Source organism: Anguilla anguilla, chromosome 1 (assembly GCF_013347855.1).
Source record: "Anguilla anguilla isolate fAngAng1 chromosome 1, fAngAng1.pri, whole genome shotgun sequence".
Classification (NCBI taxonomy): domain Eukaryota; kingdom Metazoa; phylum Chordata; class Actinopteri; order Anguilliformes; family Anguillidae; genus Anguilla; species Anguilla anguilla.
The window spans coordinates 21,678,495-21,750,045 of record NC_049201.1 but is presented as its reverse complement, the minus strand read 5'-3'; the positions used below and the strand labels follow the sequence as shown (position 1 = coordinate 21,750,045).

At 43.6% G+C, this 71,551-nt stretch overlaps 4 protein-coding genes across 5 annotated transcripts; 3 read left to right on the top strand and 1 right to left on the bottom strand.

Moving 5' to 3' along the window:
- Positions 1-20,548: 20,548 nt before the first annotated feature.
- Positions 20,549-41,789, bottom strand: nubpl (nucleotide binding protein-like). Its single transcript, XM_035384757.1, has 11 exons — positions 41,618-41,789; positions 40,905-41,046; positions 39,748-39,782; positions 39,323-39,413; positions 38,768-38,807; positions 38,579-38,669; positions 37,704-37,797; positions 31,741-31,826; positions 25,015-25,135; positions 24,064-24,146; positions 20,549-21,427 (listed from the first exon to the last, which is right to left on the bottom strand). Exons 1-11 carry the CDS (start codon positions 41,756-41,758, stop codon positions 21,365-21,367), a joined length of 987 nt encoding a protein of 328 aa, XP_035240648.1. The 5' UTR covers positions 41,759-41,789; the 3' UTR covers positions 20,549-21,364.
- Positions 41,003-44,923, top strand: LOC118209452 (D-aminoacyl-tRNA deacylase 2-like). 2 transcript variants are annotated; one of them, XM_035384769.1, is made up of 4 exons: positions 41,003-41,112; positions 42,107-42,231; positions 42,352-42,421; positions 43,147-44,923. In XM_035384769.1, the coding sequence occupies exons 1-4, from the start codon at positions 41,094-41,096 to the stop codon at positions 43,470-43,472; spliced, it is 540 nt and encodes a 179-aa protein (XP_035240660.1). In that variant the 5' UTR covers positions 41,003-41,093; the 3' UTR covers positions 43,473-44,923. The 2 variants fall into 2 exon arrangements, with proteins under 2 accessions (XP_035240660.1, XP_035240669.1); XM_035384778.1 differs by lacking the exon at positions 41,003-41,112 and adding an exon at positions 41,875-41,992.
- A 1,339-nt stretch (positions 44,924-46,262) lies between these two features.
- On the top strand, positions 46,263-54,687 carry LOC118229572 (THAP domain-containing protein 7-like). Its single transcript, XM_035421676.1, has 5 exons — positions 46,263-46,546; positions 48,690-48,876; positions 49,091-50,044; positions 50,400-50,469; positions 53,287-54,687. The coding sequence occupies exons 1-5, from the start codon at positions 46,470-46,472 to the stop codon at positions 53,610-53,612; spliced, it is 1,614 nt and encodes a 537-aa protein (XP_035277567.1). The 5' UTR covers positions 46,263-46,469; the 3' UTR covers positions 53,613-54,687.
- A 2,130-nt stretch (positions 54,688-56,817) lies between these two features.
- yy1a (YY1 transcription factor a) lies at positions 56,818-68,286 on the top strand. The gene is made up of 5 exons (XM_035435655.1): positions 56,818-57,461; positions 64,940-65,102; positions 65,856-65,916; positions 66,454-66,612; positions 66,844-68,286. The coding sequence occupies exons 1-5, from the start codon at positions 56,939-56,941 to the stop codon at positions 67,024-67,026; spliced, it is 1,089 nt and encodes a 362-aa protein (XP_035291546.1). The 5' UTR covers positions 56,818-56,938; the 3' UTR covers positions 67,027-68,286.
- The last annotated feature ends 3,265 nt before the right edge of the window (positions 68,287-71,551 follow it).

Here is a 71,551-nt window from a genome sequence, read left to right as displayed (position 1 = left end):
TTTGTGCTGTCTCCAAAAACTTGTATATTCCCTATTCCCTGTCACCTCACCCCGAAATGCAATAGAATGTAGCTGCTTATATATGGAGAAGAGCAACAACTGATATTATAATGCTGTCTACGTTGTAATAAGTGATCTAATTACCAGTGGATTCTGTGCTTACTCAGATAAGGGGTATGGGGGATTTGTAATCATTGCCCATTAAACGATTAATAAATGACAAAATTAATAAAATCCTCTATCTCTTAGCTCGAAAAGTAAAAAACTCCTTCATCTCTAACAATTTTCCACTGTAATAAGAAGCCTTAATCCCCTTTGCCATAAACAACTTAAATTATAAATTGGGCACAATCGTGTGAGGAAAGGTTCTTTAAGTTAATATAGCATCATTAGGTGTTATTAAATCACTGAGGTCATAAGATAAACTCACTTCAGGTTTTCTCTTTCATACATCTGGGTGTGCACAAAAATAATCCTATTTGTTAGTTTACAACAGACTGAATTGTCATCCTGTCACATCCCAATGGCTCACATGGGTAAACAAAACACATTTTGTTCTTGTTTTTGTCAATTGGTTGGTATAACTGTATTTTATTGTTTTTTTCCAGGAAAAGTTCTCATATTAGTGACATAAACAAGCAAACCAAAACAGAAATACCAACACAAGTACAAATACCTGAAAGGAAACTTAGTTCAACACAGAGCAGAGAAATAATGTTAGTCTTAAATGCACATAATTGTACATTTGTAAATGAAATCCCCAAGAGACTAGATTCAGAATTACCTGAAAAATGCACATTCATATTGCAAACCATGACAGCATGATTATAATTTATTTCTCTCTTATATCCTTCTTCTAAAACACTGAGTCAAAATTTCTGAATTATGTGCATTGAGTCTAGCTGGTGTGATGTAGAGCTGGAGAATATAGTCTGCATCCAGAGTGGTTTTTAATAGTGGTCTATGATAAATGGTGGCCATTCATGACTGGAATAATTGTGATTAGGCTTGGTTGTGACTGACCTGAATCACCCTCCTCTTCACTACAAGGCTCTGTGAGTGATAGCCAAGTAGCAGACCTGGCTGAGCTGTTTGCCAGGAGTGAAGTGGAGCACTCCACAGCACTCTGAGTGTGGCGGGTAGGCCAGCAGGGCATTATTACACATAGCATCATCTGAAAAGGGAGGGTTTCAGTGCAACTCAGCACTTAGGATAGCGATTCAGCAAACCTCCCAACCTTACTGCTCACCAGTGACTCGCAGTTGGGTGCCTGCATGAGTTTCAGAGCACATATGTGAGTTTGTAGCCGCCCCAAATTGATGGATAGCATGGTAGAAACTGGGCATGCCTGCTGTCCTGAATAGGCATTTCAAATTTGGGTGAAAAATGTGAGTTAAAAAATGCTTTCAGCACTATTAGATCACATGCTACTCATCGTCATTATAATTATCATTGTCACAAAGCTGCTGTGGTCTTTCGAATGATTCAGCTTCCTCTAGAGCTGAGTTCTGCCACCACATTTAAAGAAATATGATTTGGTCTAAGCCAGTTTTCATTTCCTGTAAGATGAATTGCATTATTTTTTTTTTTATCAAAAAGGCTGATCCTGAAGAAAAAAAACATTTCTCTATCCTCCCTCCATAAAGCTCATTATGTGCAGATTTCATTTCTGGCAGAGAGACTTGAGCTAATGCCAGAAAGACATTACACAGTTGGGGGGGGGGAAAAACACCCCGAAAGGAACGAATCCCCGCCTGCTTGCCATTGCCCCGTCTGTCATACGCGTAAGTAATTGGCAGCTAAGTTTTAGCGCATGCCGCAAAATGAACCACTCTCGTGGACACCCACAGGGCCTGTTCTCACCAATCAAACAATGCCTCCAGCGATCTCATCCAGCTCTGTGCCACTACCAGATCCATCACAGGCATTTCATTCTTGTCCCTAGCAACCTGCGCCTCAAATGGCTCAAAATAGACTGCTGGATTAGCCCCCCCCCACCCCACTCGCCCCCACCACCCTGGCGCCTGACTCTGGAATTGGCAAAAGTGAGTCAGATTGGGGACTGCCAGCAGGCTGAACACCCGAGCCGGCCCTCTCAAGTGAAGGAGATTAAAGAAAGCTTATAAGAGGTGTCCCTTGATGCAATTTCCCCAACGTGGCCGTGACTGGCTGCACCAGGCACAGGCAAACCGCTGCTTCCTCCCTCGCTCGGTTGCGGGGAGCACCCTGCTAAATTATTGTCTCTGGAACCCCGCCCGGCAAACGGTTCTCCGGTGGTGCCAAAAGGAAGGATTTCAAAAACACGCATTTCCGGCGCTGGGTTTTCAGCAAGGCCAAGTCTATCACTCGAACCCTTATCTCCACGCTTGGCAGAGCAGAAGATTGCCTCTGCACTCTCTGGCAGTTGTCAAGGTTAGCTTCACTTAAGGAAGATGCTGGAATGCTAATGCAGGCTGTAGCCTCTTTTTAGAAGACTGGGAAGTGTTACGAAGGAGGAAAGCTTGTGGGCTCGCAGTCCCCCAGGTAAAGTACCCTGGGGATGGTTGTGAGGGGTTTCATGAAGATGAAGTTTCCGTGCTTTGCAGGTTGACGTTGCTGGGCCTGAAACAAATGGCTACAATTGCTGCCAAGAAGAACAGGTTGAGTGGAGGTCTTGGGGGATGGAAATGGCAGCCTATTATGCACTGCAACCAGACTGAGCAGAGAATTTTCAACCAACATTCTCCTGAAGTCACGTCTAATAAATTCATATTTTTTCTTTATCCTTCAACATAAAAAAAGAATAAATCCATTAAGCAGGGCTAGAAGATCATTTATGTAACACCGTAGCTGTCGTTTTTTGGAAAAAGTTACATGCTAAAAATTCATAAGATTCACCATGACATCAACAACACTGTCACAGAAAGCACCATAAATTGAAATCTACCATTTTCGAAATAATAACCTGCATGGAACCTGCATGATTATGCAAATGATTACATGCAGGGAGATAAAGAAGCTAACGGACCATGAACGGTTGCTTCCTGATGGCGATAGGCGGAGCTTACTGCAGCAAAGGTACCGAAGAGATCGACCGTAACGCTCCCGAAACACCACCAGGAGAATGCCATCAGTAGAGCACAGCCTGGGTAATCCCATCTCAATGCTGTCACTCGTGGAGACTGGCACGAGCACGCACTCACACACGCTCTCACGTTCAGAAAAAAAAGCACTATTGGCACGGCAACAATATATATGGCTTGCCACTACAACAAAGCAGACTGCAGTCGACGAGCACAATGCATTAGCTCTGGCCTCAAGCCCTGTGCTGTGTCCAATGTCACACCCAGTCACAGGCGGTGCTGGCACCTCCCTGTCGTCACCGCTTGCCTGGTGACTCATCAGCTGGAGCAATGATCTGGCAGGATCCAGGAAGGTGGTTATATATAGTCTCTCCATCGCAAGGCCAAATCTGATCTGCGGGGAATCAAGCTGAAATCCGCTACGAGGGTTCTCGCTCTGTGCCCCCGATGGCTTTGATCTCAGAATCGTGATATTTGTGTATTCATAATTAGGGGATATCCGCTGACACTAAATATTATGCGAGAGTTTTTTTTTTTTTTACCACCAGGCTCACAATAACATGAATAGGTTTTCACTGGAGGCTTCGGTTTGGCAGCAGAATTCAAAGGAACCGTTTTGTTTGGGAGCAGCAGACCTTTATTTGCATCATGAAATATGAAACATGTACCATGCAAACCACCATTCAATTCCAAACGATATTCTCCTCCAGGTTTTTGTTTGTTTTTCCCCCCCCCCATTTCCTGTTTGGGTGTGAAGTCAGGTAAACCCTGAACTGCTACCATGAACTCCTGACAGCCGTCTCCGTTTGCGATACATTTTGCAGTTTGCCACGGAGACGTAGCCGAGTACGCGGCACCAAGTGCGGTGAGCTAAGGGCAGAGACTTCACTACCGATTCCCCCGCAGCCGCGATCTCCGGACCGTGATCACCTGGAAGAAAATGGGCTGTCATCTCCGGTTGGTCGCAACGCGGCCATTTCGCACGCCGAGCAGCCAAGCCGCGCTCCGCCTGTCACGTCCGGGCGTCCTTCCGCCATTCGCCGCTGAGGGCCGTGGCCAGCAGCTTTACAAAACACAGCATCCAATCACCTGGTTCAATGGAGCATGTTCTGGAATGAACAACTGCTCGCTCGTACCCAGAGAGAAGGGCACCTGTGGGAATTCCAGACCAGTCCTACGGTATGTGATTCGCACAACCAGCATGGAGGTTGTTTATTCAAACAAGCGTCCACCTGGACTAGGCTGAATGCGTTTCCTTCAGAGCATGCTGCGCCGTTCGAAGGAAAGAAGTGAACGTATCCATTCGATATATCAGCACAGCATTTAAGGCGTTAAGGTGGTAAAGCATCAGTCTGATAATGATGGACATTCATGGTTTCTCCATGCCGACATCAAATCACAGGTCAGCATTCGTAATGAGATGAATGAGGCCTGTGTAATACGGCGTGGGCCCATGTACAGGAGATCAGGCTGAAGTGCTTGAGAATGTGTAGGTGTGCAAGGTGTGTAGGCATGGGCACGAGCACGTGGGTGAGAAGTATGGCAACGCGTGAAGGCACTTGTGATGGCATGGAAATTCATGTGAAATTAGTGTGTGCCTACGGACTCACTAAGTGCATAAGTGCACGAGTGGGCCAACTTCAGAGCGAGTGGGAGCATTTGGGTGAGGTAAGGCTGAGTCCAAAATGAATGTTGGCGGCGTGTGTAGCTACGGTTTCCCCTTGGGGATTATAGCGGTTCCTTATTAAAGCTGGTCTCTGGCGTTCCCCCCGCAGACTCGAACGCTCCTCACCCATAGAGAACCCGCTCCTCTGAAGTTACAGTGTCAGCCCATCGCTATGGCAACTCCAGCTTTATGTTTAATTGAACCCCGAGGCGAGCGCAGTCAGCACGCCTCCCCGTCTTCCCGCTCAGAGCTCCCCGCCTCAACCGCTTTCCCTGAACCGGGGGGGGGGGGCGGGGGGCGGGGGGCGGGCTGGGAGGGAAGGGGGGAGGGAGGGATAGGGGGGGGGGCTGTTTCTGTGAGACTCGTGCACCCAAGTGTCATCAAAGCCCGTTCTTCAAACCACACCCAGACATCAGACGCACAGCGGAGGGGCCGCAACATGTTTTCCTTCTCCTTCCTGTCTGTCTGCCCGTTCTTTCACTTCTCTCCTTTCTTCTTCTTTATTGTAAATTATTTACCTCACCCCCCCCTCCCCCTACATAAATGTCACCGGCAGTTGAAATGTACAGGCTCTTGTCCACGAGCGCCCCTCTGTCAGCGGGTCTGTCCTTTCGCAGGTGCCTTGCCCCCCGACCCGGGCGTGTGCTGAAGACCTCCAGCGTCCCACAGTCCCACGCTGCAGCGGCGGGAGGCTAATGAGGTGCCAGTGGTGCGACACAAAGAGAGATCCAGCCTTTGCTGTTTTTTTTACCAGAGGTTTCATCACCGCGCCCGGGCGCCGTTCCGCAGTCATTACCGTACGCGGGTGACAATGCAGACGCAACCAGCGTCCCACACCTCTTCTGTGTGAGGGAAGCCCAGACCCGAGAAGGGCCAGGTCGCCCGGCGTCTGCGACGCCCCCCCACCCCCCCCACCACCCCCGCGGTCTGACGGCACAGAACAGGAATGGGAGGAATAACAACACCACCACCGCCCCCCCTCCCCCCCCCACGCTCCGGGCTTCGCTCTCTCTCTCCCCCACACAAGAGGGCCCTCCCGGAGGCACGCTGCAATTGAAACCAGCTGCCTCTGTTTGCCCTGCGCAGCTCCGCAGCTATGTCGGCATGGCAACGGGGCCACGCTCCCCCCCCTCGTCGGGCGGGGCCGGGTCCCTGGGGTCAAGGTGGAGGGGGCCAGAAACTGTAGATGTGTCCAGTCGCCCTCCTGAACACAGGCACACACACACACCTATGCACTCACACACACACACACACACACACACACACACACACACACACACACACTCCCGCCTTTCGGTTCTATACATCCTCAGTGTCTGAGTATTGAATATTGAAACAGGATTTCAACTCTGGTGCAGGTTTCATTGGAGGCTGGTGGGAAAATAGCCTTAAGTTCATAACCACACAAGCACAGGAGAAAAAGCTAAAGATTTTTTTCCTCCCCGAAATGCTAGCTTTTCCACTCAGCATTCAGGTGGAGAATCTATATCGACAGCATAACGGTTTGCAGATGGCTGGATGGTTGGCCTGTTTCGGTTTTTGGACTCATTCTTCTCTAATTTGAGAATTCAGGATGTGGCTTTCATGACAATAGAGAAGGAATGTTTCAGTTAGCTGACAATGGTGAAGAGAGGGGAGGGAGTGGAGCTCAGCTTCATTCATGGGAGTATTGAAACTGAAAGCGCCAAACAGCGTTTTTTTTAATGCACAGATATTTGGGCCTCACACTTTTTTTTTTATATCAGGCTCGCCTGTGCTGGCGCTTTTCTTCTCAGTGTTTACAATACAGGCCCTCGTTCTCCCCCGTAATGACTCTGTAATTGCTTCCGCTAACAAATGGACATTTAGCTCAGCGAATGTACGTATGAGTCTAATCCTTTTCAGAGCAGAAGTAGATCTCATTTCTCTCACTGTTCACAAGTGACAACTGCCTTTGAACAACATGCACCACAAATGCCTGGCCTTCTGCGAGTGAAAATGAGTTGACGCATGAATATGTTTCCCCGCACTCTCCCACAGCAATAGGAGGTTACAAGAGTAATTAAAGAAGTGGACCCTGCGGCGCAGTCCGTTGGCGCAAAAGGCCAATGAAGTTGTCATTTATTCAACGCGAACACCGGCGGGGCGACGGAGATGATGTCATCCCGCGGATGATGGACAGGTGGGGAGTGTCGTTGCCAAGGGAGCGCACGGCAGGCGGCCCCCCGGTGTCACACGACTCAGACAGGGGTCCTCACCGCCATGATGGGTCTGGCCCCCGTTTCCAAGGCGCCTATTCAGAATGTCGTTTTGAGACAGGGCTTTGAAATTAAAATATTTCGGCAGGTTTAGTAATTCTACATCGGATGCCAGTGGCTCTTATTCGAGTGCTGCAGAGCGGCAACGCAGAGCTTATTCCTCCATCAGCTGAAGCAGTAGGAAATGCTCAGCCGCACTTTCAGCAGCTGCTTTTAATTCATTTAATGTGCGGAGCGGGAGGCTAGTTACCTGCATTGGCAGTCAACCAAAGAGGCACATTATGTTTAAATGGAGTGTGTACACACTGATAAATAATGTTGGATGCTTTACATTTTCCCAATGCACTCACATTTTATTTATTTATTTACTTCTTTATATAAATTTATATATTTGGCACCCAATGTGGGGCTGAGCATGTCCAAGTCCCACCCCAATCGGCTGCAACTGCCGATTTGGGAGAGCGTAGACCTCCATGGTTCTCTGAAATACGCAGTGTCGCTAGCTAAGCTTGCACGGTGCAAAATCGGAGGAAGACCTTTCATACGCGGTTTTGATATGCAGGCCACGAGTGACCGATCGACCAGCAGGGGTCGCTAGATAGTGATGAACGTGGATCCGTAACCCATTGAACCCTCCCATACCTTGTGCAAATCGCCCATTGCACATTTCCCTACGGAGCTGCCAGAAACAGTCCGCACTGCCATTGTCTGGATTTGATCAGAGGCTGTTAGGTTGATCCATGCACCACAGCCCTCACCCCATTTTCTATGTGCCCCTCTTGAAAATGCCAGTTGTTCTACTCTCTTGCCACGCCACCCACACCTGTGCCGGCTATTCCATTTCACATATTTGTGAGTCTATCTTTCACTCAACAGGCACCACGTCGTTCTATAGGAGAGCTAGTGCGAAGAAGAGTACCCATCGCTGGAAGCCTGATGCCACTTATGTTGGGTGGCAGTGTAGTATAATGGTTCAATTCCCAGGTAGGACACTGCCGTTGTACTCTTGAGCAAGGGTTACTTAAGGTACCTGCATTGCTTCAGCACATATGCAGCTGTATAAATGGATGCAATGTGAAAGCTATGTAAAAAGTTGTGTAAGTCGCTCTGGATAAGAGTGTCTGCTAAATGCCTGTAATGTAATGTAATGTTACGTACCCAGAGAAACCCTGGCTGACCTCAACCCACCCTACACTGGCGGTATGATCCCATTTGTGTCCTTGTGTTGCACCCCCTGACTACTCTGCTTGTTTTGTTATCAGCAGAGTGACTCACAAGTTATTTATCACATCTATATGCAAAGCTTTAAAAAAACAACAAAGTAGTGACCTATTATGAGGGAGGAGGGCATCTATTACAGTTTATCTTAGGTATACTTCAGAAATGTGAAGCCTGACGCAAATAATCTTGCAAAATCCTGAAAGGTCAATTAGAGTTTAAGAGCATCTCTATTGTAATTCCCTGGGGAATTGTCAAAACATAACAGTGCCAAAAACAGATCTCTTCTACTCTCACATGCTGAGACTAAGACTAAGTTCTGGACCAGGACCAGAACAAGCAGTCCAAAAAAACTGTTGTTTCTCTTCCAGCAGCCACTAGTGGTATTTCTTATTAATTTTTTTTTTTAGCAGTGCTGTCTCCAGCATGACATATTTCACTGCGGCAATGCTGTATAAAATAGTTGTGGGATGACAAACATTCATCTGAAATTCAGTTTCAACAGAAGCAATAGTTTGATTATTCTGTTGGTTCTGGTCTAGCAGTCACACTGGAAGTGTATTTCCGAGCGGCACCATTTCCATCATGGTCTACCTCACTGCCGCAATGCTGCATAAAATTGCTCCGAAACCCATCGTTCCGGTGCCGAATGAGGCCGGCAGGCCCGCAAGGCAACACGCAATTGGCTCCGGCGTCGGCCAGGGATGAATAAGTTACAGTTTGCTGGCATAACAGCGGCTCCTCACGCACCAGTAACCGTCGTTGGTCGATCGGGCTCCAGGAAGTCCACCTGTTGAGCTGCACGTGACGTGTCCTCCTCCAACTCATGTCCGCGAGAGTCAGACTCGCGAAATGCGGTGTGATTAGAAGCAGAGGCTGACATTACCTGCTTCGGAAGAGAAAATCCTGATTGTCTCTGGTCTTCCGAATCAATAGCAGAGGTTACGGTGATGAAAGTATGAAGTAAGAAGACTGGGCATTTTCAAACTAGCAGGAATAAGGCAGTAAGTGCATTAAAAAAGCTCCCCATCACCTGCGCAATGTGACAGGCCTGGGCTTTGACTGCATGGCCTCAAAACAAATAAAGACAATGAGTTCAGTGCAACAGAGAAACTGGAACTATTCATAAACTGGACCTGTAATCAGATGGTTGCCAATTTTATTGTTAAAGGGGGCACTATTGAGCCCTGCAGTGACATACTCAACCAGGCCTGCACTCATTCAGTAGATAATAAACAGTAAAATAATTCAATGTGAAAAGAGAAAATGCAAACCGTGCAAGTTACCCTTAATAAGAGCACCCACAAAGCAAATACATAGTGATACACGGTGCCCACTGACAATTTATGTACGCCATTTAGTCCTTATAAATGGTGCATATTGAATGCATATTGAATGCTGGAAGGTGAAAAAGAGCTTGGCTTGGTGGGAGGTTATTTTCTGCTTCGGAGGAGTTATGGATTAGCCCAAATTTCATTGCGTGGATCTGGCTATTACTCTCATGGCTAATGCCCCTGTTTGCACCAATAATACCTGCTTGGATAATATCCCACTTCACAGTGATACAAGGAAGGCAGCTTCCTCTGACTCACTGTTGGTGGTTGCAATCACCACCACTCTGTTTTGCACTGTGCTGTGACAAGAGGATTTAGTGTATGAAATGGTGAGACTAATGCAAGTATTGATGCGCTCCCGGTTATTTCCTTTTGTATCTCCAGTCAAACTAATGTCATAACATTTCTCTCAATTTACTATCACAAGTGGGTCTTAGAAAGTTCATTAAGTTGTTGACAAGCACTGAAGTGTACATTACATAAAATAAATTAATTTAAGGAAAAACAGCCATGGGAAATTATCAGGAAAAGACAAAACGAAGTAGCAGGCAGTTATCTCGCTGGATGGCGAGTTTGATGACTATCTGCTTCACTTCCCTGAAACACAAACATTAGCATCCCTCCTGTCTGAATGATAATGGAAGATCTCTGCTATTCAATTTTCTACATTTCAAGCAAAGAGTTATACATTTTGGGGAAATTACCACTAAGCCTCACTTGTTGTGCTAGTTGTAGCCCTTGTATCATTTCGCTTCAAGATCCTACAAATTGTCAAAGATGTTTAACTTGCAATTTATTTTCATGTCAAATCTTCTAATCTAATTTAGTTTTGCTTTACTTCTTGACCAAATCAACTTTCAAATCAAAAAGTGATATTTAATTCCCTCTTCAATGAAGTGATTTAAAGATGCCATGAAGTTCTTTAATGATGTGGGTGTGGGGGGCAAACTGCCAAGCATAACAACACAAACACTTCACAGTAGTTTCAGCACAGCAAAGATTTATTTGCTTTGCTGCAGTTCTGTATTAGAAAAGGAAAAATGACTAGGGATAGCAATATAAGATTAATCACCCCTGTTGGCTTCAAATCAATTTGAATGCAATCAATTGGAATGAGTCTGTATGAACTCATAATACGAAAAGACCAAAAGGGGCCACAGATACACTGCCCTGGTCTCTACAGACAGGTGCTGCTGTCTCCTGAAAAAAAAAAAACAACAAAAAAAAACATCCAAGGACTACATTCCCACAATAACTCCCACATGTTTTCTTACAATCCCCCACCTTGTTTTTCCTCTGCTACTTCCCATTTCATTGTTGTGTTTTCCTCTGTCTTCCCCAGCGGACCCACGCAAGGAGATCACAGTAAAAATAACCGCTTTACATCCACGGCTTCGGTCGGCCATTTGAGAACCTGATACGCGTGATGCAAACAAAGGTTAAACTGGATGACACAACAATGTATTCATGTAGTCTAATAATACAGAGCTCAGCTGTTATGGCAACCAGGCATGTTCTGGCCAGCCAGGCCTGCGGTTTTGTAACCCCTGACTTAGCCGAGCCTTTTCCGGCGTGACTAGAAAAAGATGTTCTGACCCAACGGCCTCTGTGATGTTCCTCTCAAACACAAAGCACCAAACCCACCATTTTCTCCCATTTCCCATTTGAGCCTCTCATTCACAGGGACTGGGAGTTTTTGATCTTTGATCACAACCACACAATACAGCTGACACGTGACACCCTACAGAAGTGCATTTTTATTTATTTTTTAAGTAGCACAGTCCACCCTCCATATATACTTTTTATATTTAATTTATTATATTTATAATTTATTCAGACAGGAAAAAAGAGAGTAGCTGATTGAGTTGGGGATCACAGTGAAGAGGGCGCCATGACTCAAACAGCACCGGGGGGTGGGGGGGAGAGGGGGGGGGGTTTGGGATATTGGTAGCTGCCCTGTGGATAGCGCCATATGAAAGGTCATTTCAAGGGAATACACATTGAAACTTAAAACAGCGCATTACCTCATAGGCCCAATTAAGCCAGGGTAATTGGTTCAGGCAAAAAAAAAAACCGGCTCATAACGAGTGAGCTAAGCATTCCGGTCCTTTAATGTCATCTCACCCCTGGAGAACCTGCGGTGGCGCTCGAGGGCGGGGAGGAGAGCAGGGGCGGGTTCAGGCAGCGTCAGTCCACCGGGAGACCGGGGTGCCTGCGGCGAAAACCCCGTTCGCCCCCCATCCCGGGACGACTGCGCTCAAGGTCACGGGAAGCCGACGCCCGCGGAGAGAAGCCCCTCTTGCTCGGACGCAGGCCGCCGAGCTCGCCGGACGCGGCTCGGGCCTGCGCAGGAAGGCCCCGAACCGCCCCCCTGCCCTCGCTAGCGCCCCCCCCTGGCACAACTCCACGGGGAAGTAGGCCAAGGCCGTCCCACATCGACGCATACACACCAGCACACACACACGCAGTCATTATCCGGGTCTTATGCAAGGACAAAAATTCAGCTGAGTGTTTAGTAATACTTTAAAATGAAAAAGAATATATGTTATGCAAGGCATAATTTGCTTTTCATGATTTCCAAGTGTTTATCTTTTTCCTAATTAACCTTGAAGAATGCGCTCCATCTATACTTCAGCTCAATCGTGTCATTTTAAATTCTTGAAAATGCACCTTCAGTGACCCAGTGCATTTAAACAAGATTGTTTAAATATCTGCTGTAAAAAAGAAAAGAAAAATGAAATTACCCACTAATGAGACAGAAATGTTAATGGTGTTAAATGAAAAATCTGCACCACCGTGGTAAATCGGAGAGTTTCTAACACATCTGTCCTTAGTAAAAAAATCTAACAATGAATAACTATGCTAATACAACCGCGCCAAATACCAATGAATTTAGTTTCTTTCTCCTGTGCCAGATGCTGTGACAGATGCAGCCCTGTATATTTTCCGAAGACACTGCAACCTCTGTGCAACGTTAGCCGAAAGTGACGGCCTCTGCAGCAGGCATTTAAGAAGGCTAAGTGGTTCCATGCAGACGTATTACACAATGAGCGCTTCTTTTTCCCCGCCTTTCTTCTCTCTTGTAGCTCGCTTCAGTTTAACAAAAACCGATTAGATGAGCCACGCTAGGATCAGTGTGTCAGAACAGTGTGCGATACAAGGAAAGCACTTTAAAAAAATGCAGAAAATGAGTTTAGTTATCTGCATGAATAATATGTACAGTACGTAAAATGTATGCACGCGCATGTATACGATGATCACGTTTTTACCATGGTTACGTGCAGCTGTAAGGACGGTCCTTTAACCCCTTTGGTTCTTCAGGCTTTTCATTCGTCTCTGTCCCATCAGTACAAGGGCGTCCCCTTCACCAGTAACCGCCTCCTCACCAAGCTCTCCCTCCACTTACTCATTGCTTTATTTGTTGAGCAGAAGGCTCGTTTCCACGCGGAATTGAACTCGCAGCCTGCAAGCCCGTTCCTGGCCACCCCACACCGAACCCCGCCATCCAGCGCATCTGCCCCTCGGTGGCAGCCTGGAATGTTGGGGTCCCCTCTCATCTAGTGGTGGTCCTGGCTGCTCCAGAATCTGCCTCACCTGAGAGTGGAGGAAAACCACACCGTTCTGTAATGGGAAATCGCCTAAGGAAGAAACCCAGCCTCTGCAATGTATGGGCGCGTAAACTAATTTCAGTGGATTGATATCTGACCACCATACATGCGTCTGGTTACTTTGGTCAACTTCCGTCAACGATATTAAAATAGGCAGAGGAGTTCACAGCCATGCACCGGCATGCCGGTGGAAATCAGGCTGTGCAGTACACGGTAAAATGTCTAGTGTTAATTCAACACTTAATAGATAACATTTGGTCACCTATTCCAGAGTAAGACCAAATGTTATCAGTTAAGAGTTGAATTAACACCGGACATTTAACTGTGTAAAAAAAAAGAAAGACATAGCTCCAGTAAAATTTTGCAGCAGATACAGTAGGTGACTGCATACTAGGGGACATCACAGATGGCAAATAGGCTTACTGATAACCTTGCTGTTACAGCAAAACAATTCACTTTGCCCCTGGCAACGAAAGCTCACCAACACGCCGTCATGCCCCTACTGGTCCCAAATGTAGTATTTACATTTTTTATTTATTTATCAGGAACTGGATTTTACTGGCTGAAGGCAAATAACATGTAAATGGCACTCCTTACAGAATCTCTGCAATGCCCATCATTACAGAGATCCTTATTGTTTTTAATGAAACACAGACGGACAATAATCGTTAAGCTGTTGCTCTTAATCGGGTCACACCACCCGCTGAATTCCACTGTAATATCTGCCCCGGAATAAGGGACCTATGAAATCACAAAGCGCATTGGTAAAACAGTGTTTCCCTATGTCTGGAGGAGAGCTTCATTTCCTCTTCTTCAAGAAAATGTGCCAAATTCAAAATTCTGTCTCGCAAGGGAAAGAAAGAAAAAGGGGAGAAAGGGGAAAATGTAAATTGTAACCAGAGGGCAGGAATTCCCAAACAATTAAAATGCCTTAAACCTGAATTAGACCAGTAAACAGCACAATGAATGAAAATAAACAACCGTTGATATTGAAGATATGTACAGGCTTTAGAGCTATGACTGACAGTTCATCTAGATCAGTGGTGACCAACCCTGATCCTGGAGATCTACCGTCCTGTTTGTTTTCATTCCAGCCCCAACAAAGCACACATCAAAAGCTAGAGATCTCATTGAGCTGCTAATTAGTAGAGTCAGGCATGCCAAATTAGGGTTTAAATGAAAACCTGCAGGACGGTAGATCTCCAGGATCAGGGTTGGTCACCACTGATCTAGATGAACTGCTGAACATGTATTCAAGCCAGGTAATTTAGGACAGGACAGAAACTCACTCTTGTCCTATGGTAGGACAGCATCTGTAGGTTTATTACATCACAGAGGCAGGGAAGTTCTGGCTCCCAAACACTGGTCCAGAATTAGCAATCACCTTTTATCCAATATATTCTGGGTTTCAGACAAAAGGCATGCAGGCTCATCTGGGTTAAGCCTGTTGGAGCAGGAAGTACCCAGTTGTGGGACGCTGGGGACTGAAAGTGTGAAAAAAAAAGCATTCACGGTGACAGTACTTGTCTATTTTTGGTTTACTGAATAAAAATTCAATTGGGTGCAAGCCAAAAGCGACTGGATGAAGTGGAACGAGATGAAATGAAACACCTGCGCCAGTGTCCAACACAAACAGCCCTGGTCTGTACACTGAGGACTGGGCGGTGCCCGTGTGGGCCGACGAGTGATTGATGGATTGATGCGCAAGCAGATTCGGTCGCAGGCGGAGGGAAACAATTAATTCATCAGACCAACAAGAGACGGGCCCTCTTCCTGTTTTCCTGACCGTCGGTGACCACTGCGAGTGACAGATTCAGCCGTTTGGGTTTGGTATCTGAACAGCGCTCAAAACATGAGTTTAAGAGAGGCTACGGGCGGGTGTAATAAAAGCAACGGGAAGCCAGCTTTATGAGTTCACGCGCCTGGAGTTGCTCCACCCTTAGCAAGCAAAAAGTCAGAGGCTTTTCACGGGCCCATCTCTGCATTTCTTGTTTGGTAGGTTTTCCTTGTGCTTAATAAAAATTACACTGCACCGGAACTGGGGGGCAGGCTGCTATCACTGTAAGCAGTCCTAAAAACACAATGTAATGTCAGTTCAAGAGATAGTGACATCATGCCCCAACAGAAATGATTTAACACTTTTAGGTGTTACTGTTTACATTGTGAAGATAATACAAAAAATACTCAATAATACTTAAAACGAACAATGTTCATAATAAACTAATACGTGCTATTATGGATATCCTGAAAAAAATGTGAATCTACTAGTTTCCACACATAGGAGTAATTGCCAACATGAAAGTTTAATGGTCATGGTCTTTGTTCAGGGTACATTTACGGTAGTTATATTTCAACTGTCATTTTTAAGCTGCTGTTTATGTGCTTTGTGAAGGGCATTAACATTGATAAATTGCACTGTAGACAACATATTTACTGGAGAAACTGAACAAGAACAATGATAGAGGGATTGTTTTTATTTCTTTTCTCTCTGACTTTAACATCCCATTTTGAAGAGGACTCGAGGAGCTCAGTTTTATCTAGCGGTGTGAAGGGCTGCTCTCTTTTCACTCCTGTCTCAGGCCATTAACACGGACAGTCGCTGCGCAACGGCACTGTTTGCAAAACTCCCAGCCCCACTGCTGATGCGTTGTGAGCATCCTGGTGCAAAATGGCTGCTGTGCATCACCCAGGTGGGTGAGTTAGCATCTTTACATGTAAAGCTATTTGAGATAATTAGATATAAAATGTGGTATAAATGTAATACTATTACTAAAATTATTATTATTATTATGAATAATAATAATAATAATAATAAAGGACACAGATGACAGCAGACAAGCCAGATTCCAGTAAAAAAGAAATGGCCGTACTTCAGAGAAGCTGCTGTGAGCTTTCACCCTCGTCTCAGATTTGCTGTTTGTCTTTTCCCAACTGAGTCACGCTCCACGTGACTGCAAACCTTACTCTGAGCACAAGTGATGATTTGGTTGTGACATCACAGTGTATCATTGCAGGGTGTGTCAGCCTGTGTTTATCATCGATGATCACCGGAATTTACAGCGGGGAATTCTGAGATAATTTAATCTCAGCACAAAGATTCAATGACTAAACGGAACGTGGGCGGTTTTATGATGTTTAATTGCACAATGTAGAGCGTGGATGTCCCTAGAAACAATTTTCGGTTCAACAAGGTTCAATTTTCGGTGTATATTTTGACTGTATACTTTGTATCATATTTTGCACACATAATTTTTTCAAGTATTCATTCCATATATGAACACTAAACCTTTCCAGTGAAAATGTATTCACGTGAGAAAGTCTTAAAACGACAAAATGTTGTTTTATTTGTTTTTATACGTAAGAGGCAATATGTATAGTATAAGGCAGCAGCGTTTCTACCACCTCTGCTCCACTGAAAGAGTTTTTTTCTTCATTGTTAACCATGGTGTTTTGACTCACCAGGACTTGAACCCGTCTTTAACTTACTCCACAGAAAAGGAATACAAGTACAGCACATTTCTGACATTTTCCAGCATCTACAGATTCCACATCTACTAAGAAAAATAGAGAACATAACTCTATTAAACAATGAGATAAAGAATGTATGACCCAACGGCACCTGGGGAAACTGATTCCAGAACACAGGCTTGAATTTCATTGCCTGGCAACCTCTCCCAATCTGTTGTCCAACGTGTATCTGTGGAATTATGTACAAGTGGACCATGGGGATAATGGTACTTAGGGTAAGTTAGACCTCTCTATTTTAGTCCAGAACTTTGCGTGCACTCAAAACAAACCACAAAGTGTCAGAACCAGTCCCAAAACAGGACCAAGATTCATTTGTCAACAGAATATACACTATTCAAAAACTAGGTTCCACGCCATGGATTCCACCAAACAATCTTTCCAGGCCTCTTACATAATGCTGGCCAGTTCACAACAAAGCATGTTTTAGCTCAAAGCCATAATTAAATACAGAGGACCAGTGTCTGGCGTCCCAGAATGCGGAGGCCAGAGCGAGTAATTAAGTCACTGCTCTGCACGGGGCCAAACGCAACGGGACTTACGTAAATGTGACAGGCCTCCAGGGGCCCGGGAACACGCAGCCACAGAGAGAGGCGGCACCACATGTGGCCCGGGCCCGGGCCCTCCCCTCTAATGGGGTCCATCTGAGCCGAAGCGCGGCTCATCTGCACCCCGAGCGACCCCGGCTTGTGGCCTACCCACCCCCCCCCCCCCCCCCCGGACACACCCACCCACCCCCCTCGGAGGGGAGGACGAAAACCAGAGAGAACGTTTTGGGCGACTCTCGAGAGTGACTCACCGGCCACAGCGGCGGTCGTCCAATGAGACGCGGGCTGCGGGCGGGATGGAGGGGGGAGGGGGTCCCCCGCCCCGATTTTCAGACTTGTTGACCCAGCGGATTGCGGGGCCGTCTGGCTTTCCCTCCGCGGCAGCTGGAAACGAAACAGCTGCCGGGGCCGGAGTCGAGGGACCGCGGCAAAAATGCAGGAAGCAGCCCTGTTTGCACAAGTCGCGGGAGTCCCGTCCCACACAGGCCGGGCAAATAAATAATTACGCCGCCCGCCATCGCGGCCGACTGCCACGCAGCGCCACCTGGTGGCTGCGCAGTGTAATACATTTCCTCCTGTTGTACCCTGTGGGTCATCCCAACAAGATTATCAAGCCATAATCATTCCAGCGTTTAATGTCCTCTGCAGAACTACGGTTCCCCCAGGACTGTGCTGGGGGATGACTGAGGATCAGTCTGTACCGTGTAGCAGTAGCGCCAGTATGCCACCTGCTATCAATCTTCAGGCTTCAAAGCCTCGAGGCTACTTGCTGAGCATCTCAACATGGTGTGAACAGGAGGTCAAATGCAATTGACTACAGTTCTACTCAAGGTACAAACTCCAGGCAACTGAGACCATAAGAACCTAAAATTCTACTGGGCATCAAGACCAAAGAAAGGACAAATTCTTTCATCTCTTCAATTTACAGAAAAGTGCAAAACACATAAGCACTACTGTTTTGTCATCATCATTACCACCATCATCATCATCATCATCATCATCATCATAAGGACCGCTCAACTAAGGGAGCATTATGAACACCGCCAGAAATAACAATGTATTGAGAGCCCTTTGAATGAAACAAATAAGACGCGGGCCCCCACAAACCCAGCCGATCAAAGTCAACGTCGTCATATTGAAAGATTATGTTGCGGATGCGCGCAGAATGCCGACGGCAGAGTCGCGGGACGGGCGAGCAAGCGCTCCGCCGACCCCGCCGAAACCGCGGCGATCGTTTGCGCAGCCGGCGGCGCGTGACTAACGGCTCCCGTCTCGGCCTCGGCGGATTGGGTGCGGCGAATACGGGAGCCTAATGGGGACAAGGGGACAAATGGGTTTGCTTCAGATCCCTTCAGATCTCGAGAGACAAATGGTCCCCCCCACTCCCAGAGACGCATAAACCCCAAACCCCCCCCCCACCCCCCCACCCCCACCCCCACGTCGTGTACAGGAGACCCGGAGAGGAGGCCCATCTCTCCTGGCCGATAATGACTTTATGCGCAAACAGGCCTCATTAAACCCGCCAGGCTGCCTCCTGGCTTCCGTCGGATGGAAACGCTGCAGTGGCCACGCTCTGCATTAAGGGTAAGCGGCACTCATAAGTGACAGCTCGGAAAATGCTATTTGTACAGCTTCGTCAAATAAAACAAATGTTGTTTTTTTTCATAATTCTGCATAATTTGCCACTTCACCACATAAATCTCGCGTAAAATTTGAAAAAACAAAAATCTTAGCCACGTAAAATAGCGAAGCATACTTTCCATTTCCGTTAAACCGCTCGTTATGTCGTGTGCGCATGTCTCTTGCCTGGTACGTGAGGGCGACATAGCTCAGGAGGTAAGACCGATTGTCTGGCAGTCGGAGGGTTGCCGGTTCAAACCCCGCCCTGGGCATGTCGAAGTGTCCTTGAGCAAGACACCTAACCCCTAACCCCTAACTGCTCTGGCAAATGAGAGGCATCAATTGTAAAGCGCTTTGGATAAAAGCGCTATATAAATGCAGTCCATTAGTCCATTTACCATTTACGTGATGTCTGTCACTACTGGCTGGCGTGTGAAAAACAAGACAGTAACAACGACAACAGTGCATCCGCTGTCTTTAATAAGCACTAAAGACAGAGCAAAACAATATCCTCATGTAAGCAAACTTACATTCATGCACTCAAAGATTTGTTCAAAAGTTAAGATTTGGGTTTTGAACTATTTTCAGATTCTGCCATGTCCAACGAGACACACACACACACACACATGCCCACATGTACGCACACATACAGAACATGGATAGAAAACATGGTGGTATTGTGGGGAATTACATCTTCATGTGCAAAATCTTTAAGCTTTGAAGTTCTTTAATTGATGTGGAAATTCATGTTTATGAATGTCAAAATTTGTAACGCTCAGTGAGACACAAAAATAAATAATTATTCTGTTCATACTGTCATGCAGTGCTATTTTTAATTTTGTAAATATAAATAAGTAAATATTGTGACAAATGAAAAAATCTGTTTTTGGCACATTATTCTGGAAATTATCGCCACCAGAGTTTCAGAGGACTGCTCCACCTCAATCGTTTCTGTGAACAGTGCTCTTTTTGTTGGGGGGCGGCGGAAAGATAAGAGAGATTCTGCGGAGGGGTGGCAGTGGAGATGCAGGAGTACAGAGTGCAAACAGTCAGAGATAATGACTCTCAGCCAGGAGGAGGTTACATCACACCTGGGACCTGACAGGGGAGGGAGGGCTGACCTGGTGGAGAAGTGCTTCAGCGAACATGATGCCCCTCAGTGGCTCTCTCAGAGTACAGCTGGGCAGCTGGGCAGAGTACAGCTGGACCCTACACAGTGCAGGCTTGGTGCCCAGGTAAAGCACTGCTGTTGTAACCCTAGAACAAAGTACAAAACTGGATTTTTCCCCCCTATCCCTCTGTGAATATTATGGATAACTATGCAAGTTATTTAAGTCTCTGTGGAAAAGTGACTGGCAAGAAAATAAATAATTCAATGTAGTGACTATGATCAAAGACCTCTTTGTCTCTTTCTCTCTCTCAGTCTCCCTCATAGACGGACAGACACACCAGTGAGCATCTTCACAGGGCACACAAACAAAAAGCACAAATGTCTTCAAAGGAACGACTTGGAACAGATTCAGACAGAGTGTTTGAGGCCATTTTCTGGACATCTCTGGGTGAGGTAATTCAGTCACGACGTGGTGTGTCAGAGGGGCCGCTCTGTTTCCAGACAACGAGTGAAATTCTGTGTGTCAGAGAACCGAGACAGGCTCACTCTCTCTCGCATGCACAAAAGCTGCCTCTGGTGCGGGAAAGAAAGGAAAAAAAAACCACTCATGACATCATCATCATCTTCAAAGCACGCCTCTTTATTCCTGCTCATCCTGTTCACAGTGTCGTTTTTTTTTTTTTGTTCGTTTCAGGGTGACCCTGGAACGTAGGCGAGCGACAGAGAGGGTGCTGGTTCTTCTGCAGCGAGGGGATCGGGGCGGGGCGGGGCTGTCCTCTGGGGCGAGCAGGGCAGGGGCAGAAGACGTAAATTTTCCACCAGCCGGGCCCGAAGCCGGCTCACAAAGCCGGACCGACCGTGCATAATCTTCTCAGACCCGCGGCCCAGCGCCTCTAAGGCCGAGGGACCCGTTCGGTTTCATCCCCTCAGGCAATCCCCCGCCCGGCGAACCGCTGCCGGTGGCAGACGCGGCGCGATCCGTGACCTCCGCGCCAGTCCGTCGGCAAGCGCAGGAAACCCGCCGTCGAAACCCGACGCGTGCCCTCGCAGCAGATGACCCCGGGAGCTTTACGCGGCCGATAACGTCCACAGCGGCAGCAGCAGCTCGTGCGAACAAGATACGCTTAAATGTTCTGAAGAAGGCCGTTATTTCAAGTGCGAGATAATATGACACACACAATGCAATAATGTCAATACTGTGATTCAGTGTAGTAAACCGTGCCAGTCGGGGGAGGTGCTTGGGATCCTTTCAGTGCATTCGTTGGATGAATCATAGATGGCAGGGGTAGTCATACTTTAGCTGGAGGACCTGTAGTGGACCTCACTGACGCTGCGCTTTTTCCACGCGGTGCGAGTGACGGACGGTGCGGCGTTCGCCGGTTGCGAGCGGGACAGGCGCCTCCCGCCCCGCTGGCTCCGCCCGTGCCACCTGCTGTCAGTCAGAGAGGGCCGCCAGGCGCTGGACCACCGCAGAGGCCACCTTTCTGTAGGCTTCAGCCTGGAAAAACACACACGCGCACGCGTGCAATCCCAGTAAATAAAAACATCTCTGCTCTCCTTTCATTCTAAAATTCATTTCGGTCACAGTGACTCCTACAAAACAAGAACCCAAACTGTGTTCTAGATCCTGAGTTTTTAACAGGTGGAGGTCCTTGAAGGTAATGTTAGGGGTCCCTGGAAAGACTTGATGTGCAATGACTATATACAGATTTGAAAATATATTTCAAAACGTAAAACCTTTTTTTAAATTTTAAATATAACCCTTTTTAACTTATGATGCCTTTGTGCCTGGGTGGGGGCCCCTAGATCAGAAAACCTCCATTCTAGAACAAACAGGAATGTCAAAACCTTTAGAAAAGTATAGAGCATTACTTGGCGTATTTAATAATAAACCTTTATGGATCATCAGTGCCATCAAATGCACACTGACAAAAAGGAGTGAGCTTGCCCTTTAAGAGAAACAGCACGCGCCGAGGCTCCGCCCTCTTAAACTTTAATACGGGATCTGTGGTGCTGTACTCACATCTGTGGCCACCTCAACATTAACGAGGCAGGAAGTCGTTTTCTAATTCACCGCTTTTCAAATTCGGAGGTATAATGTCCTGTTCTGCATCTGTTGGTGTCCTCTTTGCCACTTGTGAATGATTACTATGCAGATTTTGAAAGAAAAAAATTAAGGGTCCCCTCAAAAACAGCACTCGACGCCACGGATTCGACGCTACTTGAGAAGGTATTCAGTTCTGAATTACGCCGAGGATTCATTTAGCGTCGGCAAGGGTCGGGAATTAGCCGGCAAACGCTCTTCTTAAAAACCCCTTTCTGAGCTGCAATGACAGCTCTTCACTGCGCGATGGGAAAAGTGAAGGACTCGCGTTCACACTCCCATTTCCACGGTGATTCAGCCCGGGCTCTCCTGCTCCGTGGTGGCTCTTGCTTACAGTCTGCACTTTATTTGTGGTGGGGTGCTTGACTAATGTTCACAGAAAGACACTGAGGTAAGTGGGCTGTGCAAGCTGCTGACGGTGCAGTCTTTAAATTCCGACTGGACAGAGGATGGGCGCGCGTATAGGCGTCTGGCCAGAGTCACGTGGTCACCCAGGGTCACCCGAGCGTTATTTACACCGCCGTGACGGTCACGTGGTCCTGTCCGTACAAGCTGGCAGGGGGAGGCCTTCGGAGGAGGTACAGCGCAGGGGCTGAACTAGACCTGTAGGTTTGCTTCCCAGATGGGGTACTACCATTGCACCCTTGAGCTAAGCGCCGAATGCGAAATTTGCAGCTAATGTCCAGCGTATAAATAGCTAATATGTAGCACGGGAGCTATGTAGCTCACCCTGGGTAAGGAAGGCCGCTAGGCAAATACATAAATAATCAGGGAGAATAATATTACAGATCCCGAATGCCTTTAACAAGGTACCCAGTAACCCAGAGGTGTTGTGAAACAGTAACGTACAAACTAAATACTGACAGAGGCAGCTCATCTGCGAGCTTTGGCATGGGGCGTCCGTTTGAAACGCGTTGGCAGCTGAGGGCTCTGAGGCCCTCATGAAAAGCATGAAAAGCGGTGCTATGGCGACCGCCGCGCGGGTCAACTGCCGGGATGCGTCTGACCCCGAGCTCCGCGTGCTCGGAGCTGAGCGCGCAAGCCGGCCATTACTGGCTAATGGTTGGCAGGAGAAGCTCCAAGCGCCCCGAATGGCGGGTAATTTGCGGTGAACGGCCGGCAGGAGACCAGCGCTTAGTGTTTGGAGTGGGGCTTTTCTCCGCCCCCCCTTTCTGTTTTCATTCGTGGTTGGGGGCTGGTGGTGGAGAGTGAGGAGTGGGGGGGGGGGGGGGGGAGCAAATCTCATTTTCCCCGCAGATAACACTTTGCTAAGTTGCAGCATGGCATTCTTGCTTCATTAGCTGCATGGAAAAGGTGTGGAGGGTGCGCTTTTTTTTTTCCTGTAGAGCTTGTTCATTTTCCAGACTGTCAACTCAAAAATGAAGCGAATCAATAACTAGAGTGCGCGAGCACAGATATGGCCTTTATTTGCATAATGCTGACCCACCCTCTGCCCTTGAATGCAGCTGAAATAAGGCTGTACCAATGAATGCAGGCTCTTCAGCCTGACCTTGGTGACTCCCAAGGTGTTCTCATGGGAAAACTGATTCAGTGCATTCACAGCGAAGGATTTCTCTATGTGTAGTGTGTGTGTGTGTGTGTGTGTGTGTATATAGACGGTGGATATGTGGATGTCTGTCTCCTGGTGAGCCAAAGTTTATCTAGGAAATACACGTTTGAGTGAGTGAGTGAGTGCGAGAGACAAATTCAATGCGTTAACAGAGCCCGTATGAGATTGTGTGAGTGTGAGTGACTCTGGCAGAGGGAGTGTTCAGTCTGAGGTATAGCTGACGGAATGAGTTTGAGCGAGTGCATATTACGTGAGACCAACAGGGAGACCGTGTGAGTGTGTGTGTGTGCGTGTGTGTGTGTGTGTGTGTGTGTATGTGGCAGAGACTGCAGATTTGTGCTAGCTCCGTGATTTCTGCATCTAAAGGAAAGCATTTGTGAGTACAGGGTGTGTGGGACACAATTCCTTCACCCAAGGCAGAAGTGGGGGAACGGGCCAGTGAACGGGGTGCAGAATTTACCTCCGGACTGTCCGGCGAGGACACCACCACGGGCTGGCCCCTGTCTGACATCTCCCGAATGTTCAGGTGCAGCGGGACGTCCCCTAGCAGAGAGAAGGCATGCGTTACAGGACGGGCCCCTCCACAGACGCTCCACCAGGAAGCCTGCAGTGCCGAGGAACCCAAGTCTTGGTAATCCTCTCATCAACGAAAAAGGTCATCACGTTTACATAAAAACCAACATGTCCACCTAGGACTCTATTTTTCATTTCAGCTCAGTGCCCTCAGAGAAAACACACATCTTCAGTTTTTCAGCAAAACCCCTTGACGGGTTTTACGGGTCTTAATCTGTATTTGGGATTAAACACTAGACAGCAGGTGCAAAGTACAGTTCTATTTTTAGCACGAATGGGCAGCTGCTGTGCCAATCAGCTGCACTAGATGTTAGTCTTGGTAAACAGCGATCACTGGGGCGAATCTGCAGAACCTGTGTATGTCAGCAGTGGGCATGGAGGGCCAATTCATTTCTGGATTTCATGCTAACTTCTGCTCTTAAACATCTAACTAGCCCGATCGTTCATGCGACCTTACATTTTGTTAAAATTATTGATAAGTTCATCAATGACGGCTGAAGACGGCTGTTCTTCTTTGCCTATCTGAAACTTCTTACTGTGATCAAACCTGTGAATGAACCGGTGCTGCTGTGCATAGCTAATTAGCTACTTCACCATGGTAGCTGATGAAAACAGAAACCTACCAGGCAAACCTTGCCTTTAAACAGGGTCTGCTGCGTTCTCATCTCACATTAAAATGAGTGACTGGTTTAGACCCAGGATACCAGCTGAGGTGAGCTGTGTAATATACTGCTTGGATTAATGGGTTACATGTGGAGTTACACCAAAAACCAGCAGGGCGTGCAGGACCCCCCGCCACACGAGTTTTCTTGCTTCCCTCTTGTCGACAGGGACTTACCCAGGACGTCCACTCCCAGGGTGCGGGCCAATTCCCTCGCCCCGTCCTCCCCAAAAATGTGGGTCTGGTGCTGGCAGTTTGGGCACTGGAACACGCTCATGTTTTGGACCAGCCCCAGGACCTGTGGCGACACACGGCAGGACCGGTCATTTCCGCCGCTGCGCACAGCCGAGCGTCCGCTAGAAACCCCGCGGCCATGTTGGACAGCCTCCAATTTACGGCGCTTTCACAACGTATGGGTGCCCGTTGTCAAAGACACAGATTGAACAAGACCGCGGTCTTACTGGAAGCCCCATTCATTTTTAATGGCCACTTCCATCACTGCCCATATAAGGGAGCCTCCATCAATCCCTATATTCTTTGTGAGAATTCGATTACAGTGCAGAAGTGCGCTGGGTGCAGTAAAACAAGCTGTTGAACTGTGCGGTTTAAAAACACCGGGCGGAGTAGTGAGATCGATGGAGGCTTGCAGCGCGACTGCCATTCTAGGGGAGCTGAATCTCTTCTCATTCTATTCTCTTTGCCGTTCTAGATCTATAATTCTGTGGCCGTGACGTCACGCAGACAGATAATACTGCTTCAGCGAGTGACTCATTCAGGGCTCTTTGTGCAACAGGGACATTCGACAATTGCCAGACAGCCCTGCCAACGTGCGCTGCGCTGGCACCAAATTATATAGTAACCTTTCACAACCTGAAGAACAGAGTGTTGCACATCAGCAAAGTATACATTTTATTCTTTCATTCATAATCTTAATTATTTAACAGGCTCTATTTTACAATTCATTGTGGCTTCATGCAATTAACCAAGGTCAAATTTGTTTTATAGATGTATTTTTAACTGACAACTATGACCTGAGAACTGAATTTGTAATAACAGATTTGCAATGCAAACAAGAATTTGTGACTGTGTTTTGGCAACACGAACGTGTGTGTCACGCTCAGTGTATATCCGCTCGATTCGATCGGCGTGACTCATAGCCCGCCTTCTTCTTCATCCTTTATGAACGGAGCCTAGCATCTGCTGCTCAGCGAAACACGAGTCCCACACAGGGACACGTTTCTGAATGCAAATAGCGTGTGTCTACAAGTCTCCAGTCTTACTGGCCGTGACTTCAGACTTCCAGTAAACAAAGCATTGAGCTTTGTGGTGACAACGACCAAAGATGGTTACCAAGTGACTCACTGTCAAAACGGCAGTTAGTCCATCGCTGTGTGGTCATTTGAATTGTGACCCTATAAAAGAGGAACTGGCCTGAGATTGAACCAGACAAGACATTGTTCTGCAGCCCAAGAGACCAGAGGGGAATCCACCAGGACAAACACTGAGATACCGAGGCCAGCTGGATCCTTTTCTTCCTCTAATGGCTTCCGTGAACTGTAGTTAAGATGAACTCAAATTAGCTCCCAGACGGCATGTCCAGTAAGTGCTAGCTTTCAGGGCTATGCTCTTTCGTCTCACAGCCTCAGCAAAGGAGACAGAATAACCACACATCCATTTGATGCACATCAATAACTACTTATCAGACAACTAAACCAATTGCTTAGTAGCTTATCATCCTCAGACCAGAGTACATTTGCTTTAGTAATGTTCAATTATATAACTGCACAATTACCAACAGCTTTTTAATCATCTCATCCTATAAACCTAAAGTCTACCCCCCACCACTTCATATCAATAAACTATGTTGGTTCTCGGCCCCGGCAGTTCATCTATAAGCCCTTAAAAGAAAGTGAGATGAGCATTAGGTTGGGATGTCATTCATGTAACACTCCTACCATTAACAGGAACAGTTGAGTTATGGTTCAGAATCTGGCAAGCTGACAGAGGCCAAGGCACTATGCTACAAAACACTTCCGCTGTCAGGGATGAGACCAGTTAAAAGCCACAGTTACTCTGTAGATGGAAAGTGATGTAACTCTGACAGCCAATAGGTGCTTTATAGGGACAATTAGATACATGAGACTGGCCTGGTTCTGGTGCAAAGGCTGGAGTTGACGTTATAAAGATACATTAATATAAATGGCTGGGCTGAAGATGCAGTCACATGCAGAGACAGGCGAGTCACGCTGAGAAATATGGGAGACCACCCAGCTGAGGCTGCAGCCCAATCAGAATGTGCTGATTAAGAACAGAGGAGGAGTCTGAGAGAGTATGGCAACTCCGGATACTGATGTCAAATTACATCTCTAACCAGTAAGCCATTACATTACAGCCCTTCAGTGAATTGCATGAAATATGAATATACTAACACATCTGTACACATGTGTATCCATTCAATCCATCCATCATCTATATCCGCTTATCCTGGGCCATTCAATGTAAACATCATATTTCCATAATACAAACAAACACACGCAGGTTGCCTCAATCACGTGACAAGGGACAAAACTAGTCTCAATCACGTGACAGGGGACAAGACTAGTCTCCTGTGTCTCAACCTGATTTCAACAGCCCATAGACTAGAGGCTCTAGAGGCTTCCCATGGGCCCTGCACCCCCGCCCCATCAGGGGAGACGGGAGCTGATGCGTGACCTCCCCAACCCGTCACACCGCGCGGCACGCTTGTCCTCTCAACGCTAGACGTCCACTGCGCCTGCTGTTCTGCTGTCAGCGTCTCGCCTCTTTAATCACGACCTTGTTGCCCAGCGACAGCCCGTTTGAAATCAATGACCTATCGACGATCGTCAAGCTTGGGATCGTTGGAGGCGTCGCCACATTATTATCTTCCGTGTCCAAAGCCATTAACAGGACACCTGGTAATCACTGCCCAGAACAATACCCTGGTTTTGGTCCAGGCAAGTGACTAAACGGAATAGATTAGAAAGCCAATTCCCGCCTCACACGAGAATTACAGTTTTACAAGAGTTCTGAATTAACTCCAGTAAAAAACAAACCAATAGGTGCCCTGTTGAGGAATTACAGCTCAATTGGGTGTTCATCCCATATGGATACAAGTGTATTTTTAGATCAGGCATTCACACTTACAAATGAAAGTTCTGTGTTGAGCCAGATGCAAATGAAGATTCAAACCATTCCAAAATGTAGGTACTTTCAGCATGGGTGCCCAAAGTAATTTACAAAACACTCAGAAAGTTTTGATGAGGTGAATAATCAAACCCATTTCCTGGAAAAGAAATGTCTTTCTAAAGTTGTGTAAAACTACCATTTTTCATGTTCATTTGCAGGGGATGATTGCAATATTGTTGTATGTAATGCAAAAATGCACTATTTTGTAGGACAAGCTGAATGGTGCTGCCCAAGATAGAAACACGTACACAGGGGTGCATGGGCCCATTTGGCTTTTTATGTTCGGACAACAACAGAAGAGTTAAACGAGATCCAACCAGGAGCAAAGAAACACGAGCAAAATCTCCATTTTCATTGTGCCAGTAGCACTAAAAACAGGGCCCTGATAATGAGCCTTGGAAAGACCTGTACTCTCTGAAAGACTTCAGCCACACTAGGTGACACCACCATCTGAACAATCGCTCTTTCAGCAGTAAAACAAGAACCCCTAATGCTCTCCTGTCGACATATTAAATACAATATTTTGAAAACACGAGCACTTTACAAAATAGAAATGTAACTCTGGAGTTTCGAATTTGTAGACCTTGCGCTTAGCCTTGTTAAACTGAAAGCTGGCGGTTCGGAGCTCTCCTAAATTGCTTTGGCAGCAGCCGGTACAGACGTCAGCAAAACGTCGGTTCGCTGGATCGAGTGCTCGGAGCGCACAGCAATGCTCCGTGCGTGCCTGCATGCATACAGATCTCCTCGGGAGGCATTTAACCAGATTGTTTCGGGGTCTGCACCACTTTTTATCCCTTGCTGATCTGGGGACTGACAGGCGGGTAGGCCCTGCGTTAGCGAATAAATTAACTAAATGTCAGGTAGCTAGACAAACAAGAGGCGAGGGGAACACTGGGAAGTATTTAGCAAAGCCTGCGGAAGGGGGGAGAGATTTCATTTAAAAGTCTGCTCCACTGCAGCATCCTCTGAAGCCTGAGACCAGCCACAGCTTCCTTACACTCCTGCAGCAAACCAGTTTAGCTGTACGGCTATAGTCACAAACCTGGGAGAGGGTGACTGCAGCTGCCCAGTGTGCTAAGGAGTTGCTAATGTGCAATGAACTGAGGAATAACCCGACTAACACAAAACGTTCACACAACGTTGCTGCCACGTAGTAGCAATGTTATAACATTGACAAAAACCTTCCAGTAACATTGTGAAAACACTTTGTATTAGCTGGGAAGCCGCTGAATAGAACCCTGGGAAGAGTAGTTTTGTACTACGCGTGGTACTATGCAAAGTAAGAACTACACAAACCCGGAAAACACAAGCTAATTATTCCATGTTGGAAGGAGTGGGCAACCCTAAACAGTAGAGAGGGCAGTTCGCTTAGCCCTCTCCTAGCTTGATCCAATGATTGCGATGCGTGGAACACGCAGTAAATTAGGATTAGCGGCACCGCTGGGACGAGAGCGGTTGTACCATTTGGCCGCGTGCCGGTCGTAAAACAAACAGACAGGTTGACTGCGGGGAGGCATGGGCTTGCTTAAATCGGCCAGGGCAGCGTGGTGCTTTACTGCTTCCAGTCCGAATGCCATAGTCCTGTGTGACGCAGCCAATCGAATACATCCAAGAGAGGCATACTGCTCCTGGAGGAGGAACTTCAGCATCACACCATCGGGGATGTCCTGCTCTTACTGGGAGACAGGGGGGTGACAGCGGAGGCCAGCTCTCACCTAGGGCCGCTGTCAGGAAGGACAACCGGGTATGTTGTCCTGGACCCTGGGTGGGGGGCAATGGACTATGAACTGGTGGTAAATATTATTTCACCCAGCAGACCTGCCCTCACCACAACCCCACTGAACCGTGATAATTTACTTCAATATATGTACACAGCAATGATCAAGCAAAAACAGTATAGAAAATTATATTCTGCATCAGTGGTGACTCTCAAGGGTCCTGCCAACTATGAACATGCTTTCCCGAGGGTCCTGCCAACTATGAACATGCTTTCTCAAGGGTCCTGCCCCCTATGAACATGCTTTCTCGAGGGTCCTGCCCCCTATGAACATGCTTTCTCGAGGGTCCTGCCAACTATGAACATGCTCTGCTTGTACAGATGAAGGGCAACCCTCTCAATATGTTGCCCTTTCATTGAGGTTGAAAGCCAGGGAGTTTGGGAAAAAAAAGCCATGTCTAAACTGCTGAGCAAGACTTTTAGCCTGAATTAGTTCAGGAAACATCCAGCTGGATAAACAGATTATATGTACAGATTCAGGCAACCCATTTGCTCAGCAGATGCCCTGGATAAAAGTAATTGCAAAACAAAGTTTGTTTTTCTTTGTGATACAGTGATCCATACACACATAAGCCCTTTATCTGTTAAGAGGAATATGAACTGGTGTAAGCTCTATCTCGTAAACACGAATATCCCAGGAAAAGACAAACTTAACCTCTCTGGGGACTCATTTATTCCGACGGCCGAGCGGACCTGCCACAGCCGCGGCCTCCGATTGTCCTCGCCCCTAGCGTCCCGGCAACAGTGCGTCTGCAGGTGCGCGGGCGTCGGGTGCCGCTCGGCCTCCAGCGGGACCGGCGGGCCGCGCTTCTCCTCGGAGCGCCCGTCGTTTGTTCGCGCCCGTCTCTGGCACGGACTGGCAGCGCCGGCGTCGTCCCCAAACAACAGTCTCTCACAGTCGCTCCTCTGCTGGACTTGTGCCCACACGTGCCCGCGCGTTCGTGTGGGTATGTGCGTACGTGCGCGCGTCGTCGTATTTAAAAAAAAAAAAGCCATTTCCCAAAAGAGGCATCAGTATACCGAAGAGACTGCATCTATGGTACTGAGCGGCACGCTACTCAACACTACTCAACACTACGGCTATGCTTGCTAAAATAATATGGCGTACTTACTTGAGCCATGTTTTTAAACAAGTGGTCAAGAGCTGTCAACAGGCTGGGAAATTATCACTGGGCAATTACCTAGCTGCAGAAAATTCTCGAAGTCCTCGAAATATGTATTAAAATACAATAACAAACTTGTCAACATTGATGTAAGCGCGCTAACAGTTCGGCATCTTTTCGATGGCTTTTTAATGCGTAACCACCATTCTTATCTCAACAGATTCATTTCGCTGCTATTACCATAACTGTTTATTCAATGTAATTTATTGCCATTTTCTCTACTTAGTATGCGGTTTTTCTTATGGTCTTTTTCTTGTGAAGTGTTTTACGGTTATAGCTGCCCCGGGACTGTAGAAGAAAATAAGTTTGTCGCTAATTTAGTGTTATTATTTTTTAATGCTTCTGGACCTTTTTTCCCCTCCAAATCTGGAGTGTCCAACTGTGCTCATGCTGCAATGCTCACTGAAACCTCCGTTGTCAATTTGGGATGACTGATGACTTAAGTATATGCCCTCCTCCAGAGCACGTGATGTCATCAAAGCTTATTTTCCACAAGTTGGGCTCGTACAGACCTGGAGGAAAATGCCGTAACAGGCGTAACTGCGAGTGTCCGGTCGACCAGTAGGGGTCGCTGCTGCACGGCAAGCCATCGTCATCGCGACAGATTGAAATCCTCCCTGCCTGGCTCTGCATTATAAATGAACCCACTGCAGCAGATTCATCCAACTACAAGTGCCATCAGTGTCACCCCCTTTATGTTTACTCTGAATATTTCTAATTATTATTTTTAAAAATGCAGGAGCTGGGAGTGCTTACCGGCACGTTGACCTTGCGGAACATCTCTGCCCCCCTCCGCGCGTCCAGCAGAGCGATGTCCTGAGGTGTGGACACGATCACCGCCCCTAGAAAACACGACCGCGAGGCGGGGGTTAGCCTCAGCAGGTGAGGTGAGGAGCACTTCCTGTGGACGTTAGAGGACCGCGGAGCTGCAGCTGCCAGCTGGGAGCCAGCAGGACCGCACTGCCAGCCCATACTTTCTCAGCCAGAGACTGAAGCGTGTTCACTAGCGCACGCTCGAGGAGAGAAAATAAATCAAATGAAACTGAGGAAACATCAAAGGCCGCAATCAACGACAGGAGACACGGGGTGGCCACAAAGCCTGTCTGCGTACGAACTTACATTCAAGAGACAAGGTGCCCTCCCCGATCTATAGCCACATTTTCACTGACCTGTCCATGGTGTTGGTCACCTAGCTGTATCTCAGGGGAGCAAACATACCCAGGCTGACGCATGCTGACCAACCTGACATGACGCTAGGTTGGCCTACAGCCTGAGTTTATGACACAGACATGAGCATGTTTATCCTGCTGAAAACTCTGAAGCCAGAAAGTATTTTCGGTGCTCACTTGCTCAGCCAAATCTTTTTCACACATCATCTATCGTTCACATGAGAAAGCAGCCATTTTCTCTCCAAAGCTGTACCGAAGGCCAAATCTGCATAGAATCAGCATATAATCAGCATCATTCAATGCAAGCCTACTCGTTCTCCCCCCCAAAAAAACAATACATTCAAGGTTAAGACTGCACAAGAAAAGGCTGACTCTAAAGATGTAGTGGGGTCTACAAAAAGAGATAATGGGACTCCATCATGGCTTTGGAACACCACCGGCCCCACACAGTAACATAGTGCCAGCCCATAGCCACAGTGCCTAGTTTCAGAGAGCCTGTATTAAATCTGCTGCCAAAGCTAATAGTCTTTGATGTGGCCCTTAAACCTGAGAAGTCTGGACTCTTTGGGCTGTGTCCCGATAATTGGGTCACTGTGCTTGGACCAGTGGGAAGCTCCAGATGTTAATGGACTCATCCACCAGAGGGGCACAATTCAGCAAATTAGAAAACCAATTAACTTGTTGATTGCCCTCTTTGACCCCAGCAGCCTCCTTCAGAAACACAGTTACAGAGCCCTGAGGACTGTATAGTAGGATTAATTAGTTGTACCACTAGGCGGTGCTATATTTGACTCGAACTGAAAAGGTTCTCGTTGGAAGTGAGGTCAGATAAAAAGAAAAACAGACATTTAGTCCTTAAAATCTTCAATCTTCGAATCTTCAAAGCACGAGATTAAAAACATTTCATCCAATTTCATTTAATTAGTCACAGAATTAATGAGGGAAAACAAATATCAAACGGAAAGGGTTTTCTGAGGTAGAAATATTCTAGGTCACCTTGATAAGGGAAAACATTCTCAGCATTAATAATTCATATTTAGACAGGATGCATCAACATGTAGGTGCAAAGACAGAACTTGTATTTTCAGAAAGACCCTTTTGAATTTGGGAACTACACAGTGAACAACATAAAACATAAAACAAAAAACAACACTTAAAACGAATTAAAAATGTTAAAATGAAAAATGACGAAAACTGAAAAAAACCATGCGGCCAAAAAAACTTAACACTTAAACTAAACTTAACAAGTAACTTAACATGCGAGTTATTAGACTGATTGCCTTTATAAAATGCCTCACATGAAGAGAAGGGAGTCCCTGAATTTTATGAGAAAATAGAGGACCATATAATGCCAGCTTAAATTCTAACAGTAATATTGTGCTAGCACTTCTTACAGCAACACTGGCGCTATGCCCAAAAACATAAAAAATAAGCCTCCTCCAGAAACAAGCGATGAGCCCAGCAAAAGTAACACTGCCCTAACAAATCCCTCAGGCTGCCAAAACCAACTTACACAGCAGTTCATGAAGCTAATTAGCTAGGTAAACCTGCTTTCACTGATGTTCTGAAAACATAAACACTGCTATTAAAATACAGCGCAATTGTCTTGATGGAATAAACAATTAAAGCTATGCATGGAAATATTTAAAATATATTGGACATAGCAAAGCAAACAGCACATTAACTGATATGAGTATGGATCATGTCAGCCATTGTGTAGTTATTTACACAAAACATTATTAATAGACTTGATACATGAACTTGCACATGAACTAAATTTAATTAACAAACACAGTTATTTGAATTGTCAACCCATAATAACCGGCTCCAATAACTGAAGCAAACAGAGCCAAAAGAACATCTCTCATAAGAATCACACAGGCTAGAAAGTTCTTCATGGGGCTGTTGGATGGCTCATTAAGGCACCATGCTATGGTGCAAGGATTAGCCACGGACTGAATTTGAACCGTACCGCAGTGGCTGGTAGCTCCACTGAACCCCATGCACTATTGGGAGGCTCAGTCGGTTAGGGTTTCATCGCTCTCCAGCACCCCCTGCTGGTTTATTGGGTGCCCGTGGACATGTCAAAACCGCATATGAAAGGTCTTCCTCCGACTCCGCTCTGTACAAGCTTTGTTGTAGTCTGTGGTATGAAAAGAAGCAGCTGGCAGCACCACATTTTGGAAGTGTACTGCAGATGTGTTGCCCGAATCACACACAAATGCGGTTGCTGTTGGAGATAACTGCATATTCCAAATTATGATGGGAATTGGACATGTTCAGCACAAGTGCTAAAATAAAAATTTTGAAAAGTAAAAAAAATCAAATAAAATAAAAATGTAATTTTTTTTTTTTTACTTCGTTTATTCACACGGACAGAGGACAATATGTTTTTGCCAGCAATAAAGCGTACATGAAATTACCGCTCATTAGGACAACATCAATAACGCGCTAAAAGAAGACACGGGCTATAAAGCAAGCCAACATACTGTATAAGCCCTTGCGCCAACACTGATGTGCACATAACTGCTTCAAAAGTATCATTTCCATAAGCCAGATAACTACAACCGAATAATGGAGCACTGTGAATTCTGTGAGAACGTAAGAGACTCACTTACACACTGGGCACAGCTACTGCATGTGTACACTGTACATGCCTAATATGCCCGACATGCTTAGGTGATGAAGACATCACACTGTTTCCAATGAAGTTTTGCAGACTGAGCAGCACTGAAGTGACTGAACGGGCCTTTGGGAGCTGACACTCTCATACATTCTATTGATACTCTATTGATGACCTCATGTGGGGAGATCAATACAGTCTTCGCTGTAGAGTAGAAAATTTTACATTTCCTCAATTTCAATTTCTTCAATAACTGCTAAATGAATATTGCCACCCCAACACACTGTTAAAACGAGCTCAAGCTCCATATTTAGGTCGGCAGCGTAGCATAATGGTTAGAGAATGGGGCTTGAAACTGAAGTACCCATGAGCAAGGAACTTTAGCTCAATTGCTTCAGCAAAATATCCAGCTGTGGCTTATATGAAAAAAAGGGGGGGAAAGTCATTGATGTAAGACTCTCTGCATTAGAGTGCCTGCTAAATGCCTAAATGTAATGCAATGAGAGCTTTAACACTGTTCCCACAGGGTGCAGCAGGCTGGTCTCAGACATGAACACCCATGGGGAGGGAAGGACGTAACAAAAACTTTCAGGAACTGGGTTGAGTCTTCTGCCAGGGTTTGGTACCCCTCAAAAATGACAGGCTGGGCCCTATAAGGCCCGAACACAGAATGCATCCCAGAATTCTATTCACGTACGGAGGAACTCCAGGATATCTGTCCTGTTTTACAGGCCGATTCAAGCGCACAAACAAAGAAGAGAGTTATTAAAACTCTTCCAGTGTGTGAAAGGCACCTTTTTTTTTGGCTCGGCGGCCAAGCCTCCGGTCGCTGCCGGGAAGACGGCAGGTTTTTTGTGCTGAGACAGGAGGGGCGCAGTCGGGGCGGACCTTTACATGCCCGCGCTGGGGGGGGGGGGGGGGGGGGCGGCCGCTGTCGTCTGCTGGTTCCCGGCCAGACGTATTTGCATGTTTGAATGTCATTCTGTCCTGGATGGCGCTTTGCCACTTCCTGGAGACTGCAGGACGGGGGGAGTGGCTACTCTGCCGTTCTGCCCTCTTCTGGACAGACACGGTAACTGCTAACGATTTGGAAAGGGTTTCATTCTGCCTCAATGATGGGTCTTATTTTTTTACTTTATAGATGATGTCACATACGTTGAAGCCGAAGCCTGATTATTAAGTGTATACATGAAAAAATGCAGACCTGTGAATTTGTATAGAAGTGTTGTCGTGTATGTACACCAATAGTTACATCAGAGGCATTATTATTAGGATTATATTTGTTCTCACTATGATAAACGCATTCCTTGCCTATGCTGCTTGCATTAAGGTAACGTGTTTGCCAACAGTGCCATTGTATTATGAGTCCTAGCAACTACTGTAGCAAAACGCTGTTTCAATGACTGGTAAATTACAGTGATTTCTGGTGTTACACATTTAAAGCCTCCTCATAATACTTTTAAACGAACCGAGTCTCTATTGAAGGAGGCTCGCCTCTTCCAAAATCTCTTATGTTTTCAAAACCCTTAATTCATGCCATGGTCAATTTTAATCAGAACTGAAGGCATGCAGCCAGGCCTTTGTAAGGACATCTGAGTCTGACTCAATTTGAATGGAAATTTGTTAACAAGGATTTTTAAACAGTGAATGCGAGCGACAAGCATGCGGTTCTTTCAGTGCACTTAAATTATAGGCTGCTCCAACGCAACAAAGGAGATCTAATTCAGGGCCTGAAATGGAAAGTTCTGTTTTATGTTTCCTCATTCTTCTCTGCGTGCCAAGTGCTTTTACACCCCCACACCCCTGTCACACTACACCAGACATCAATAATAATCAAATCCCAGCAGTCTTAACCATTCCTACGCTTGTGACCTTGTGATTAAGCACAGCATTTCAACGAAACCGGCTATTGAAGCAAGATTTAACATTTAACCTTATTGCTCGGTATAACTCCAATATGCTTTGTCAGTTTTTGGGGGAAAAAAAGAAAGACCTTTTCTTTGAGTCTGCTGTGCTGCATATTATCTGTAGCATTGCTGTGACTACACTGCAGCCTCCCTCACTGCACCGGGGCATGTATTTTACTTCATGCAGGGAGAACACTGCCCCCTGTTGGTCTACCAACACCACCTGCAACCGAAACCTGGTTTTCCCAGCAGGTCTGTTTCCCAAATGCTAACCAAAACCCTGCCCCAGATACATTTTAATAAGAGTGCTAGTGGCCCAGGAAATCCAATTCAAATCCCATTCAAACAAGTGAAATTTTTTTTTCTTTTTCCTTCTTTTTACTCAAGTGTACTTCTGCAGATAAAATGTACACAAATAATATGTCGGGTAAACGTCGGCTCTGTGTCTATGACTCAACGGTAGCCGAGCATATCAGAGCCCTTGAAGCGTCTACACTGTAATCCTGCAGCTCTCAAACCTCCCTAATCTGTCAAGTAAATGTCAAGGTGCTGATTATTTTTTAGTTATAAATTTGGCGCCCAAAGTGAGGCTGTGCATGTCGCTTCCCACAATTCCCACCCTAATTTGGAACGTTCAATTATCAGCAACTGCAGCTGCGTTCACGTAGAAACCAAACCCCACTGCCGATTTGCGAGAGCGCAAACACGAAACGGGGTGTTGCCAGCTGCTTCTTTTCACACCGCAGACTACAGCTAACCTCGCATAGAGTGCAGCTGGAGGAAGACCTTCCATATGCGGCTTTGGCCAGCGGGGGATGCTGGAGAGTAATGAACCGCGGACCGCTATTCAACTGAATCCTCCCATACCCAGAGCGAATCAATTGCTGATTGCCCATCGCCCTGTGGATCTACCGGACACGGTCGGCACTGGCACGGTCTGGGTTCGTGGCTCATCCTGGCACCCAAGGGGCTGATGTTAAGCCGAGCGAATGACTCATCATTCCGGGCCGGGCTGCTCACCTGCGACAGGGATGTTCTGTGTAATGGTCAGCTGGACGTCTCCGGTACCGGGCGGCATGTCCACCACCAGGTAGTCCAGGTGACCCCAGTCCACCTACACGGACGAAATTACACCACAGGGAACGCGGTATGTGGAGGTCAGATTTCATAATGAAACCAAAATGGATAATTATTGCTATCACAATGCAAACCACTGATAAAACTCGCATCCATCCGAGGCAATGTTTTCCAATTAGCTGAACAAACAAGTATGTGTAAACAAAATGTACTGATAAATTACAGGCAAGCTTTCTTAATATAACATCAGTCAACAAAGGCATAATACTTGTTTGTTTTTTTATGAGTTGCTCTTCAAGCTCAGTAGTTTAAAAGAATGAAGGGTATATTTTAACATTGACACTGTAACACTGTAAATGAACAATTCCACTCACACAGAAAAAACTCAAGATTTGTAACACTTATTTTACTAGCTCATTTAATTGCTGATAAAGAAATGATTACATGGCATTAATTAATTGTGCCTTCTGTGAATATTCATGTTTTGATGGAGCTGAAAATCAATCTTGTTGATTGAAATGGTGTCATTCTGCAGTTTTTGAGCATTGCATCTGGGTTATTCCAACATCTGATATGCTTACAAATGGCTGGCACAATATTAAGGTTTGCTTTTGAACAACTTTTGCTTATGCCAATACAGCAGCCACCATATATTCTTGCCCATTATAGTTGTATAAAGAATACACATACACAACAAAAAGACAATGCTGATGAATTTTCAGTGCTAAATTATTTTAAAATGCTAAACAAAATTGCCCATCAGCCACGTGAATGTGAAAGATGCCCATCTTCAGACATTAATAATCAAATATACCAACCTGTCTCAGCAGCTTCTCAATGGCAGACATCACCATCAGACCTCGCCAAACGATAGGAGCTGTCTCCTCCACCAGGAAGCCCATTGACATGCTGGACACAGCAGGGACAGAGCACCAATCAGGACTCTCCATTATCACTAACCAGCCCATCAGACTCATCCCAGCAAACCGAAAACACAATATACTCACCATGGTATCCCAAAATTCATCAGCGGCCTCATTAAGTTTTCTACAAAAGAGGAAGACCATAATTGTCATCAACAGCAAGGTTTCAAGCAAACAGAAAAAACTCACTAAAATCCAAAAACTTCTGATTTTCTCTAATCAACAGATTGACAACTCTTGATGTTTGAATTGTAAAATATAATTACACTGCAGCACATTCAATATCTGTGAAACGGCAACGTGAGCTACAAAATTATTTTAAATAATCAAATACACAAGAGCACAGGAGTTTGAGCAGATGCAAGTGAATTTTGCTCTCGAATGACTCACAATAGGAATGTATTGCAGTCGTTGTAGCTGCAGTCATTCTGAATAAAAACACATGCTAGACATTCCAACTTCATAATGTTTGAGAAGGAAGAAGAGAGCGAAAGAAAACGAGAGAAAGTGACAGGGTGGCAGAAAGTCTCAGCTCAAGACCTCAGAAGCAGTGACAAAAAGACTCTTATTAAAGAAAACATAATCTTTAGCATGAGTGACTGTGAGACATCCAATCAAAGGCCTAGAGATTAAACCTACTCTCTGTCAACTCGGGGTTCCCTTTCAAGTTCATCAGCTTAGGAATAGAGGGTCCAAAAACGTCAGCATCCAGAAGTCCCACCGATTTTGTCTACCGAAGAGAAAGACCGAGAATTAAGCACCAAAGCTATTGGAGCCCTTATCATAATTTCAAGTCTCAATCTATAAATTAAATGTGTCATCAATAGTAAAAATAATAATAATAATATATATATATAATATATATATATATATCAGTTTAAAACAGTCATTCCCCGACAAAGCTAAAATGAGGGGATTGACTCCCAGAGGAAATTGTCTGAATATTAATCTATCACACTTTGCACGGTGAGCAGTGCTGTGTCCCGCTCGGCTAAGCACTTAATTTAGGCCCCTTCGCAAAATGTCTTGAGACATGTCAGAAATAAAATATGATAGCAAATGACCTGATCGTTCGCAGAAATCCCCAGAGCCAAGTTAACTGAAAAGAGCAAATAGAACAGAGTTAAATATCCTCATAACAACGAATTTAACCACATTTATTTTCATTCATTCATTCATTCATTCATTCATTAATTCATTCATTCTCCTCCAAGGTAACAGAGAAAGGAGAAGGGAACCACTAGCATCTACCCTGCCATTGAGCTGGAATTAATGACCCTGGTAGAAACCCAAGGCTAATGGGTAATGAAAATTCTAATTCAGCTGCTGGATGTTTATGTTTGGAGAGTCTCAGACAGCCATAAATGAAAGCAACAATTAATCAATTAATTTTTACTGAGGAGTATAATTTGCAAGCCTGGCTGATTTTTATATGCAATGCCTGATATTCTGTCTGTTGGAGGTAAAACAAAAGTACTGAAACCAATCATCTAGTTTTAAATGTGCATTATGAAAATAAGAATAAGCACATTCAGTGCCACTGTTATAACGTATAAATGAAACAATTTCTTCGGAAAAATGTGTTCTTGTGAAATGGCTTATGTTTCAAAGAAAATATACACTTTAAATTGTACCTAAGAATTTCAATGCAGGTATAAACTGTTTAAGTATACACTTTTAACATATACTGAAAGATGTACTCTGTTAGGACCACACTATGTCAGAAGCTTCTAGGCATGCAATAAAGAATACATGTCCCATACTCACATCCCTGAACTATGAATCAGCCAGATCAACTAAGGCTTTCTTTTCTGGCATTTAGCACTCTTATCCAGAGCAACTAACACAACTCACATTATTCGTTTACTTTCTGTAGTGTGGCAAGTCACAAATGATTCCTTCAGAAAGAGGCTTCTCCAATTATAGACAAAGGTTAAAACAACCTGATTATAACTGTGGAAAGTGTGGGAATCACTCAGAATACAAAGAGTTCAATGAGAATGCAAATGGAAACAAATGACAAAAAACAGCATACAGAATTGATATTGAAAACCCTCATTTAACTCACTTTACAGGTAAATATCAAATATGAAATGACAAGTTCCGTTGTCACATTGCACGACTGTGTGCAATGTAACTCTTGGATATCAAAGTTAAACTGAATGTGCTCCAAGAGGTTCACGCATTTGATTAGTGGCAAATGTGTATGAAAAAAAGGTACCTGCAGTGGTCGACTTCCCCACACCGCCCTTCCCTGAAGCAACCACGATGACTTGCTTGACTCCTGCTACAGGTTTCTGTTTGGGCAGACCTCTTGCCATGTGTTGTCTCTGCTTCTCCTTTCTGTCAACAGCCTCTGACGACTGAGCAACAAAGCGCTTTGCAACCATCAACCAAGACGACGGCGTTCATGCATTATGACATTACATATAAGCAAGCCTACACGTGTTACTGCATATAGTACACACCATAGACATACATGTATATATGTCTATGGTACACACTACTGACTTAACTAGTTTGCTTCTTAGATCATATTACCCCGACAGTTATCCAACGAGACAGAAGAGATAGATGATGCATCTGAGATGCCTGGTGGCTGATTTGACTACCGCTAATGAAATAGCTTTTCATTTTTTGTTTAGCTAACTTAGCTGGTTTGAAGTGACTACTCTTCCCTGTTAGCCAGTCTGATTTTACTTGCTAGATGGCAAAGTAAAACCTTGTTAACAGGCTAACTACCTACTTTGACAACAGGCCAGTAAACTATGGTTAAAAAGCTAAATTACTGAACTAGCTGTGGATCATTTGTTCAAAGTCACTTAACTGCGTTAGTTGGCCATCTGTCAATCTATTAAATAACTTAGGTCAGTAGCCCAAAGCTTCGTTATTTGGTTTTTCATTTCAGTGCTAGATTTTAAAACGTCAACTTACCTTGAAACGTGCAGAATGTTTAGGACATGCTAACACGGTCATGCCATTATCTCCGAGACCGACGCGGGACAATATATTTGCGCTGTTACCAAAAATGAACTTGTGCACATGTATCAACCGACAATAGGTAGTAAGTGCCATTTTTCTATACAGCAGTTGTGTTATTATCGAAAGGATAACGTGTTGGGATGTTAGATTTTTTAAATCAACGCAGTGGAAATCAATTGGACACGTAGTATCATAACAGGTTTCTACTCCAATAAACAACAAGACAATGTTGTTAAATTAAACAGTTTAACACAATGAATACTGGCGATTTCTGATGACGTCTTCCTTATAACACCGTCCTCTATCCTGAAGTAAGCGGAAGTGAAGGTAACTAGAATTTATTGAATTCTGTAACATGGGGCAGCCGGTGTTGTAATGTAGCCTAAGTTTTACTTTCGTTAAGCGGTTAATTTATTGGAAGGTCTTTTGTTTATTGTACAGGTGCGGTAAAAATGACCGACGGAAAGGTTTCTCCTGTTCTTGCAAGAACTGTACTACAGCAATGTCTCCACGCCAGACTTCAGGTTAAACCACCGGAGGGAGAGTCCCAGGCTGAATGGGTGGAGGTATTCTACTTTTCGCTACATTTCAGATTATGTTTCTTTGGTATTTCGAATGTTAAATCCACCACAACTCGTATTTTAAACACCTGCAAAATGACTTCCTTTACAATTTCCCCCCCATAGATTCAAAGGGGAATGGTGATTTACATCTGTTTTTTCAAGGGGGCCACGGAAGATATTATCGAAAAAATAGGTATGTCACATATCCTGAAGCTGTTTTTCAGTTTCCAGCTGAAACGGTATTTGTCACAGCACATTTGTGTAAAGCGCCCTTCTGTTGGTTAATTCCACTGTGGCTGTCAGTCAGCAGTTTAGTGATCATCTCAACTGAATTAGACATCAGTTATAGCTATTGTCAAGATATTGTGGTGGGATCATAACAATTTTGTCATCTTCACACAAAATACATTAGCTATTTGTATGTAAACCAGGATTCATAGCTGTGATTGAGACCACGTGCAAACCAAAGTTCATTTCTGATATGGTCGTCTAACCCAGTCATTGTTTTGCAATGTGCTACGAGAAGCATAATCTCTGCTAAGCCAGAGAGCATCAGAAAATACTACCACAACTCAAAATTCACATTATCTAAACTACTTTAACAAATAACTCATTCCTATGCATTCCTGTTGTCACTCCAACAATCATCTGTCATCATAATAAACCATATGCTCTTTTCTGTGTGTGAAATGCTGATTGCCTCTGGTAAAAACATGTTTCAGGTTTGATCCTACAGTTACTTGATTCGTCTGATCGCATAAAATCATAATGCAATTATCACGTTGATTGAACCCAGGCTGCTTTCTTAATTTGGACTACATGTAGTTTTGTGAGAGCAGGAGAAAAGAAATAGTGGACAACAACTAGTTGAATGTACTTTTTGAGCAGAATGTCAATGAGACCTCTGAATTTTCACAGTGAACACCCTGTTGCAAGTGAAGCTGTGTGAAGCTGACTCGGGGAAGCACATGTCTGTGCTGGAGCTACCTGGAAACGTGCTTATCGTCCCCCAGGCTACACTGGGAGGGAAGGCCAAAGGGCGGAGCATGCAGTATCATGGCAACATTGGGAAAGAGGAGGGGCTACAGCTCTATACCAGCTTTGTGTCCGAGTGTGAAAAGCAACTGTCCTCATCCAGCAAGTGCACCGAAGCTGGGGTAGCTGTTAAACATGGCACCTACGGAAACAGACAAGTGCTGAAACTGGACACCAATGGACCCTACACACATATGTTGGAGTTTTAATCATTGTCACCTTTTGTACTTCTCACAGCAGTTATTTAATTTTGCCTTCTCTTAGGCCAGTCTGAAAGGGAAACAACATAGTATGTGTGTTCATATAAAACCCACCCTAAACAATGATGTTACCCAGGTATAATGCCTCTCCTTTTTTCCAATTGTAGAGAATGCATTCAGAAATGTTAGTACAGGCTGCAGTTCAGATTAAACTAAAACAAGACTTCAAAAATATCTAGAGAGCAGTAGATTTGGTGCCATCACATAGTATTCTCCAAATCATAAAATGCACACATCCACTTAAATGGTAAGAAGAATTCTGTCCCAATGGCATTTTCATTTCAAATTGCATTCTGCAGATATAGATGAAAGATTTATTTGATTTTGACACATGAAATACACACCAGTTATTCTGAGAGTAAAGCAGAACATACCAAATTATGTATCGTATATAGGGTTCTATTTCCCTTTTAATGCGTTCACACTACACACCATTTACTAGCTTAGGGGTGTCCAGTCATATCCTAAAAGGGTCGGTGTGGGTGCAGTTTCTTGTTTTGGCCCAGCATTACGACACCCGATTTAGCTAATTAACTATTCATGGTCTTCAATCTAGAGCCTTGATAATTAGAATAAACTGTCTTAGTGCTGGGCTTAAACAAAAACCTAAACTCACACTGGCCCTTTTTGAATAAGAATGGACACCCCTTCCTTAGGTGATGGGCATTTACCAAACTCTGGGATCAATCCACTTACAACATAGCTCGTCGACTGGTGTAATTAAAGGGACCTTTCAAAATGTGATTTATGACTATTGTCCTGTATGTTTTTTGCTTATGAATTTCTGTCATATTTATATGCAGTTCAATAATTATGTTTTGCCTGTATGCAGTATATGGGGGACAAATGAGGGGAAATGATTCAAAAGCACCTAGAGTGTGCATGAAATGTAAGACTAATGAAATGCATGGTTTGGGCAGGATTTGATTTTTTCAACTAATTCTGTTGATATGTGCTGTAGTCACACAAACGGTATTGAGAGACTGCTGCCACTCTTTGTTAACGGATTCATTTTTGCTTGGATGTCCATTTTATGACAAAGGGGTCATGCTGTGCAAATTTTGTGACAATTCCGCATTGGGTGATTCAGAGTATTCACCATGCTATCTATTATAGCTGATACACAAATAAAGACCTGCAAAAACTGCTCAGGATATTAATCTGCAGGACATTCTGAAATGGGACCATTGTTCATGTGAGAAAAATATCTGACCTCAATCAGAGCTCACAACTGAGGTCACACAACCTCTGCATAAAAAGTATTAAAAAGTTTATGTGAAATCCCTCTTCAAAACAAGGAGTCTAAGTAGTGCAAAGGGGATGTGTATTATTCATACCCTATTTTGTATGAATCGGTGTTCATTATTGGTTCATGAATAAATGAAAGACATAATGATTGATTTTATGATGCAAATTACATCATTCTACATATCATGTTGGAACTATTTCAGCTGTTTCATTTCATTGCTTCACACTGATGCAGTTTGAGAATGTTTTGCATAAAGTAAAAAAAAAAAAACACAAACATATTTGCCAAACCATCTGCCAACACAAACTATTCTAAGCACATTTCCCTTGTGCTTCCCTTGCACTATGGAAATAATGTAATATGTTTTTTTTTTTAGGATTCATTGCCCAAAGACTATGCATTCCAATCTTGTGCACACCAGGGGGTGTCAGCCCTGCCATCCATATTTTGTAATTGTACTACATTGTGCCTCCCTCGCTGTATGTAACAAATGCTCCAGAAACTCCATTGCATATTATATGCCAGTGGTACAAATGTACAAATATATTGGTATATTGCAGCCATGGTGTTTTAAATTAAAATCCAAGCAAAACTAATATCTTGATATTAGAGAATCCTTAGGTGGTGCCTTCACAGTTCTATATTAATATGAATAGGGTCATTCATTCCATTTTTGTTTGTATTCAAAATTTTCTAGCTGAAAAAAATAGAATATCAAGGTAGATGAACATGCAGTGTTGGTAGTATATTTACCTAGTGCTATGTACCGTATGGTCTGGTGTGTCAGGCTAATATACGATTAGTTGAACCATAAAAATTGTGCTATGGCAATAAGAATATGAGTAATTAAAAGTTATTTAGAGTTAGCAATTTTTCACAGCCATATGCTGGAAAATTCTTGGCTGGTCAAGCGTCACCAGAAAAGATACTCAGCACCTGGTGTTGTCTATGGGTCACAGTCTTCAAGCATTCATTGCATACAACGGATATGCAATGAAGTACTAAGCATGAATACTTTAATTTACATAATATTAGTATGACCCCAACGTCATTGTGCCCTGAAATGGGGGAGGGGGCTATATATAAAAAGTGCCATAATGTTTACATGGTGAAACCAAAATGAATAAAAATATCCTTAAATAAAAGCACATAAATGTGCATTTTAATGTACACAAATAAAAAATTGTGGAGTACAGCGCCAAATCAAGAAGAATATGTCTTTGTCTCAAACATTATGGAGCTGACTGTATAATGTGAAATTTGAATGGGAAAAATGCATTGAACCGGGTATGGACTGTCTGTGTTTCTGAATCTCGAGTTTTCGGATAGCAATCTCGTCTTATTGTTCTACCACATTAAGCCGAAGTAACGTAACAATCTATATTTAACTGAATTTAATAAAAATTTGCACAAACCAGTAATTAATCCGCTCTCTTTTTAAAAAAGTGTGCACGGACCCTTTAATTCCTGAGGTCAGTTTTCGGGGGTCGGTTATTTGGTTACACCACAACAGAGGAAGTTTTGTTTTAAGGTTGAAGCGATTTTCCGCCATATTGGTGCACAAGTGCTCCTAGTTTGTAAAGGAAACCAACATCTGGCAAAATGGATGATTAATGCAACTTCATACTATTAAAGAGTGTGAAAGTTAAGCCAGTGCGTGTCGTGTCACTTTGCTCTGGCGCGAAGTCCTGCATACCATGCCGGTGTGCTCTGCATTTAAATGCAATGCTCGTACTGGATGCAATAAAGACAACAGCAAACTGACGTTTCACAGGTAGGACTGCTGTGATAAACGTATATGTCGTATAGGCTACGTGTGATGAGTGTGTCAAACTGAAACCATTTGTGGAAACAATCCTATATCTGGCGTGCATATTAAGGTTGTCACGTTAGCTAGCTAACTGTTATTACAGGGCAGTTCGTGCTTGCAGCATGGTTGCACATGCACAACAAACTACCATAAAATATCAAGCCCCTAGTTAAGTCGCGGAAAGTTGTGTATGACACTGCAGTAAAAAAGACATTGCAGTGAAAGTATTTGCTCACCCTTTATTTTCACAGTCTCTCCAGAAAGGGCTCATTTATTATTTTATTCTCTGATTTGTCAAAATGAAAGGGAACGCATGCCCAAAGACATTTTTTCAACTTATAAGTATGACTGATGGTGAGCGCTGTTGCATGTACACTTCTATAACCGTGTCAGTTACAAACTTTAATGCCTGATCCCACTATATTTGCAAATTTTCTTTTCTTCAAATCGATTAGGATTAGTTGAGCTGTTATTTTAACACTGACCTGATCATTTAACTATTTTCCTTTAACAATTATTGGTATAGGTTGCTGGGAAAAGTTATGGGAGGTACACTATATGACCAAAAGTATGTGGACACCGGAACATCACACCTGTGTATGCTTGTTGAACATCCCATTCCAAAACCATGGGCCTTAATATAGTTGGTCCCTCCTTTGCTGCTATAACAGCATCCACTCTTCTGGGAAGGCTTTCCAGTAGATTTTGGAACTCAGCTGCAGAGATTCACTTCCATTCAGTCACAAGAGCATTAGTGAGGTTGGGCACTGATGTTGGGCGATAAATTGAATTGCAGTCAGCATTTCAATTTATCCCAAAGGTGTTTGATGGGGTTGAGGTCAGGGCCAGTCAAGTTCTTCCACACCAAACTTGGCAAACCGTGCACCTTGCTTTGTGCATGGGGTCATTGTCATGCTGAAACAGGAAAGGGCCTTCTCCAAACTGTGGCCACAAAGTTGGAAGCATGACATTCTCTAGAATGTCATTGTATGCTGTAGCATTAAGATGTCCCTTAACTTGAACTAAGGGGCCTAGCCCAAACCATGAGAAAGGCTCCGGACCATTATTCCTCTTCCACCAAACTTTACAGTTGGCAATATGCATTTGGGCAGGCAGCATTCTCCTGGCATTCACAAAACCCAGATTAATCTGTCAGACTGCAAGATAGTGAAGCGTGATTCATCACTTCTGAAAATGCTTTTCCACTGCCCCAGAGTCCAATGGCGATGTGCTTTACACCACTCCAGCTGACGCTTGTCATTGCTCATGGTGATCTCAGGCTTGTGTTCGGCTGCTTGGCCATGGAAACCCATTTCATGAAGCTCTTGACGAACAGTTCTTGTGCTGACGTTGCTTCCAGAGGCAGTCTTGAACTCTAGTGAGTGTTGCAATGGAGGACAGACTGTTTTTACACGCAAAACAGTTGAGCACTCAGCGGTCCCGTTCTGCTAGCTTGTGCGGCCTACCGCGTTGCAGCTGAGCTGTTACTCCTATACGTTTCCACTTCACAATAACAGCACTTGAAGTTGGCCAGGGCAGAAATTTGATGAACTGACATGTTGGAAAGGTGGCATTCTATGACAGTGTCATATTGAAAGTCACTGGGCTCTTCAGTATGACCCTGCCAATGTTTGTCTATGGAGATTGCATGGCCGTATGCTTGATTTTTTGCACCTGTTTGCAATGGGTGTGGCTGAAGTGGCCAAACCCACTAATTAAAGGGGTGTTCACACACCTTTGGCCATGTTTAAAAGTAGGCTACAGGTGTTTCTGAAGCCATTTCCATTCATTGAGCCCCTGGACCTAGGCCTAAGTAGTGTCAAGGTCAATGGATGCATATTAAATTACTAAAATAGTAAATAATCTTAAAAATGTTGTGTAAACTTTGTTCTTAGGGCTGATATTAATATCAAATGTTTAGTAAATAATTTAAATTTGTTTTATCTGCACAATTGTGTCTAACACCCCCAGGAACACGCAACTACCACAGTTGTAAGTCAAGTAAAGGTAGGCCTAAGTGTTTAGTTCACAGCTTAAACTTAGTTGAAGGCTGTAATGGAAAAAAATTTGTTTTACATATTTGAGATGATATTCCTGTGGGGTTTAGGTTCCCACTGAAGCAACCAGAGAGACTCAAAATCTGGATCCGTGTCACCCAGAAAGACCACTGGATCCCGACACCAAATTCAGTTCTGTGCTCGCGACACTTCAAAGAAGACTGCTTCGACAGGACTGGCCAGACCACACGCATCAGGGCTGACGCTGTCCCAACAATTGTCCTTTTCCCCCGGAAGGTATCTTTAACCTTTTAAGGTGCAAGATCACGAATATGTGATTAGAATGTCCTTAACTGGACATTCTGAATATTCGTTGATGTTTGCAGTAGCTCATTTTGAAATGCATTTGAATGAACACTTATTACACATATTTGACTTTTCAGTTGATTGGGCTACTGATTGCAAGGCCGATGTGAGCAGTGGCCACTTTGTCTCTCTCGTGCATTTGCAGAAATCCCAGCTGCTGGAGATGCAGGAGAGCGAACAAAACGAAGTGCAAAATAGCCCCCGCCGGAAACGAGGCCGCCCCAGAAAAGCAGCCCCAAAAACCGAGCAGGCCTCCAAAAAGGACCCGCCTTCAATCCCGAATAAATCCAACAATGCCCCTTTACCAGCCCCCGTCCCCGTCCCCGTCCCCAGCAAAAACAACACCGCTAGCGCCCCCAGCGCGGCGCCTCCCGCGCCCCAGGTAGGGCGGAGCGCGGCGGCGGCGGCGTCGCGGCCCCTGATGGCCGCGGCGGCGGTGGAGCACCAGCCCAGCGTCCTCACCTACTTCAGCTACGTCCCGCGGGTGGAGCCCAAGCCGCTGCTGCCCTCGGACCACCTGTACGCGGTGACGGAGTCGCCGGTCCGGCTGAAGAGACGCTGCAACAACATCACGGACAAGCTGGAGGCGTGCCGGAAGAAGCTGAAGATGGAGCAGCAGAAGGTGCGCCGCTGGCACCGCGACGTCGCCAAGCTCAAGACGGCGGTGAAGGAGCTGCGCAAGGAGAGCGCCGCCCCGCCCAGCTGCTCCGACATGGTGGCGGAGAAGTTCAGCGGCGTGCCCAAGGAGCTGGTGAAGAGGATGCTGGGAGAGAAGAGGGCCTCCCTGGAGTACACGGAGGAGCTGAAGGCCTTCGCCTTCAAGCTCCGCCTCCTGTCGCCCAAGGCCTACAACTACGTGCGCAGCAGCTTCAAGCAGGCCCTGCCGCACCCCAGCGTCATGAGAACGTGGCAGGCACACGGCAAGCTGGGGGGCGTCGCCGATGGCGACGACGCGCTGCCGGAGGCGCTGGCCGAAGAAGACGCGCACGGGAAGAAGGGCGCGGCCGTCCCGCACGCGAGGACGGCGATACAGCAGTGTCAGTACGCCAGGCTCCGAGTCAAAGCGCAGGAGGGGGACTCTTTTGCGGAGTGGGTGGAGGTACTGAACTTCACTGTGTCTACAGAAGAGAAGAATACGCTTTACCTGAGAGTCGGCCCTATTGACAAGAATGTTGATTGTACATTTTGTGTTGATGGAAAAATTAATTGGTCTTTTACTGCAGCTTCACCTGTTAAATAGATTTTCCTTATGTGTGTACTGTTAGCTTGATGGTGCATTTTAACATACAAAAACACCAAGAGAGTCCTGTTATATTCACTGTAGGTCTACAAGTACAACTTAATCACATCAGTTCTGATGTACATCCAATGGGGTTTTAGGATGTGAGGGGAGCAGGTGATACTGCCCAAAACTAAAGCCATTTTAAAAGGTCTCATATTTCTTTAATTCACAGATTCACAAAGGAATGGTGGTTTACATTTGCTTTTTCAAAGGAGCCACAGAAAAGGTGATCCCAAAAATGGGTAAGTTGGGTCCTCAGGTTTCCACTCCATAGCTTTAACTTTATTTAACTATACAGGAAGTGCCTCAATTGGCCATTTCACTATTCCGTTATTAGCCAGAAGTTCCTAGCCTTCAGATAAATCTTAGTGGAATGTACGCGACAGAAAAAAATCCTTAAAACCAACTAATTTTTAAAACATTTGATGTATTTGGGAATAAAGTTTGCTGTAAACATGAAACATGTAATCTTACTGCATTAGTCGACTGCTTACTTGCTTTAATTCTACTGCACTTTGCTCTATATTTGCCGTTGAAGCTTGGTGTGCATATGTTGTGATGGATGGTTTACTATTTTCAGGGTATGAGCAGCACAACTGAAGATAATTCTATTGCTATACTTCATTGTATAGTAGTCAGGCTATTCTCATTTCTGTATTAAGGCTCATGTTCAACTAAGTTTCTAGCCCAGTAATTGGATAATATGCAACACACAGTTTAAAGCTTGTTATCTATATTACAGTAATTACAAGGATGAGCATGGCAAAACTGCTACATTTTTTAATATGATCATTTAACACACTTCAGAAAATTATTTAAGGACTATCAACTGCTAGAAAAGGCATAAAATGTGTGCAATAAATTAGTATTTATTTTGGTCTTATTACGAATATGTAAAAACATAGTTTGTAGATGCCAGTATTATCTGGACAAGCATGAATGACTTATTACTATATGGGATTTTTGCACTATTTGCATATTACATTTGATATGTAAAATATGCTTCACTGGCATTTGCTAATGCTGAAAGCATTCCTCTGATATATCCTATTGCAGGCATGATGCTCCAATACCTATATTAATATGACATTTCATATACCTACCGTCAGGTCCATAAATATTTGGACATTGACAATGTTATTCTTATTTTAGCTGTCCACCACAGCATATTGGAATAGAAATTAAATAATAAATATGAGCTCAAAGTGCAGACCTTCCGCTTTAATTTGAAGGTATTTACATCCAAATCAGGTGAACGGTGTAGGAATAACAGCACTTTTTATATGTGGTCCCCCCTTTTTAAGGGACCTAAGGTAATTGGACAATTGGCTGCTCAGCTGTTCCATGGCCAGGTGTGTGTTATTCCCTCATTATTTAATTTACAAGTAAGCAGATAAAAGATCTAGAATTTATTTCAAGTGTGACATTTGCATTTGGAATCTGTTGCTGTTAACTCAAAATGAAGTCCAAAGAGCTGTCACTGTCAGTGAAGCAAGCCATCATTAGGCTGATAAAAACAAAAAATCCATCAGAGAGATAGCAAAAACATTAGGTGTGGCCAAATCAACTATTTGGTACATTCTTAAAAAGAAAGAATGCACTGGTGAGCTCAGGAACACCAAAAGGCCCGGAAGACCACGGAAAACAACTGTGGTGGATGACTGAAGAATACTTTCCCTGGTGAAGAAAAACCCCTTCACAACAGTTGGCCAGATCAAGAACACCCTCCAGGAGGTAGGCGTATCTGGCTCAAAGTCAACAATCAAGAGGAGACTTCTCCAGAGTAAATACAGAGGATTCACCACAAGAAGTAAACCATTGGTAAGCCTCAAAAACAGGAAGACGAGATTAGAGTTTGCCATCATAAAACATCTAAAAAAGCCTGTACCGTTCTGGAATAACATCCTATGGACAGATGAGACAAAGGTAAACTTGTACCAGAATGATGGGAACTGCTCATTATCCAAAGCATACCACCTCATCTGTGAAGCATGGTGGAGATAGTGTTGTGGCGTGGGCATGTATGGCTGCCACTGGAACTGGTTCCCTTGTATTTATTGATGATGTGACTTCTGACAAAAGCAGCAGGATGAATTCTGAAGTGTATAGGGCTATATTATCTGCTCAGATTCAGCCAAATGCTTCAAAACTCATTGGACGGCACTTCACATTGCAGAAGGACAGTGACCCGAAGCATACTGCGAAAGCAACCCAAGACTTTTTTGAGCAAAGAAGTGGAATGTTCTGCAATGGCCAAGTCAATCACCTGACCTGAATCCAATTGAGCATGCATTTCACTTGCTGAAGGCAAAACTGAAGGCAAAACGCCCCAAGAACAAGCAGGAACTGAAGACAGCTTCAGTAGAGGCCTGGCAGAGCATCACCAGGGAAGAAACCCAGCGTCTGGTGATGAGTATGGGTTCAAGACTTCAGGCAGTCATTGACTGCAAAGGATTTGCAACCAAGTATTAAAAATGACAATTTAATTTATGATTATGTTAGTTTGTCCAATTACTTTTGAGCCCCTAAAATTGGGGGGGGCTATGTATAAAAATGGTTGTAATTCCTACATTGTTCATGCAATATTTTTGACAAAACACTTAAATGAAAACTGAAAGTATACACTTAAATCACATCTTGATTGTTTCATTTCAAATCTATTGTGGCGTACAGAGCCAAAATGATTAATATTGTGTCACTGTCCAAATACTTATGGACCTGACTATGTTCTGTACACTAGCCAAGACAGCCTTAAAAGAAGTCTAAGATTCAAAGGAATAGCAAATAGCGTTAAACCATTTGATCTGATAATCTGAGCAGATTGAGTTTTTAAATTGTACTAATTTTATATATTAATTTCATATGTTTGTACAGATTTGGACAGACCGTTAAAGAGATTACTGTCAAGTGACTGTCATCATCACTGTTGGAGATTGTATTTATATTCTGGCCAGTACAACAGGATTCAAGGCCATGGCACTGACTGCATAGGTTTTGAACATTTGCTTTACACGGTTTTCTGTTCTGTGACGTGTCTGGGTCTCTGTGTGTCCCCTCAGTGAAGGCCTTGCTGAATGTGAAGCTTTTTGAGGCGGGCCCGGGGAAGCAGGCCTCGGTGCTGGAGCTGCCCGGGAGCGTGCTCGTGGTCCCCCAGGACACGCTGGGGGGGCAGGCCAAGAGGCGGAGCATGCACTACCCGAACAATATCGAGAGCACGAAGGGCCTCCAGCTCTACGCCAGCTTCGTGACTCAGCTGGAGAGCCAGCTAGCCTCCTCCAGCAAGTGCACGGAGGCTGGGGTGGTGGTCAGGTACGGGGTCTACGGAGAAAAGCAAGCCCTGGTGATGGACAGTGATGGACTCTCCACGCATCTGATGGAATTTTAAGCCCCTCCCACTGGACCTCTTCGCTCTTTCACTGTGCAGTTCATTATGTTCAGCAGGATGAGAGACACATGCAGTAACATTACAATGCTCCCACCCACCAGATAGGTTTTTGTATATGGCAGAAATATATTATGCATCAGACATTTTGTTGGGTAAACCGATTTGATTTTACGTTTCATTTCTTCCAGAACGGACAATTCTTCAGCAGTCTGAGCTTTTTCACAATTTTTAGTAACTTGGTTTTGATAGACTTATTTACTTTTACTATTGGACATTCCTTTGTGTCCGTGCCATTAAAAGTTGGAACTTCTGCATATGTCCATTTGTTTCCTGGTCTGGAAAGTAATCCAACCCGAAATGAACAAGGCACAGTTTTGGTCCTTGCGAATAGCAGTTTGAATAATCGGTATTCCACCACAGCTCTCTATGAGACCACTCATTTGCACCACACTTCTGCTGCTGATGTAATTTATGATGGGTAGTGTTGTATAGGTAAGATGATGTATGTGGACTCCCAGGTGGAATTTTTCATTTTTCATAAACATTCTTGTCGGAAATGCCTGGTTGAAGTGCTAGAAGATTTGCAGCTGGAAATTATGCAGAACACTACCGCCACCTGACACTGTCTGTATTAAGCAGTAGTGATCATGTTTCTACTGTTAAATACAGTTGCATCAAACAAGAGAAATGGGGGAGACCTAGTGTGTTACCTCACATAAAGTGCTGGTTGCAGTGAAACAAAATGAATCCCAAAAAGTAAAAGAAAACTATAATAGTGGCTTTTTACAAACTGTACACTCAGAATAAAAGAGTTGGGCCTTTTTATATCAATGCCTCAGATTAATGACACCGAGGCTGCAAATTAAATAAAAATCACATCACATGAAAAAGAAAATACTATAAATATGTACCTGTATATTTTAGTCTGTGGTGTGTGGGGTTGGTTCAAATGAACAGTGGCACCTGCAGGGTTCTCTCCGCAGGTACACACCGCTGTGCAGAGTAGGCATTGTGCGTTCCTCTGCAGCCTCAAAGTTTTTCTTTTTATTTTGTTAAATAAAAAGTATAAACTTCAGACTGGAAAATACAAAAATGCAACTGAATTTGAAACAAAATCACCAATGCATCTTTTAATTGCAAACTCTTCAATTATATATTGCATTTACGTATCTCAGAAGAGAATCCTGCAGGCTTCTCTGCAAATAGACACTGGTAGTCATAATAGATTAACACGTTAAACATACAGTATTTCTGGTGGCAGTCACCTTGGCAAACTGCCACTTTTTCAAAGTTCTTGGAATAAATATTAAGTCTATTTTCCTTTATGGAATAATAACTTTTGTGATGAAGAGGTTTTGATTCCAGTGAGTTCCAGATTGCAAGGAGAGGACTAAGGGTTTAGTTTCTACATGGTTTTTGAGAGAAATGGCTCCATCTACTGGAGCATTGTGACATACCAGTCAACAGCTCAGGTATTCAGATACTTCTACCTGAAACGCCATTTCCCTCATTACCTTCCAGATAAAATACAGCACTTGCAGCACCTGTTTAGTCCCATTGGGGGAAGATGAGCTGGAAATTTCTGTCAGTGTGTAAGTGAAAGTGTTTTTTGAAGGAATTGTTTTGTGGACTAACGCATCTGCCAAAATTAAGTCAACAGCTAAAGCATGTTATTGCAATTTGGCAAGCTTGCCTTCAGTTTTTCTGTCTTCAAGGATAATTGAGTTACAGATTAATGTGCTTGCTATTAAATGCATCATGATTTAGGTAATCTGGTGCAAATTATGACTTGCTGTAATATTATTTTTTGTTTTTCCCCAAACTATGCCATTATTTTAATTGCACTAGGTTATTTATTGGCAAGGCAGTTGCACTAAGGTTGAGCATTTTTAGAGCAATAGAAGTTAGTTATAGTGCTATAGGGATTCAAAATGAATTATATGAGTTGTGCACTCTGAAAACGGTTGCTTGTCTTTTCTTCCTGTTTATCCCAATCCATGAAAATTACAACAATGCTTTTAATGCTGACACCCTAACCTTCCAGACCTTTCCAGGTAATGCAACCTTGTCTCTATACTGCTGAACATCAACCTCAATATTATTTTTAAATCCCTGGAAATAAGGCGAGACACAATATCAAATGACACCATTTGTCAGGGAATACTAGGTGACTCTTCAATATATTACATAGTATATTAAATACAACACTCCTGCAGCCCACTTGATGGAGAAAAAGCAGCTGGGCAAATGAGCTGGTAGATCTTCATCAAAACAAGATATTGTATCAAACACCTGCTGCCTACACCTAAACATAAAACATCTCAGCCAATAAAACCTCAGAGAGGCACAAGACAAGGATGAGCCCTAGCCTGAGTCTGCCATAACTGCTGTCAGTACTACCAGTAGAAAAGAAATCATATGCCACACTAAAAACATGTCTATACTGTAAGCTGATTATCTGATATCTTTGGAAAAGATCCTGGTTGATCCTGATCTCTTCAGTTTGCAAAGTTCAGCCTCTGTACACATTAATGAAATGCTGCAGCTTAAAACCTTGTGCTAAAATGAACCCTAAGCACTTGTTAAAATATCTGGACTTAAAATTGTCTCAAACATCATCTACATAACATATCATTCTAAGAAACCTCACAAATGATTTCTAAAGAAAAATATTTCACTGTTATTGACATAATTGCGCTTTGGCTTTCATACTGGGAGCCATGAGTACACTCCATAGTAGCAGCTTTTGAACACACTGAAATCAGGAAAAGTGATGTTTTGAATAAAATTATATTCCATGTTTATGCCAAATATTATGATCAATGTTTGGTTTGCAATTTTTTTGTAGACAGACACAAGCCCAGACCACACATACTCAGATAAGCAAATCATAACTTGAAATATACAAAATAGAAAACGTTCCGAAGGATGTTTGGTATAGACATTGGCTACACCTCTGAAATAGTCAAAATTATATTTTTCAGCTTTTCTGATTGAGTGATTCCTTTGCAAATGGCAAATTAATAAATAAAGTATTTATTATCAATTACCTGTTTTTCCCAGTTTTAATAACTTATAATTTGCTTTAAACCTTGTCAAACATTTCGTTCCCATACATAGAGCGAAGTGTGTAACATTACGGTGGCACGGTCAGTATGAGGTGTTGAGCTCTCGTCTCGCGAGACTTAGCATTTAGAGCATAGTGGCGAACGGGACTTGGCATGGGACTGAGTTGAGTTTGTGTTGTCGAAGAAGGAGGAAGGGATAGAGACAGGAGAGGGGGCAATAGAACAGAGCGAGTGAGAGCATTCTGGGGGGAATCCAATATGGCATCGGGCGATACGCTCTACATCGAAACAGATGGCACGGAAATGCCAGCCGAGATAGTGGAACTCCATGAAATAGAAGTGGAGACTATTGAGACAACGGTGGTCGGCGGTGATGATGACGACGAGCACCACCAGCCCATGATTGCATTACAGCCGCTGGTCACTGACGATCCGAATCAGGTTCACCACCACCAAGAGGTGATCTTGGTGCAGACCCGGGAGGAGGTGGTCGGTGGGGACGATTCGGACCTCCGTGCAGATGACGGTTTCGAGGACCAAATCCTCATACCTGTCCCAGTACCTGCTGCAGAGGAGGAATATATAGAGCAGACTTTGGTGACTGTAGCCGGGAAGAGCTCTTCAGTGGGACGGATGAAGAAAGGGGGAGGCGGTAGCGGAAAGAAAGCGGGTAAAAAAAGCTATCTAAGTGCAGCGGAGGCAAGCGGTAGAAAATGGGAACAAAAACAAGTGCAAATAAAGACCCTGGAAGGAGAGTTTTCGGTCACGATGTGGGCTTCGGGTGAGTATGGTTTGATCATGGAAAATAGTCTTTTCTGTGCATTGTTCTGTCTATGCTAACAAAGCGGGCCTGCAAGGGCGTTGTCCTCCTTTGCTAGCCCAGCTTTTCTCGTTGTGGACTAACACACTGTCAGAAGTATTTTTTTACAGTTTTCCATGCATGCTTAAATGTAGTCCGATTGAAATGTTTTGGTTTGGAAGGGAAGCCATGTTTTTATGTGTTGATGGGCGCCGCCATGTTCCCCCGGTCCAGTATGGCGGCCCGAAAAAATGGCGTTTGTGCGGCCGGGGGAACATGGCGGCGGGTGCGGGAGCGAGCGCGCTGCTGCTGGCCCCTGGAGTAGGCCGCAATGGCGCAGTTTAAACATACAAGATGCAAGCTACTGTTCGGAGGCAGGAGGGGGAGGGGTCCGGAGGAGCGGGAGGCTAAGCGCGCAAAATTGCTGCTAACGCGTTAGCCAGATTATTCAAACGGGACCAACATCATGCAGTTGCTTGGCAGTCATAAACAGAAATGTTCCGTTAACTATTTGACCAACGTTATCACTGTTGTCGAACATGGTATTTTAGTTATAATCAGCTAGCTAATGTTATTATTTCTAGCTAACAAGTTAGCCTGGCACGCTGCTTTTGAAGCGATAGCTATAGAACATTAGTGAAGTGCTACAGAAGAATAGAAGTGTCAGTTAACTTAGCCTGATACTATCTGTAGTTTTCTTTCCAGCTAGTTACTCGGTTGTCTTGAAACTAAACTTTTAGGCAACATATTAGACTATGTATAGTATAACGTTATTGCTGATGTGGTTTTAAAAAATGCTAGTATCATTAAACACGAGCTGATGCTTCCCTGAGCAGTTAAGCTTCATATGCCCGTATTACGAGCATGACATCGCTAGCTAACTTCGTCTTCAGACAACCTAGCTCTTTAATATTGCTGGACAGCAGGTTTCCTCGTCTGATACTGATAGGTAGCTAAGGCTACCTCATGACTGGTAGCTGTCGTGCTAGCAAGCAAGCTAATGTTACCCGCTTTTTAAAAATGAAAAGTGCATATGCGGGTCTTCCTTACACGTGTAACACAGCGGATGGCCAAAGAATGATTACCTCGCTGTTTTATATGGTAAACAATTCGAGACACTGAGGGTTACGTTAACGGTTAGTTAAGTCAAGACTAACGTTATCATTGTTTGCCTAGACTGGTCGGAAAATCTGGTTAGCAGCTAGGTAGACAGCCGTCTTATTTGGGAGGTAACGTCAGCTAACTGGCGTTAACGTCATGTTGTGGCTAGCTAAGTTAACTGTAGTTGGTGAGCTATTCAGTGTTATCACTGATGGACAGTCTTAACATCCTCTAACGATAATGTTTTAACTGTTATTGTTACCGCTAGCTATTCCGCCAGTAGACTAATGCAACATAATTTACATGGCTAGTCAGCAGCAGTATGTGTTCTCGAGGTGGTGCTAACTTTATTTGAAAGTTATTAACTTTTCGTTCAGTGACGTTGAGAAGAAGAAAAAACACTGAAGCTTCATTAAGAATGAATGGCAGTTTTGATAACGTGGTTAACTTTTTATAATAATAATAATAATGAAAAAACAGTGTAACTGACCAAATGCGGGCTAGCATTGACTTAAGACAGTCGCAATTATGGGATCCTTAACTTACCTTTGCCAGGTGCGTTAAAATAGGAATTGTGAATTTGAGTAGTCATTGTTTAGTGATTGTTGATTAAACTATCAACCTGTATTTACACAGGAGATACACTTGAAAGCGAGGTCTCTTTCACGATTGTTCCCTGCGTGAAGGAAGAAAAACTAGAACGTGTGAGCTATGCTGTTGTATACTGCAGGTTTTGTATTTTATTTTTTACGAAAAATTGGCTTTGAAGAAAGAATAGGATTCACATTAGGAGTATGTACATTTTGTAATTCCAGACTTGTTTTAGGTCAAATTACGAGGAGACGACACTTTGAGAAGCAACATTCTTTATAACTCCGATAGTTTTTCCATTGACACAGTGTAAGTTAGGGCTTATTGTCTTGTGTTTTACTTGTGTACAGCATTGGGTTCGACCAGCACTACTCCATTGATAGGGTGCTGTATTTGAGATAGGCTTGATGCCTCTATTCTGTACACGGGACATCAGCATTGAACATATGGTGTGTTAGTAATCGATCTTATTGGCAATACACAACAGAATGAGGGCATGACGAATCAATCTTATGACGCTAGTGGATATGTGGGTAACATTAGTTTTTAAAAAGGTGTAATTAGTGGTCTTCCTAGCTTGGTAACGTGTGTGTTGTTTACTTAATTGCACGTGTGTGATGTGGTCATGTTGTGGAGCAACATTCTTGGTCATATAATTTCTCAGATGCACCGTTTTGTGACAGTGGAAATCTCTTCCGTGTAAGGATTTTCACTTCTGTACTTTCAGCCAATGTGCCATGACCCTTAGTAGCACTGCCTGCCACTCTGGTGAATTATCAAACTGAAAAAAATTAATCCGTGGAACGGGTAATGTGGTGTTTGATCTAAATTCAGTAAATGGAAAAATGTAGGGCAGAGCATTGCCATATTTGGAAGAGCACAGAGCAGTCATAATGGAATTTTGGAAATAATAAATCATTAATGAAGAAAAACAGCTTCTGCATAACCGAAACCTAAACCGTGAGACCGAAGTGGCTCTTTGCTTACTCGCAGTGTAATTCTAATTCTGTCTCTGAAAGTGGCTGCTGGTTTTGACAGGCAGCTCTAGAAGCTGACCTGAAAAGAGTACAGGGCTGTTAGTCAAGTTTGTTCAGCCTAGTCGAACACTCTTAAATGCTCAGTCAGTATTTGGTCAGCATAGCAAGCCTTCAACAGCAGGACTGATTGAGGAAGGTTTGTCTCTGTCTGTTAGATTAAAGCTCTTCGTCTGTGCTTCAGCTTTGTGTGCGATAAGAAGTAAATGAAATTATTTGTTTATGGAGCATAATGTTGTGCCAATGCTGACTTGTGGAAAGACCTTCAATAAAGAAATAACTTTTAGATAACTCCATTTCAGTGGTCACATGAATAAAGGGTTTGCACATTTTTTTACGCAGAAAAGGGCCAAAATGCAAAGAACAAAGTTAGAAATCAATTCTATAAACGCAGGTATTCCGACGTCTTTTTTAAAGATAACATCGGGCAATGTCCCTGGCTTGAACCACAACAAAATACTTACTTCTGCTTCTTTGAACCAATTGTTTTTCAGTGTCTTGACATTTGTGTTGTTTATTGATCATACTGTTTACACAGCTATTGGTAGCATAGCAAGATTCAAAGAGAAAGCACTTAATTAAAATGTAGTTGAAAACAAGATGTCACGCTCTAGCTGTCTGACTCAGCATGAGATCATGTTTTGATCAGAATGCCAAAACATTATTTTTATCTTATCTTTATCTAGATAATCCCGCTTCTCTTTCAAGTTTCATAAAATTCTGAATGACATAATTTGTTTTTTGTTAATATTATTCTGAATGGGCATATTATTGCAATAATAGCTATTTTTATCTGAACACAAGCAAATTAGTGTGAAATTCAGATTTTGATATGTCCTGCGTTCCATTAATGCAGCATTCCATGGGCTAGCACAACCACTGCATTTGAAATATGCGATTAAGGCAGTGCTTCTTATTTCAGACTCATCATTGTTTATAAAGTTACTTGAGATGCTTTTAGAAGTAGAAAAGATACGTGGAACTCTGCATTCAGTTGTCTTGCAAATTCATGCCGCTATCTTGTTGCAGTTTGTGTTTTTGGGGGCAATAAACAAGACAGACCAGTTTGACATTGAACATCATCTTTTGTTTTTCTGCTTTTTTCTGTCAAGTTCTCATTGTCTACTTCATTGGCACTTTCATGTTACATGTACCTCCATCCATCAGTTTATATTTTACATTGTATCATTATCTTGATGTTGTAGCTTGTCCTGCCTCCTAGTTTGATTTAGAATAGGTTAGGTCTGAGCAATGTTTACTGTGTGAAGTGGACTTAATGTGTTCAGTGTTCATGGCTATAAATAACTGTTACAGAATGAGTATTGTACCTTATCGGACCTGTGTTTTGTAGTTGTTCCAATGACCTTTGGTATGCACTTTATTGTATGTCGCTTTGGATAAAAGCGTCTGCCAAATAAATGTAATGTAATCTATTTTTGATAATGAACATGGCACTAGACTGACAATCCCAGATTTCTTCATACAAATTAAAAACGTAAAAACTATGGTAGTCTCAAGATGACAGAAATGACTGCATGGTTTCAGAATGCAATTTACAGTTGGGAATTATTTAAGGAAGTGAACATGCAGGGACCAGGGCAGACTAGGCCCTGTTAAAACATGCACGTTTGCTCCTGAGATATGTAGGTGGCATGTTTCTTGTCTTGTGTATGCTTGCAAGTGTTAACACTCAGTAAAATTAAATTCCTGTCATATGAATGGAATCGGCCTGAGCCATATGAAATGTAACCAGTGTTACATTTAAAACTTTTAAATACACATGTATCTTTTATAATTTAAATTATCACTATGTTGAAACACCATTTCCTGCAAACATGATCACATTATCTTTCTTATTTAGTAGCATTGCTACATTCTTCTCTAGCAGTGCTCAGTTCTTTCTAAATTTTCACCTGTCTTGGTTATACTGTGTCTCTGTATCTAAAGTTATCGCTCTTTATCAAATACATAAGCTTTTAATTGACCTTTTAACCAGCAAATTTGAATTGGCATGAGTATTTGCTGGTTGTTTTTAAGATAATGGACTTCTAGAAAGTGCTCACACTATTCAGTGTTATTTTTACTTTCAAGGAATGCAGTTACGACCCTTGATTATCAAGATGGACCAGCTGAATTGTGGCAGTACAGGATATTGGCGTACTAGAGCGAGAGCTGTTGGCAAATCCATCAAGCAGAGGCCTGTGTACGCTGGGGCCCACCCACACCATCTTATTTTCAGCAGCGTTTCAGTTTGGGCCCAAAGTTTTTAACACGCCCACTCTTTCACCTTCTCTCATTTGCACGAAGACAATGCGCAGGCCATCAGGATGTGAGCGGGTTACCGACACTGCCGCTTGCAGATGAAAGCGCCCTCGAGCCTCGGGGGAGCCGGTGATTTTGTGTAGGCGAGTGCCATGGCAGTTCGTTTTCAGTGAGAGGGCTCAGGACCTTAGCTGCAGCGGCCAAGCCCAGTTAGCACTGTAATTACTTCGTCTGTGGAGTTAATTTATACTCCAGTCAAGATTAGCATATTTTAAACGGTTATATCATCAGCTGAAGAAGAAAGGTGTTAATTCTCTTGACTTCAGATACAGCAACCAATTATGTTTTTGATGTAGATCGTGATCCAACGAAACTTTCGTGGACCTGGGGATCCACACTGTAATGAGTTGGCAGTTAGATGCAGTCCTAATGCATTATATAGCTGTCGGATGAAGCTGACTGGTTTTGCCTTTTTAAATTAAATTTATTGAACTCCACTACTGGCTTACCTTCAGAATAATTCATCTGACTTGTTTTTCATGTATCAGGACCAAATCTTTCATCTGTGCCTGGAAAAGACCATTCAGGATGTCATTTGGGATATAACACATCATACTGTGCTGTTGTGCTATAATTGTTCTGCATAATTGATAAACAGTGCTAAATAGTGTTGGGCAGTCATTTGTATGTTTGGATAAGCCAAATATGACCCTCAGGGATTGCCGATAGGTGATTGTATAGCCGTGTATATTAGCTGGGGGGGGGGCTCGGGTTTCTCATGAACAGGGCAGTTTTGCGGTTTGCAAATTCTGATGATGTCGAGCCTAGACAGACAAATTAGTACTGTTTGTTATAAGCTGTTATTAGGCTATCATTATTTATCTCCAAAAAATGCTATCACTGACAACGCTCAGTACAGCGTTTTTTGAATAATGATCTGACCACCACATAGCATGAGACTCTCAAAACGGAGATCTATAGTACTGTATGCAGCAAATAGCCATCATATGAAGTTTGGGTGGGGAAGAAGCCCATTTAATCTGGCTCAGCTCATCATGCCAGCTGTGTAGGCTACCCGATGTAGCAACGATGCTCAATATAAAGTTTTAACGCACAGCGATTTAAAGCAGATCAAACAAAGATACTGTGGGGACCAAAAGTCTGAAGACACTGCCAATTCCTGGTTGTTTTCGTTATTTATGAAGGAATAATGCAATTATGATACTTCAGTAATGCAAGAATACTTTATTGAGAACAGTTACAAATGAAAATTTCCAAAATGCTTGTATGAAATGGGAAGCTATGTGTATATCTAGTTCGTCTATCATTAACTAAATGTTTCTCTATTCGTTGTCGCACTTTATTCCATTCAATGTGTGTTTCTAAAGCTTAATATGCAGATGTCTGAGCTATTAACAAATAAAGCCATCAATTGAATGAATCTGACATTCTGCCTGTTAATGTCACTACTGCTAGTGTTTTTACATTATAAATAGCACATGTTTTTTGACTAAAAAGAATGTATTCTTGAAGAATAAGTATAAACAGGGTATCATAATTGCATTACGCCTTGATAAATGATGGAAACACTTAGTGTTTGTTGTGTTTGTAGACTTTTGCTCTCTATGCACTGTATCTTATCTGCTTATTTTAAAATAAAAACTAATTTGACTTTTTGCAGTGCTCTGTATGTGAATTTATTATGTGTAAAGTGATTAATTAATTGTATGTATACATGCAGCAATACCACTAGATAAACATTGAATTTGCCTCCTTCCCCCCCATAGACTTGTTTTCATAAATCAAAGAACATAATTGGTCAGCCCTGCTTTAAACATTTTATCACTCTTGAGGACAGATCTAATGCTAGTGTGTAAAAATCCTGTGACCCAGAAAAGAACACCCATTGCAAAGAAGCTCAGTCCACCAATGCTAGGCTGGTCAGGAAAGCTTGTATTGGGCTAGCAGGAACTTCTTTAATTTTATGTTTGCATCAAAGGACAGAAAAAGGAACTGGTAGTGTTTTGTTTCAAAAGCGGGGACCGACTCTCGTGTGTTTGCATACGAGTACCATGAGTATCTTTATTTTGCATTATCTTTGAATATATTTTGTAATGAATGTATTTTTATTTGTATGAATTGTTTATTATGCATCAGTGATATTTATTCGCACGTGACAAAACGTTGAGTCAGCTGTGATCTCGATTTAAAAAAATAAAAATAAATTTTCAGTCGTGTAATTGATCATATTATGTAATTAATGATTGTCTTGTATCGATCTGGCGGTTACGCATCATTTCAGAAAGGTAGCTGCCACTACCTAGGTAAAGGGACTCCTTGTTTTGGCTTGGTTCAACTACATCTCACTGCTTCCATTGCCCATTAGTTGTTGGTGAGCTGTTACTGATGTCCTGTGGTAGTGCGTCCTCTTCCTGTAGGTGATTGACTCCGGTCTCCTTTGCTTTCTCGCAGATGACAAGAAGGACATTGACCACGAGACGGTGGTGGAAGAGCAGATCATCGGGGAGAACTCTCCTCCGGATTATTCCGAGTACATGACCGGAAAGAAGCTCCCACCGGGGGGAATCCCGGGCATCGACCTCTCCGACCCCAAACAGCTGGCAGAGTTCGCGAGGTAATCGCCAGGCACACCTTGAGGGATAAGCCTTGGAATACACACCTAATCTTGAGGAACTTTATCCATATAGGCCCCACCCACCCTAAAGAAATAATTAGTGTTACAGATTCTCAATAATGATAAATGACCGTTTTGCAGTTTTGATTAGTGCAATTAGCCTTTTCTGATTTCTGTTAATTCTCAAAAATCGCACATTGACCACTTTCTGTTGGAGCTAATCATTAATGTATGTTGTGAATACCGATGAGTACAACCAATCTGTATGTCCGGATAGGCGTAAGAACCACTCCATGAGCAATTAAATGACTAATTGAGGCGATTAATTTACCTTGATGGGATGATTTTTAATGAGTCTCTTTATGAGGGGGTTGTATTGGCATCTTGCAAATCCTGTCAAACTCAAAGCCCTATTTATTTGTAAGTGAACTGTCTGAGAATGTTTGGATGCTATCGGCTTTGTCTAATCCTTTGTCAGCATCAAAACGGTAATCTTTCCGCCAGCGAAATCTTTCCCCAGCCATTAGAATTGCAGGTCTGTGCCCTCTCTTAGCGCAAGAGTGGCTTCCACACGGAAGCAAACAAGTAGCTTACACCAGGGAGAATTGTAATCTTTGCAGAAAACGTTTGCCGGCAGCCTGTGTTTCTGAGGTGTTTGCGTTCCCCTGTGTTCCCCTGCGTTCCCCTGTGTTCCCCTGCGGTGGCTGCGGTTGGATGTAACGCGTCTCCCTTGGCGCTGTTCTTTCATTGCAGAATGAAGCCACGGAAGATTAAGGAGGACGACGCCCCCCGGACGATAGCCTGTCCTCACAAAGTGAGCCTTGCCCCCCCGTCGCCTGAGACATTTCCTGTTCAGACAAACCTGACTGCTTTGGCACTGGTTGCGTTTGGACATGTGCTCGTATCTGATTGGTTGCAAAGATATATCCAGAGCTTTGTATGAGACAAATATTCATTAGCCTGTCCTATCCACAACCTGATAAAGTGGCCCATAACATTCCACGCAGAATCATACCCCTTCAAAGTTAAATCTGATTGGCTGAAGTCAACCACCAAAAGAGATTGGCTGTGTGAGCGCATTGGTTTAGCTGCATAATTAAAGTGGTTTTAAATCCTGTATTGGCTGTGAGCTGTACAGCTCCATGTGGGCACAGCTATCCTTTGATGTTTCAGTCTGTTTCAGTAAATGGGGTGTGGGTTGGGTCCAAAGCAACGGTGTTACTTCATGCCTGGACATATGGAAGATGTTTCCAGTGGCCAGTGATTAGACAGTTACAGACACAGCAGTTAGTTCTTCTGTTTGATCACGACCGTAATGACCCGCTGAATAACTACTGACTCTGCACTTCAGGGATGCACAAAGATGTTCAGGGACAACTCGGCGATGAGGAAGCACTTGCACACCCACGGCCCGCGCGTTCACGTCTGCGCGGAGTGCGGGAAGGCTTTCGTGGAGAGCTCCAAACTGAAGCGGCACCAGCTTGTACACACCGGAGAGAAACCCTTCCAGGTACGCCAGCGCCCACCTCCCACTCCGTCAGTATTAATCTTGCTTGTGTCAGTCAATTTGCCCTCGTGGTTCATAATGGTGGTCTCATATGTATGATTTAAGCTTAAATTTACAATCACTCTCAAGAGTGTTGTTAGCACTGTTAAAACGTTTCAGCTTTAAATAGCGATAGCATAACCAGAATTTAATGCCGTCTGTCCTCCCTGTTTCTCTCTCGCTCTGTCCCTCCAGTGTACGTTCGAGGGCTGTGGAAAGCGGTTCTCCCTGGACTTTAACTTGCGCACGCACGTGCGGATTCACACTGGAGACCGGCCCTACGTCTGCCCCTTCGACGGCTGCAATAAGAAGTTCGCCCAGTCCACCAATCTGAAGTCTCACATCTTAACGCACGCCAAAGCCAAAAACAACCAGTGAACTGCGAGAGGGTCCCTCCCTCTCAAATCCTCGACACAAACGGCATCTTAACGAATGCTCGAAAAAGAAATATGACATCCCTTTGTATATTGTTTCTAGAAAAAAAGTTTTAAAAGAAATTGTCCATACAGACTTTTTGATAAGTATGGAGATGAGAAAAGAGGATACAGAACTGACGGTGAAGCCATTTCTCCTTCCCCCTCCTCCGCGTCTGGTCCCTGACAGAAGAACCCACCAGCTATACTCGTGTACTTAACAGAGACAGAACTCAAGAGTTTCCATCTTGGGACAGTTCTTTGTACTACAGAGCTTAAAGGAAGAATCAAATGGTCCAGGTTTTTCAGTCAAGAATGGTTTTCACTCCTCTGCATAGAAAATCGCTTTTTAATTTTGTATTTTTTTTTTTCTTCCTCCAAGTGTGCATATTGTACACTTATTTTGGGATATGCTTAGTGATACTATGTGTGTTTTTTTCCCCCTGAAGATTGAAATCTGCTTGTGATAGTTCTTGGAAGAGAGTCGGCCATTACTGTACTACATGCATACTTTTGGAAGTGTTTTCATTTGTTTTGTTTACTTTGGGTGTATTCTTTACTCATTTTGTATAATTGTAACATACAGCTGTATTGAGATCATGTAGACACTTATAGCGATGTGATTATAGATAATGTTGACTGATTAAAAATCCCGTTTTAGTCGTGACACTTTTCTATTGTGCCTGACAAATTGCCAGACGCAAAATAAGAGAAGTGTGTGATGTTCTTCACTTGCGAGGCCTGTGTAAGTTTCGTTGCACAAAACGTACACAAAATCGACTTAAAGTGGTGCTCAGTTGCATTGTTAGAATGTATTGTGCAGGCAGCATTAACCCTTGTTAATTTGTACATCCTGTGTACTTCAGTGGCCAATAATAAAACTGGTCTCAAAGCAAGTGCTTATTAGAAGCTTATGTTTTAGATACTTATTTTAAAGATATCCCAGATACAAGGTATATATATATATAATACATATATATATACACACATATATATATATATATATATATATATATATATATATATATATATATATATATATATATATAAAATAAAATGCACATACATATATATTAAGCTATTTAAATGAGGCCTCCCTTACTGTGGTGATTGTTGCCCTAGTTTTCACAATGTATTGGTTAATGAAAAGGGACTGTTCCATTGTTACAAAAATAAAAATGGCTGACCGAAATGGCATGGAATATGGAGCATTTAATGAACATCAGAGCTGTTGTCCCTGGTGTCCATTCCTATGTAGAAATGTCTTTGCTTAACCATAATCTTTTATTTCCCCTGTAGGATTGTGTGGGTTCAGCCTTGATTCTGTAAGGGTGTAGTCTTGGTACATCTGTCCTACACTCTTTTAAAACCATAAACATAACCAAACTGGTATCTGTCATAACAGGCGACTGTGATCCTGTGCAGTGAGTATTAATGGAATGCTGTAGAATGGTCTACCTGTTGTTTTTGTCACGTCTTAGACCTTACACCTTACAGTCTACATTGGTTAACCCGTCTGTTGTCCTCATATTATATGGGTACCATGTGTCCACAGGGTCAAAACCGACCTAACCCTTACCAAGACCCTCTGTGATAAAGCCTCTTCATTTAATTTAAAACCCAAAATCTATATTTTCCATGTAGAAACAACCTGTCATTCATCAATAAATCAGCGAATAACTGTTTTCCTACTTCACAAGTCCAGATGGACTGTATTTTATCAGTTTACACCACTCATTTGTGCTCCAAAAAACACATGTATTGATGTCTTTTCTTTTGCAGTAATAGATTTGTGACACTTTATGACCTCATTTCATAACTGCAGGGATAAAAAAAGACTCATGATAATGAGTGTGCCATGTTTATAAATAAAAAAGAATTATTAAAAATGGCAATGTTTAACTTTTTCTTGTGATAGGGTCACTCCAGGAAAAAGTCATCAAATTTAATGCTGAAAAAATTTAATTTGCAGGGTTTTCACTGCCATTTTTTGACCCTGAGGACAGCATAATGGTTACTTTGGACATTGTCACAGTTAAATTTGTACCTTAGTATTAAATCAGACCACTGCTCTCTTCAATTATTTTTGAAAGTGCTTGCCTTTCAAATTCAATGCTAGATTAGAGTGGGAATTGTTCAGAGACTTGGATTCCACAAATGCATTTATTTCAATTTGGTTTAAGTGTGTGCTACTCATTCTCCTTGATGAAAAACTATGGTCTATTTTCCCCTTAAAAACAATGGTTCAGTATGGAAAATTCAAAGCGTAACACAGCTTCTGTGGTGGTGTGATTCATCGTGACTGGTAAGGTTGTCTGACCAACGTTTCTGTGATGTAGGTTCTGAGGTAAGGGTCCATTGACCCTTAATTCAGCCATCTCAAATGGGTTTTTGGTCCAGATATATGTTGCCAATATAGATTGTCATCTAAAGGCAGTAAAGTACTCCCTGAAGTGGGTGAAATCAGTCCTAAAACCTGAAACCTTTTTGAGTTCCATCCCTTCCTCAACTGTAATAATGAGATTTGCCACTGGGTGGGGCAGGAGACTCATAATCGTGAAAAGGGAATGTGTTGCAATGTGTCTAGAATAACTACAATGATTCATATTGAGGAGTTATCTGCAGTTCTTTTAAGTTTTTAAAATATAATTTATGATTTTGTTTTGATAGCAACAAGTGTATGCTAGGAATATGATGTGCTGGTTGTGAATCAATTAACGTCTGTCAAAAATGAAATGGTTCCAGTCTAAACAGTGCGTAGGCATGAGGCATGGGAAATTTAGAAGGAAAATGTACTGATCCATGCATGGTTTTACATCAGGTGTGAACTTGAGAAGTCATAGCAATTGAAAAAAAATATTCATCTTTGATCTGTCCACACTCTGCTCATTGAGTCTGAGCCATCACTGTACTGCTAGGCAATCCAACATCCCTGAGATTTAATTCATGTGAATTACAAATTGCTCTTTTTATATACAGTACTGTGCAAGTCAGAGACAACCCTTTTATTTCCTTTCCAGTGTCAGAAAATAATGCAAAGAACATATGTAACACAACATTACAGAAAAGCTTCCAACACCACATATAGCAAATCTATCAGTGTCCACTCTTTCCTTTGTGCATCCTACTACCACTTCGTCTTCATCCTTCCGATCAACAAAGTTACGACTGTGTCCTTCTAACAAAAGCTGTTACCAGAAATTGTCAATGACATTGTCAGAACTCTGCCGTCAAAATGAGTAACATTCAACTGCCCAAATGCACCTTAGCTGCCTTGCAGATTTCTTAGTCATGTGCATCTAAAATGGCTATAGGAGATACTTCTCATGAGATTAGACAATTCAACTGCATAAGTAAGGTGAAAGTCAAAGGGAAAAACAGGAGTTGCCAAAACAGGTTCCAAAGATTGCAAAGACAGTACTTGAAGATTTAATCTTTGAGAGATTTGAAGAATCAAGTGCCACTCTTGCTTCGCATCTGAAGAAATCCACAGGAGCTTCTGTCAGTCCCTCCACCATGACAAGACATCTCGCTGCCATGGGTCTGAAAGGATGTGTAGCTGTCAAAAAGCCACTACTGAGAAAAGGAAATAAACAAAAGCAAAGAAAATTTGCACTGGTACACCGAAACTGGATGCCTGAGATGTGGAGTAAGCCTTTATGGACCGATGAGTTTAAACTGGAGATTTTAGGAAGTAGAAGGCATGTTGAAGCAAAGACTCGTGAAACCATGTCTACAACCATCAGCCAAGCATGGTGGAGGATCAGTGCAAGTTTGGGGTCGTATAACATCTGGTGTTGGTGATTTGGTTTTTATTTAAGGCACCACGAATGCTGATAAATACAAACGAATCATCTTAACATATCATGCGATACCCGCTGGACAACGTTTGATTGGGAGCAGATTCATTCTACAGCAAGACGATGACCCTAAGCACGCTGCCAAAAAGATCAAGCTGCTGGTGTTCTCAGAATAGACTGGCCACCCCTGAGGCCAGACCTCAACCTCACTGAATGCATTTGGGATTACTTGGATTAAAAGAAGCAGAAAATGCAACCAATTTCTAAACCTGTAAGCCGGAGCTGTTTAAAAGAGGTGTGAAATAATATCCCAGCAGATTTCTTTAAAAAACTTGAAGCAAGTCTCCTACAAAGAAGGGAAGCTGTAATAAACGCAAAGGGCAGACACACTAAATAATTAAAGGTTTGATATTATACACAGTTCTGGAGGTTTTTGTGGAGTTTCATGTTAAAAATGTTTGGTGCATTATTTTCTGACATTGAAAAATAAACTTGCTCATAATGGCCGTTTTCACTGGAAAGTAAATAAAAGAAAGGGTTGTCTCTGACTTTTGCAGTGCTGTATGCTATTTTATTAAACTTTAATCTTTGATGTTTCCTTTCATCGTCTACTAATAAAACCAGAGAAGAGATTTTAGGGCTTAACTGCATGAACTGCAAACTTCAAATTAAAAAACGTAAATATTTCAA

Coding starts and splice junctions, on each gene's coding strand:
- nubpl (XM_035384757.1), bottom strand. CDS start 41,758: ATGGCACTTACTACCTATTGTCGGTTGATACATGTGCACAAGTTCATT. Junction 39,414..39,747: donor GGATTTCTGCGAACGATCAG/GTCATTTGCTAT, acceptor TCTCTTCGGTAG/ACAAAATCGGTGGGACTTCT. Junction 21,428..24,063: donor CCTCGCCGGACAGTCCGGAG/GTAAATTCTGCA, acceptor GTGTTTTTCCAG/GCTGAAGCCTACAGAAAGGT.
- LOC118209452 (XM_035384769.1), top strand. Junction 42,232..42,351: donor CCCAGGCTGAATGGGTGGAG/GTATTCTACTTT, acceptor TCCCCCCCATAG/ATTCAAAGGGGAATGGTGAT. Junction 42,422..43,146: donor AGATATTATCGAAAAAATAG/GTATGTCACATA, acceptor GAATTTTCACAG/TGAACACCCTGTTGCAAGTG.
- yy1a (XM_035435655.1), top strand. CDS start 56,939: ATGGCATCGGGCGATACGCTCTACATCGAAACAGATGGCACGGAAATG. Junction 57,462..64,939: donor GGTCACGATGTGGGCTTCGG/GTGAGTATGGTT, acceptor GCTTTCTCGCAG/ATGACAAGAAGGACATTGAC. Junction 66,613..66,843: donor CCGGAGAGAAACCCTTCCAG/GTACGCCAGCGC, acceptor CTGTCCCTCCAG/TGTACGTTCGAGGGCTGTGG.
- LOC118229572 (XM_035421676.1), top strand. CDS start 46,470: ATGCCGGTGTGCTCTGCATTTAAATGCAATGCTCGTACTGGATGCAAT. Junction 46,547..48,689: donor AGCAAACTGACGTTTCACAG/GTAGGACTGCTG, acceptor TGTGGGGTTTAG/GTTCCCACTGAAGCAACCAG. Junction 50,470..53,286: donor AAAGGTGATCCCAAAAATGG/GTAAGTTGGGTC, acceptor GTGTCCCCTCAG/TGAAGGCCTTGCTGAATGTG.